Source organism: Mytilus trossulus, chromosome 5 (genome assembly GCF_036588685.1).
Source record: "Mytilus trossulus isolate FHL-02 chromosome 5, PNRI_Mtr1.1.1.hap1, whole genome shotgun sequence".
NCBI lineage: Eukaryota > Metazoa > Mollusca > Bivalvia > Mytilida > Mytilidae > Mytilus > Mytilus trossulus.
The window spans coordinates 61956147-62017094 of NC_086377.1; the positions used below are offsets into that span (position 1 = coordinate 61956147).

A 60948-nucleotide genomic window follows, 5' to 3' on the forward strand; every position below is an offset into this window, starting at 1 on the left:
AAGTTCAGTCACTTATTAAAAGCAGAGCCAAAATACAATATATCTAAAACAGACATTTTTTGTTTGCGCTAAACTGTTGACTTCTGGAATTTAAGGGGCATTAGGGTTATAATATTGATCTAATTGAAAGAAACAGAATTTTCCTTTATTTTAATGAAGTTTCGAGTAATATATATTTATCTTAATAGCACAATAACATTAATATATCTTTCCTTCAGCTGTTTTTCTTTCCGCAGATGAATCGAATTTTACCGCACTATATACTGTGGAATCATTATTATTCGTTGAATACTAATTTTTTGAGGATTTCGTGATTACATGGAAACCACGAATTCTATTTTCTAACACATTACAAATGTTGTATAGAAATGTATGCAGACTTTCGGCAAAACCACAAAATCAAATATGCACGAAAATTATAATTTATTTAATCTACGAACATTGATTCCCAATAGATTTGATAAACATATAGGTCCGTGTATTTTTTTTAAACTTTATAAATTGTAGTAGTTAAAATTGTTATTCGGATTTTAAGTAAGAAACTGAGTTAAACAAATGATAAATAGAATGTAAACAATGTTTAATCCGTTTTAGTGATCTTTTACAAAAACAACCATAATGTGAACTATTATATCGAAGTCACAATTTGTAAAAGTAAACCATCACAGGTCAAAGAACGGTCTTCAACAAGAAGCCTTAGCTCACATCAGACAGGAAGCTACATGTATTAAGGCATCCCAAATACTATTGTTAAAACCATTCAAACAAGAAAACGAACGGTATAATCTATATTAAAAAGACGAAAAACACTTAATATGAACAACACCAACATGGACACCTGATTTTTGACTGAATACAGGTGCAAAAACCTGCAGCGGGTTTTGGCGCTTTAATAAGAACTTACCTGAAACACTAGTGTATTATCACACCATAGAAATAAAAGAGGGGCTAGAAATAAAATACATCATATAAGTTATCAATTGAAATGGCTTCTGTCGATCAAAAGATTTATTTACACAGGTGAATATACAATATGTTCCAAATCTAAAACCATTTTAAATTTTACTTTTTCGGTGATAATGGTTGACGTATCTTGAACACTTTTAGAATGTTTGTGTTTAACAATATCTTAATATTGTATAAATTATAGTTCTTATCTATTGACTTTCTCATCAACGATAAAAATGAAAATATATTAACATAATGATCTATAATTATAAACAGTTGTTTCAAAAGTACTTTAATATTGTCTGAAAATTGACTGATACATTGATGAAAAGTACAAAGTAGCAACAACCTTTCAGTAAATTATTGAACTTTTATATACGTTTACTTTTCCACATTGGCTACAGGTAAAGGGGAGGGTTGATATCGCATAAACATGTTTAACATAGAGATTAACGTGAAAGTGACTTTTTATTGTTCGTTCATCGTGAAATGGCCATTTCATTTCGCAATCTTCCATTCAGAACCCCCCCCCTCTTTTTCGTGCATCATAAAAAAAATAGTTGGGTTGTTTTTTGTTATGTTTGCATCAAAAATATTTGAACGCTTTGTCATTCATTTCAACTTCCTAAATATAACTTAGCTGAATCTGATGTGTAGAGAATGTTGATCATTACTTTTTACAACATAATTTTAAATGTACATATGTACACGTGTAATTTTAGATGTACATACATTTGTATGTAATGTGTATTTTTACATGTAAACGTTTTATTTACATAGATATATGAAGATGTGGTGTGAGGGCCAATGAGACAACTCTCCATCCAAATAACAATTTAAAAAAGTAAAACATTATAGGTCAATGAACGGTCTTCAACACAGAGCCTTGGTTCACACCGAACAACAAGATATAAAGGACCCCAAAATTACTAGTGCAATACCATTCAAACGGGAAAACCAACGGTCCAATCTATATAAAAAAACGAGAAACGGGTCTCGAGGCCAATACAGCAAACCTTGAATATATACCAGTGCCAATACAGAAACAGCCAGTTAATAACACTATAGTATATCATAATCCCTCTGTCATTTATATCAGACATATAGATAAAATCATCGACGTGTGTAATCTTTTACTTTTTCAATAATTTATAATAAAAGGTTTTTAAGTTTTGATAAACTGAAAATGACTTCCTTTCAAATCTATACATTTTCCGTGCATGTGATATAATATAGAACAACCCTGTATATATTATATGAAATTGAGAATGGAAATGGGGAATGTGTCAAAGAGACAACAACCCGACCGAATAAAAAACAACAGCAGAAGGTCACTAACAGGTCTTCAATGTAGCGATAAATTCCTGCACCCGGAGGCGTCCTTCAGCTGGCCCCTAAACAAATATATACTAATCCAGTGATAATGAACGCCATACTAATTTCCAAATTGTACACAAGAAACTAAAATTAAAATAATACAAGACTAACAAGGCCAGACGCTCCTGACTTGGGACAGGCGCAAAAATTCGGCGGGGTTAAACATGTTTGTGAGATCTCAACCCTCCCCTATACCTCTAACCAATGTAGAAAAGTAAATTATAGCACACTGGTTCCCTTTCCCTGAACGTTTGATACTACACAACATGTATGTGTGATCTTATTAAACGTTAAGATATGTCAGGTTTTTAAATGTTGTCTCCCCTTTCGTAAGTTCGACTTTTGTTTTTGTAAAACTCAAATATTTGCTATTATATTCATACACAATATAAAAGTATGTGTGAGCTAGCTTGACAAACAGCTGAACTGGTTGAAATTTTATTTCAAATTAGATTATGGAAACCTTATAACAGTAGATATAAGTATGATACATTTAAAAATGATACAATAATGCACGTAATTACACTTGTTCATTGAGACAATATGTACAACACGACCAAAGAATAACGCCTATTTATTGGTTTTTAACCGTCGGAGAAAATCCCACAACAAGGAGAGGCTTCATCTTGCCACTAAACAAAAAAGTGTACAAGTTCAGCAAATATGGCCATCATTCTAATCCGAAACATATAAATTAACCAAAATCAAAATAACACACGTTTCAATGTTAATACTGCGAAATCGACATAATGTTTGCACCTATGTTACTGAAAGCCCTTAAGAAATAAGAAATAGCCAAATATATTAAAATGTACGCTATTACCATGTGTTTTCTTTCTACTGAAGTAATATTTAGCTATAACTTTTGCGTTTATTATGGAAAAAGATGACAGTTAACTGATTCTAATGAACACTTGTACTTTTTGTCAAACCTACCGTTGATTTTTTTTTAAATTAATGTGAACCCCGGGGTTCGTGAGGTCGAATCTCACACGTGGCAAGTGCGCTCAAATCCAATCTTAAATGAATATGATTGTCAGCTTAACTAGACGCTTTGGTTCTTTCCGAAAAATTCAGTTTGCCACCAATATAAACTGATCATCACGAAATAGCACTATAGTGCGTACAATTGCGTTAAACACCAATCAATCAAAACATTTTTACAAATATGTGAAGTTAAAGTTAAATTACACGGAATTATTTTAATGAAGAGTTGTTTCATTGACAATCATACTATAGTTCCTTCTTTTGTAAGATGACTCTCAAACTGTTTGATCTTATGTTTCCATTTCCGTTTCAAGATTTTATTATAATTTTGTTGCTTTACTATCTATTCAGGTAACTGTTAAACTGGCACATAACTTTAACTTCTAGTTTGGCTACTTGTGATGCACTAACACATGTATGATTGTTAACGACAGAGAGAGTAGTGTTTCACTTGAGTGAAGATTGAATAAATTTTAAAACCGTTTTTAGCTCAGCAACAAATAAGATTTCCATGGTCTGTGACATATAATTGTCTGATTGGTCATGATGTAAATTGTTAGATATTTTTCTTAATCAATACCTGATGTGGCAAATGATATTGGGTATATTAACTGTTGTAAGTTTGTAATACGTACAACACATTATTGTTTTAAATTAAATCAGTAAAATCACCAACGATGAATTCATTAGTTCTCACCATAACCGTTCTGTTGGGATTGTTACTTGTTCCAGCCATTGAAAGTAAGTTTTTATTTGTTAATTTAAAGCAAAAGCATTTAGAAAGCATCATTAAAATCAAACGCAATGTACCAAGCTTGCAATTATTTTTTACAGATGGTCAGCACGACGAAAAGCAATTTAAATATCTCGTATGCTTGTTCAAGACGAAACATATGACATAACAAAATACAGTATAAGGCACAGATTATAAGTATTTAATAATATTTATATGTTTGAGTTACTTAACAGGATATAAGAAACTATATATAAATACTAATATGGGTCATGATATATTTCTTCAATGCAGTTGCCGTGTTAACTTTTCGTGCCTGTATTAAGAAACACACAAAATGTTTTCTATATTTATCCAATATTGTTAACAAAATCACTAGTCTTTCAGGAAAATTACTATACTTATAGTTATCAAATGTATCCGAATTATAATTCAATACGCCTGATGCAAGTTTTGTTTACATAAGACTCATCAATGACGCTCAGATCAAAATATACTTCTTTTACGAAAATAGACCCGAATTTTCATTATGTTTAGAACAGTCTGTAAAAGGATAGTCAGAAATGTTTTGCAACCGAACATATACATTCTTACAAAATTTTAAACATTTATTCTGTGATTCCTGAAAAAAGTTCTTTTTAAATATAATGGAATTTGATACGACTGTCATACAAGTGAGAGGTTTAGCGCTATGAAACAAAATTCAATGCACCGTTTTCTACATTTGAGAATACCTGTACAAAGTCAGGAATATGACAGTTGTTGTCCATTCGTTTGATGTGTTTTAGCATTTGATTTTGCTGTCTTAATAGGGACTTTTCGTTTTGAATTTTCCTTGGAGTTCAGTATTTTTGTGATTTTATCTTAAAATGGAAATTTGGAATAAAATTAGTTTCCGGAAGTAATGAAAGGCATGGAGTGTTCCAATACTCAAATTCAATATGTATATCCATATCCAACTTAATTATCGAAGAGATAACAGACAAAACTGTATTATCTTCAAAAAAAATTGAAAACAATGATTACAAGATTTATGCTTGTTTGAATGTTATTACCATTTGTGTTTCATATTGTACGACTTAAACCTAGAAGATGTATCTTTTTATTATTTTAAATTGCACTAAATATTAAATAAATCAAAAGAAGCACGGTTTGATATTTGTTTTTGTAATTTTTAGAACATATTAAAACATAGAGGGGTTTTTTCACACCAGATCGTCAAAATAAAAATTTCCACAATTTTCAATTTTCGCCTAAATATTACCATGCCATCTTTTTTTATTATTTTTTTGGTACAATTTTGATATTATACTTTCTTTTTAATTTTTCATAGGAAAATAATGAATTACTTTCTGGCACCAAATGGTGATATAGATATTTGCAACATTTTCAATATTTGAACTTCAAGATTAACTTAACATCTATGTTGAAGTTTGGTTAAGCAATATGGATCGGATCATGATGTCAGTATTGTTTTCATTTGTCGACATGGAAAAATTCCAAGAATATTATGTCTAAGATAATTAATAAAGTAATCCATGTTGAGTGTACTGTTAAACATATGAATCATTTAAGACATTCATGTTGTTTTGTAGTACCATTATTACACAATTTTTATACTGTTTGGATAGAAAAACAACAAGTAAATGTTCTTTCATATGAGATGTGTGAAAATAAGATTCTATTACTTCAAATAGATAAAAAAAAAATCTACTTTCAGTGAAAAGGAAAAGATGTCACAAGAGACCAACTGTCGGTAAGTTATTAGTATGTCTATACTTTGTTGCCCGTCCAATATAATCAATATAACAAAACTTTAAACAGCTGTCATACACATGCAAGCTTTATAATTAGCTAGCTAATTAAGCAGGTTAAACCCATCTTTGAGTCGCACAGTGCTGGTATCAAGTCAGAAATAAAACATTATCATCCTTTCTTTTCATTGGTTGATTAAGTCATGTTAATCGGGCGTTTGATTTTATTATGATTTAGTAGACTTCCTTCTTAACTTATTAACCAAGGAGTTCTATATTTATTAGTTTTGGATACTTTTTTTATTTGCAATATGCTGAAAATTTCATTAAACATGGTTGATTTATGTTAGATTAGGAACATTTGTGACTTTAAACGTGTCTTGATTGTTTGCTAAAAGGTGTCTTGTCATTAATCAAAAATAGACTTTCCAAATTCAGATTTTAGATAAATGGTAAATGTATCTACATGAAAGTATAACACACATACCTTTGTTAACAGATTTGTAATTATATATTGAGGGTCCATAGTATATTAACTCAACTGTGACACCAGGATTAAAATTGTTTACGCTATACGCGGGTTTCGTCTGCGACAGACTCGTCAGTGACTCTCGAATTAAAAATGGTAAAAAAGCTAAAAAAGTACGAAGAAAAAAAACATTGACTACAAAAAATTCGTTCTATATTATGATTAGGTATGTTTATTTTCCATGTGATGTATCTTTTAAAATATATTTGTAGTTGAATGCCCAGACCCAATATCAAGAACCTGTGCCAACATGACTATAAGCATAGACCAGAAATTTGTAGGAAGCATAGGAAAATTGACGTGTTCAGCTGGTCATTCTCTCAAAGGGAATGACAGTATTAAATGTTTGGAAGACGGCACATGGAGTCCGATAAATGCCATATGTAATACTTGTGTTTCATTTGATATTTCAACACTTTGCTTGATCTTGATTTATGAGTATCCTTGTTTTCATTTTACAGTGAAATCTGTTTAAACCAAACCTTTTCGATTTTGTTCAGTTTCGAACGCATACAATTTGATATGACGGTGCTTAAGAACATGTTTGGTTTATACAGGTTTTCGGTTTTACAACATGTTTTATGTATGATTCGGTTTAGTTAGGTTTCACTGTTATTGGAGAACGGATCAAATGTCAACATATCAGTGAAACGCTTTGATAATCATTCTGTTTTAACGTATTTTCCGGATTTTCTGGTTTTGTGAGATAAATATAAGCCTTCATAATTTTATCGGTCCTAATAATTAGCATTGGCTAATGTAAAACAATGAATTGGAATCATATTAAAGATGTTCGCTACTCTGTTTAAAAATAACCAGCTCTTTTTTACTGTTATAAATTGAAAGAATATTGATAAAGAAACTAAAAAGGCAGAAAAAATGGAAGGTCCGTATGCTCGTTTGAGAGATATTCTCCGTTGCAAATTTGGCAGGAAATAATTCTCTCTAGATTTTTCATTCACTTAAGGTGGTATGGGAGTCTAAAATAAAAAAAAAATAGAATTTGTTCATACTTTGCAAAAACGTAATATCTATTGATATATGTTGAAAAATATAATAAAAATGATAGCTCACCGCGCATTTTCTCCAGATACAGGACATGACATAATAACACATTTTGTATGGATTAAATAGGAAAAAAACACCAGTTTGTGATTAGAAACTAAACACAATGATAGAATTATTAAATACTTAAGGAAAATATAGCTTTCATACCATGCTTTGAGAATTCAAAAGAAAAGATAGGGTCACCGTACAATTTGTCCGGTTAAAATACGAAATAGGAAAATTCCATGTTGAATTCTTCAGAAAATGCACTGTTATAGAGTTATCTCCCCTTAAAATGCCAATTTAATATTTTTTTAAAAACAACCAGAAATAACAAACATTTGCAAAAATTTTAATAATTATAAATTATATTCTTATAAATTGGTTCTTTTAAATGAAAATTCACATTAAATATCTGTACTCCTGCAACAAATTTTGCTAACTTGATAGAAATTCTCGACCTTTGGTTCTCTGTTTTTTTGCAATCCAAGATGGAGGAAGACACCCATACCACCTTAACATTTGCATCTTTTTTGTTAATAATAACTATGAAAAAAACTTAAGGATTTCATAAGATCTTGAAATATGGCTTTTTAAATAATATTTATAAAAATAAAAAAGAAAAGTAGGGTTTAGTGGGCATTTTTTTTTAAATGTTTATACATTTGTAAAACCAGAGAATTCCGAAAATCTGGCTAACATTCAAAAAGTAGAGGAGCAAACATCCTTAAGTTGAAAGTTGATAATCTTTTTTTAGAATTTAGAATTAAATATGTCGAGAACGGAAATGATCATATATATATATATATAGTAAATACTTTTATTTAAGTATTTCCACCAATCTTTATATTTTTGAACACACAATCTGACTACATAGGGTGTACTCTTACTGAATTTAACTGAAAGAACTAAAAGTATGATGAAACACAATCTCGTATAAAAAACAGGTCAACTATACTGATATATCTTGATATCTCAAATAATGAAACATTCCGTCATTACTTTTCTGTATCATTGTGGTATGTCTCAATCATCTATATTTACAATGATTTAGGTGTTCCAAATGGCGTAATTGGTGTACGTTCATTCAGTGGTTCCATATACACATTTGTTAAAAATGTCAACAGTTATGACAAGGCAAAGGTAAATTGTTAAATACTAGTATGTTCTTATTTAGCACAGATGGGAAATTTTATTGATTTATTTATTTACAGATTTGTGACAAAAGTAATGATTTAATGTGTGCATGATATGTAAGGTGTGCATATTCGTATTTATTTGATTTGTACTTTTGTTCCTATATCATTGAAGTGCACTTGTCATTTACAATTAGTTGTGTATACACTATGTTACGTGGGTAACTGTCTGCTTAAATATTGTTTTGAAGGAGACTTGCTCTTCCATGTGTGGTACTCTTTTGGAAATAAATAACCAAGAAGAAAACAGATTTATTACTTCAGCTAAAAGCGAATTTGGTAAGCAGTGATTTTTTTTCAAATTTGAATATATCTAAAATTAGGTACATACCATTGTATTAAAAGTTTTTTAAAATAATTTGAAAAGAAGGTCATTCTAGTATCAGCATGCAAGTTATCACAAACAAAATTAACGACAAAATCGAAGAATTAAGAATCTAAATTGTGAACTGTCTAGTTCTAAATAGGTTAATGCCAGCTGCACTTGCATATGGAATATATATCTCCCAATTCCTACAGTCTCTCAGTCTCTGGTTTTCTGTGCTGTGCTTTGGTTACAAGTGTTTATCCTTAGAAAGGTTTTAGTTTGTTTTCATTTATAATTTGTGCTCGACTAATGAGTTTGAATGCCTATGCGATTTTTTACAACGGATATGTTTCAAAAGAGAGACGAAAGATACAAGAGGGAAATTTAAACTAATAAATCAAAAATAAAATTACTACGCCATGGCTAAAAAAAAGTAGAGAACAAACAAACAAACAAACAAACAAACAATAGTACACACAATAAAACATAGAAAAAAAGTGTGAATATGAACACAACAAATACCTGTGGGTAAATCAAAATAGATTGATATGATTCATCTTACGTCATAATCATACTGATAAAGAATATCTGTTTTTATAGATACTAACATTTGCTGTTTACTTTTTTTAATATAGATATTATAAGTGTTGTTTTGCAGACTTTTTAGCATTTTTTTATATATATATATAACTTGATTTACTACTTGTTGTAGGTATAAACAATCCTTATTTTGGATTAGAGTCAAAGAATGGCATAAGTTATGTATGGCAATCTGGGAATACAACAGCCTCAAACATGTATACCAACAGGAGTCCATTCGATGCTAGTGACATTGAAGTGGGAAGTTGTTTTCATATGGTACCTAGTGGTAGATGGATGGACGCACCAAAGTCCACATGCAACAGAAGTGACAATGTATATATCTGTGAATCAAGGTAGGATATTTTATACTTGTAAAATTTAACTGAAATTGGATTTATTCTGTTTTAAAGTTATTTTTTAGCGTTACAACTTATTAAAAAAATGCAACCTAAACCATTATTTAAAAATCCCGTTCTACTCAATGTAGTTATATCATTAAAATCAATGACGTATAAAACAAATGATCAACTCAAAATAACAGGACAGTATGAAAGACATTACAATTTCCTGAACCAGCTGCAGAGTCTTAAAAAAGACATACACTTTTATTCTGCAATGAGGAGTCTTATGTATATGAATAACTGTTTCACAAATGATATCGGATATGTTCCTCATGTCGTAACTACAATCCCCTTCCCTTTTCACGAATGTGACCTACCGAATTAGACTTTTTACCAGATTTCTAATAAAATGAGCAACACGACGGGTGACACATGTGTAGCAGGATCTGTTTACCCTTCCGGAGCACATGAGATCACTCCCAGTTTTTGGCGGAGTTCGTGTTGCTTAGTCTTTAGTTTTCTATGTTGTGTCTTGTGTACTCTTATTTGTCTGTTTGTCTTTTTTTTAGCCATGGTGTTGTCAGTTAATTTTCGATCTATGTGTTTGGCTGTCCCTTTGGTATCTGTCGCCCCTCTTTTATACAAAAACAGCTCAACAGATATCACTTTGTGTACTATACGGATATCGTTTTAAAGGTCTATCCACTGCCAGACTATTTGTGTATTGCCTAGTGACCACGTAATGTGTATTGCAATGACATTCCAATGAAGTATCGCTCCATTTGTGAATGATATAGTCTCCGAATTGCAACCCACTTTCTGCTTCTCCTAGTTTTACATTGCCTATAGAGTTATAAAACTACGACAGAGCTCACCACTAATTAATAAAGTAATTGTTTTGTCAATATGCATTTATGTTAGACATGAGGACTTTTAGTGTCTGATTGTTAACAATACATAACATGATCATACACAATTGTACACCTTCTTTGTACGTTTATCTGACTATAAAATTGAGAATGGAAATGGGGAATGTGTGAAAGAGACAACAACCCGACAATAGAAGAAACAACAACAACAGAAGGTCACCAACAGGTCTTCAATGTAGCGAGAAATTTCCGCACCCGGAGGTGTCCTTCAGCTGGCCCCATAACAAATATATACTAGTTCAGTGATAATGAACGCCATACTAATTTCCAAGTTGTACACAAGAAACTAAAATTAAAGTATTATGCATTAATAGAGCACATAGCTCATTCCTTTACGAGTAACAAATAACCTGTTTAAGAATTTGATTTATTGATTTTAATGTACAAACACTATAGTATACACCCTACATACAACTGATATCTTATTTTCTCCTTTGCAGGTTTGATTAACCACCATGAAGACAATATCCAGACAACGAGAACATATCGTTATAATAAAATCTCAAACAAACGTTAATCATTGAATAGCATTGTTTTCTGCCAAGCACCTCTTCCTTCTAATTTGTGCCAATTGATTTAGTCAGAATATTATAATGAGAAGATGGATAGGAGTAAGGGAACATGGGGATGACGAGGAGGAATGCAAGAGTTGAACGGGAGTCTAGGTTGAGGGAAGCGGGGTCAATGACATGTCGTTGGTTTGGTCATTTGAGATTGTTTGTGTTTGTTATGTCGATTCCTTTCACAGCTTGCAATATGATATAACATTTTCTCATTGTTTTATTAAATGTCGTAGGTGTGATGTAGATTTTCTTGCATCTACGTCATTTATGTCTCCTGTGGATATTTACAGCAGTATTTACACGCATCGATAATATTACTACAATATATTCATTTTTTGTCAGAACATTATATTTTCTCAGATATTACTGTGGATTCCTTATCATTCGTTGGATACCAATTTTCGTGGATTTCGTGGGCACAGTCAAACCACGAAATTCAATATTCAACGAATGATAATTTTTCTATAGGTTTGAATGCAAACTTCAGCAAAACCACGAAATTAAATATCCACGAATATGCAAGTTTTTCTAAATCCACGAAAATTGGTACCAACGAAAATAAATGAATCCACAGTACCAACCGGAGTTAGTTCCTGTTTATTGCATTTTAAAGGTCTCTTCAATTTGTGGATTACAATATTATTATTTAAGGGATTGCTTCTGGATTTCATCTTTTAAATTTATAAGTACAATTAACCACACGTATCTTTTTTTCCAATTTTTAAAGCTTAAAATATTGTAAAGATGTGTATTCATTCAAGAAATAAGAGTGTTCACCTCATTAAGCTTTGATGCTAACTTGGTTGATGACTCAATTATAAATCTCTGCGTCTCCTTTTAATTACACAAATTGTTCTTCCAGCATATCTGTAGGAATCTGAAGAGTAATGGTCACGCCGAAATGCGATGCGTTGGCACTGAATAAAATTGAGAATGGAAATGGGGAATGTGTCAAAGAGACAACAACACGACCAAAATAAAAAAAACACAACAGCAGAAGGTCACCAACAGGTTTTCAATATAGCGAGAAATTCCCGCACCCGGAGGCGTCCTTCAGCTGGCCCCTAAACAAATATATACTAGTTCAGTGATAATGAACGCCATACTAATTTCCAAATTGTACACAAGAAACTGAAATTCAAATAATACAAGACTATTTGTTTTAGATCACGATGAAGTGCGATTGTGCATTACGATACTATATTGCTAATTAATACGCCGACGTTCGATGGTGGTGAAGCTGAAGTGCGATATATTACATAATTTATACCTGTCATGACGTATTTTTAATTTGTGCAGGAAATCATAAATGGTATCCCTTTTTAATTTAAAACAGTGATGGTTAATATACATTGTATTGCCAGTTCTAACTATACAAATGGTGTGTTCTTGGTAAATTGCTTCAACAATAACCAAAAACCAGCAGTCTTGCATCCTATTGTTCAGAATTCGAACACGACCGATGGGTACAGTCCTAACCTGTAAAAAAGTTAACTTGGAGAAGACTTGTTATTTAACATAAGATGTTTCATCGTGCAGTACTTGCAACCTTAGGCGTTACTGTTTGACGTGAACTTGACTGATCGGTGAATGATCGGTGACGGATGTTTGAATGATCGATGACTGATCGGTGATCGGTGACCCATAGGATCCGTCAGATAAGTCAAATAACCTATGTGAGAGTTACCGTGACAACGGTCATCGATCGATCAGTAAATCAAATTTATGCACGGATCGGACGGATACGTATATTATATTTCAAATTCTTATGTAAACTGAACTCAACATTGTTTACGAACCATGAACGCGGACCTCGACGAAGACACCATAATTTACACGTTTATTTGGTTGCAATAAAAAAAGTAAAATTAGTATAACAGTTATATTAGATTCTTAATTAAAGCGTTAAATTGTTTGTTTTGATTAATAGTTTTGTATTAAAAATTGTAAACATTAGAAACATATATAATACATAATAGTATTATATGTCTCAGTTAACATGAACTTCTACCTACGAAAATGCCAATAATCCGCCATTGGAGTTTTGATCTTTTTATAGTTTAGAAAAGGTCGTTTTTCATAAGATTAAAAGAATTAAAAAAAATCATATTTAAATTTTATGCGCATTGTTTAAAACTACCAAAAAAACTCTCTTTTATTTAAAAAAATACACTGTTTTATATGAAATCAGTTATTCCAAACAACTCGAGATAAATATTTTCATTAGAATTGAGATAATAAGTATTAAAATACTTAAACTTTTATTTTTGTGGAATAAGAATGCAGTTATTGGTTTATTTTGATACACATTATTAACCGTCATATCATTTCAGTACTTTTTGTACATCAAGATTGGCTGTTCTTCATAAAATACATGTATGTTTACTTTAAGAAAAAAATCATTAAATTTGTATATGCGTTGCCTGAAATGCAAATATTTCTTCTTTATTCTAAAAATTATTGAACACCATTTGATTTTTGTACTTTTTAAAATTTAAAATAGTTTTTTTCATGAAATTAAAAGAGTGTCATAGATATCATACTTAAATTTTATTTCCATGGTTTAAAATAACTAAAATTAGTATTCTTTTTATTAAAAAGGATGCTTTTTTATTTAAAATTAGTTATTTTTACAATTTTGAGACAAGTCTTCTTATTAGAAATTACACTTTAATTTTTGTTGAATAAGAATGCAGTGTCTGATTTATTTTGATACAAATTATTAACCCTCATATGATTTCAGTACTTTTTGTAGAACAAGCTTGGCTGTTCTTCATAAAATATGCTTACTTTAAGGAAAAAGATATTACATTTTTGTATGCATTGCCTAAAATGCAAATATTTCTTCACTTTACTAAAAATTATTCACCGCCATTTGATTTCAGTATTTTTTTGAGTTTAGAATAGTTTTTATTCATGAAATTAAAAGGATGTCAGAGAAATCATACTTAAACTTTATTCGCATTGTTTAAAATAACCAAATTTAGTCTTCTTTTTATTAAAAATGAAGCTATCTCATTTGAAATCAGTCATTTTTACCATATTGAGACAAGTCATCTAATCAGAATTAAGATATACTGAGAATTTAAATACTTAAACTTTTATTTTTGTTGAATAAGAAATCAGTTGTTGATTTATTTTGATACAAATTATTAACCTTCATATCATTTCAGTACTTTTTGAACATCAAGATTGGCTGTTCTTCATAATATATGCTTACTTTAAGGAAAAAGATATTAAATTTTTGTATGCGTTGCCTAAAATTCAAATATTTCTTCATTTTACTAAAAATTCTTGACCGCGATTGAATTTTTGTACTTTTTATAGATTAGAACAGTGGTTTTTTTCATGAAATTAGAAGAGTGTCAGAGAAATCATACTAAAATGTTATTCACATTGTTTGAAATAACCCAAATTAGTCTTCTTTTAAGTAAAAATGATACTATTTTATTTGAAATCAGTTATTTTTACCATCTTGAGAAAAGTTTTCTTATCAGAATTGAGATACAATGAGAATTAAAATACTTAAACTTTTATTTTTGTGGAATAAGAATGCAGTTATTGATTTATTTTGATACAAATTATTAACCGTCATATGATTTCAGTACTTTTTGTACATCAAGATTGGCTGTTCTTCATAATATATGCTTACTTTAAGGAAAAAGATATTAAATTTGTTTACGCGTTGCCTTAAATGCAAATATTTCTTTATTTACTAAAAAAATTTAACCGCCATTGGATTTTTTGCACTTTTTATAGTTCAGAATAGTTTTTATCATGAAATTTAAAGAGTGTCAGAGAAATCATACTAAAATTTTATTCGCATTGTTTAAAATAACCAAAATTAGTCCTCTTTTTATTAGAAATGATGCTATTTTATTTGAAATCAGTTATTTTTACCATCTTGAGACAAGTATTCTTATCAGAATTGAGATATACTGAGAATTTAAATACTTAAACTTTTATTTTTTTGGAATAAGCATGAAATTATTGATTTATTTTGATACAAATGATTGACCGTCATATGATTTCAGTACTTTTTGTAAATCAAGATTGGCTGTTCTTCATAAAATATGCTTACTGTAAGGAAAAAGATATTAAATTTTTTTACGCGTTGCCTAAAATGCAAATATTTCTTCACCTTTTCTAAAAATTATTGGCTGCCTTTGGATTTTTGTATTTTTTAGAGTTTAGAATATTATTTTTGTTCATGAAATTAAAAGAGTGTCAGAGAAATCATAATAAAATGTTATTCACGTTGTTTAAAATAACCAAAATTAGTCTTCTTTATATTAAAAATGAAGCTATTTTATTTAAAATCAGTTATTTTTACCATTTTGAGACAAGTCTTCTGATCAGAATTGTGATATAATGAGAATAAGAATACTTAAACTTTTATTTTTCTTGGATAAGAATGCAGTTGTTGATTTGTTTTGATACAAATTATTAATCGTTATATGATTTCAGTACTTTTTGTACATCAAGATTGGCTGTTCTTCATAATATATGCTTACTTTAATGAAAAAGATATAAAATTTTTGTACGCATTGCCTAAAATGCAAATTTTTCTTTATTTTACTAAAAATTATTGACCGCCATTGGATTTTTGTAATTTTTATAAATTAGGAAAGTTTTTTTTTCAAGAAATTAAAAGAGTGTCAGAGAAATCATACTAAAATTTTATTCGCGTTGTTAAAAATAACCAAAATTAGTCTTCCTTTTATTAAAAATGAAGCTATTTTATTTAAAATCATTTATTTTTACCATCTTGAGACAAGTCTTCTGATCAGAATTGAGATATAATGAGAATTAAAATACTTAAACTTTTATTTTTGTTGAATAAGAATGCAGTTGTTGAATAATTTTGATACAAATTATTAACCGTCATATGATTTCAGTACTTTTTGTACATCAAGATTGGCTGTTCTTCATAAAATATGCTTACTTTAAGGAAAAAGATATTAAATTTTGTATGCGTCTGCTGAAATGCAAATATTTCTTCCTTTACTAAAAATTATTGACCGCCTTTGGATTTTTGTACTTTTTAAAATTTAAAATAGTGTTTTTTTCATGAAATTAAGAGTGTCAGATAAATCTTACTTAAATTTTATTCGCGTTAATTAAAATATCCAAAATTAGTCTTCTTTTTTTTTTTTATTTTATAGGCTTCGATTGTGACAGGAATATAAAAAGTCCTTGATTATGATAAAAAAATAAATAAAGAATTTTATCATGATAAGGATACAAAAATTTTAAATATAGACTACATCTTTCATTAACTGATCCTTTCATTTTGCTTTTCCCGAGTATGTTTGGGAAATAATAAAATCAAAATCGCGATGTAGACACCGTTTTAAAACCCGCCGGGTTTGAAAATATATAACTTAAATAAAACAAAAAGACCATTCTTTAATAATAATATATTTATGTTAGGTTTTATCTGTAAATTTCTTTTCAATAAAACTTTGATAAATTATTATTATTAAAGCAAAATGTATCATCATGATCATTGAACGTTCGATTTTCGCTATGCGCCATTCTAATTAAACAATACGAAATTAAGATTCCGTAATTTGTATTAGTTTATCATGTGACGTATTACAGGTCAATCCGTCATCAAGGTCGATCGGTTCTATCCGTCCGATCAGTCCGATCAGTCAATTACTTTTACTATAAGTCTGACGGATTGCTGACGTGAGTTTGACGCGAACTTGACTGATCGGTGACTGATCGATGACCGCTGATTGATCGCTGAAATAGTAACGCCTAAGGTTGCAAGTACTGTATGCATGTATATGTTTATTTGTTACATATTTGTTTTTCGTTAATTCTTTTACATAAATAAGGCCGTTAGTTTTCTCGTTTGAATTGTTTTACATTGTCTTATCGGGGCCTCTTATAGCTGACTATGCGATATGGGCTTTGGTCATTGTTGAAGGCCGTACGGTGACCTATAGTTGTTAATATCTGTGTCAATTAGATCTTTTGTGGATAGTTGTCTCATTGGCAATTATACCACATCTTCTTTTTATATTATTGACTACTTTCTAATTAGCTTGAGCAATTTTATGCAGACAAGCAAGTTAACTTCGTCGTTGGTTGACCAGACCTGAGGACTGCTGCAAACCTATTGACAAGTCTGCTCAGACCAGACCTGTGGACAAGTCTGATATTGATCAGTACCGAGGACAGGTCTGCCAAGACCACACATGTGGACATGTCTGCACCTGACAAGACATGTGGACAGGTCTGCTACTAAAAAGACATGCTGACAGATTTGCTTATTACTGATTACTGTGGTTAAGACTATATCAAAATACTTGACTCTTTAGACTCTGTATAGATATTATACATATTTAAAAAAAATCGTTTCATATTCTTACAACATTAAACAATGGATATAAAATAACACACTTATGATCATCTGCAGCTATTATAAAAGAAAGGAAAGGTTGGTTTTCTTTAACTATAAGGCAGATAGAAAGGTTATACAACGCACCTGAACATTATTTTTATATCATGGGACATCAACATCACTGTTGATTTTGCTTCGTTCCCCATTTTTATAGTCTCTTCCTAGATATAACTCTATGCATTACATGGATATTTCATCGTAATTGACCTTGTGTACCTTAGATTTACGAAATGTTTTCGACAAAATGCTCAAAAGAAAATTGTTCAGTGTTATTGTAGACACGATGTTGTATAATTATGAACAATCTCGTCAACTTCGTTTTTAGAGGTAGTACCAATATGCCGAGGATTTTTTCACAGAATGGCCAATTTCATAAAGTGCCGACAGAATAAAATTTACTATAAAAACAAAAAATAAAAATGCTTTTTAGTTTAGTTTAAACATATTTATTTAGAGTGGATTGGGAAACAAGTTTTGCAACTTATATTAATCCCTTTCCATTTTGCGGTTGCGAGTGCTGCCTTGTAGCGGCATTAGCCTACTCTTTTTCGAAATCCACAAGGGTGTCTTTAACGTGTAAGAGATTTGGCTCTCTCTTAACACGTGTCAGCCTTTTATCGTCCCCTTCCGACGGACTATTATCGTTTCCTTAAGACCATACTCGCTAATGGTGTCAAGGGAGAGCCGACAATTGAGTTCTGAAATTTTCATCCCAAACGGGAATCGAACCAGGTACCTTTGTGTTAGTAGTCCGATGCACTAACCACTACACCACGGCTCTCTTATGTAAAATGCTTTTTGATTAATATCTCGATTTACATATAGTATGATATGTGTAATCAATAGTAAATTTAACCCTCAAAAAGGGTGAAAGTTCAATATCCGGATTTTCGGGTGTTTTTATGTGGAAAAAAACAGGGGATCCCCCCAGAAGGACATTTCAAACCAACAAAAAGTCATGCTTTTTATGACTGTTGTTATGCATACTACTTTTTCCTTCAAAAATTAAATTTGTTTAGTGTGTCCTTATAACAACAAAAACAACTTTTTAAAGAAAAAATTGTAACATCAATAAATTGTACCTATATAGCTTCTTAATAAGGGTCATAATGATAAGCAACGCCGTAGCCCCATAAGTAGAGCACATAACTACTTATAAATGTTGGTTTTGAAGAAAGGGTTCGAACCTCGCTCAGAAAATTTGCATTTTTTTTGTTGTTATATTAAATTTTAAAGTTTCTATCATATTCTTTCGGATGTTTGCTTCATTCATAGAGTCATTCTGGTTCATTTTGACATTTTAGTTTACTAGTATATAATTTTACATGTATCAAAGAAAACATAATGTAACGCTTATTGTGTGCAATCCTATAACTGTCCATACTCTTGACTTACCTTCTATTCATGTGTTTACATTTATTACATACGCCCAAGGGACAACAGCCGTCAAACTGATGTAGGTACCTGTACATTACCAATAACACGAGCATTAATTCTATAGAAATGAAGCCTACATGTTGCGGGTGTAATATACACATAACTTAAAATAAGGCCATTGTATACAAGTTTCATAACAACAAAAAAATAATTTTCGAAACCTTTTTTAAACATGGTATTATATGTAACAAATGCTGTCAACATCAATTTTGTCGCCAAATCACAAACTGTAAAGATACTAGTACTGAAAGTTTTACCACGGTCCCTACACTGATCAGAAAAATAAAACAACATACTAGAACAAATCAGTTACACTGCAAATCGTGATTGTAGGTAAAACATCAAGAAGCTGTTGCATCTGTATCACAACGAAGGACCGAATTGTTAAAATGACAGAAAAGTCAATATAACATGTGTTAGTTACACAGGGTGATCTATGACCAACTTATGTCAGATTTTTTCCCGTTAAAATATATACATGCATTATCTTATCTTATCTTTTCGACTATAAAATCTTAAAAGACCAAGACAAATACAGATATACATATTAAGAATGAGAAAATTACGATTTGAATTATGATTTGACACCTTGACAAGTTACATGGTATGGCACCTTGCATAAAGGATGTTAATAATAAAATAAAATCAATATTAAAAAATCAATAGTCATGGCCTTGTTTTTGTAGGAATACCTGTTCAAGGTATGAAAATAGATGATGTGACGTATTTTCATGTACTTGAATTAGCATCATTTGTGCTATTTAAAATATGATTTACCCATCTAATCGAATGAAACAAATTGCCAAAACAATTGGCTCTACATCTTTGTCTTTACGGATTATAACTGATATCTGGGACGTCCGAAAAATATATTTCATCGTTGTAAACAGGAATTGAATATTTGTCACCTGATGTTTATCTACCAACAAAATCAAATCAACCGACAAAATATACTAACAGTATACTTTCCATTATAAAGTACAAAAAAAATCAGTCATGTGAGTGTTGAATGATGCGGTCGAACAGTTTTATTATACACATCCTCTTGAACTACTGACTTAAGCGACAGTTCGATATTAGGAATACAGAGATTAAAAGCTGGAACTCTAAATTGATGCGGACAAAATTTTGTATTCATTGTTTTTCAATATTGTTTTCATTTGTATAATACAATCCATCATCCTGACATAAAGCAAACTTCTGAAATATAATGCAGCTATATACATTTACACACTTCAGTGCAAAGATGGTCAGTTTTGGTTGATGCGGTCAAATTATTTTGTCATACGAGTCAGCCTGGGGTATCTAAACTACAGAAATGTTGTTACATATCGATATCTTGAACATGTTGATAAAATTAAAAGGAGGACATGTGTGCACTCTAAAATTATGGGGACTAAAATTTGTAATAATTTTTTCCAATATTGCTGTCATTACATTGTAGTATTACAGACTCAATCCTGACATAAAAAAAATAACACAGAATCACTCTGCGGCTATATAGATTTACATAATAAACATGACAAAATGCAAATTTGGTCCATTTTACGGTCAAAACATTTTGTCATAGAAGTCAGCCTGAGATAACAAGACTACTAAAATTTTGTTGCGAGACAATAGTTTGAATAAAAAGATGACATGTTGGCAATTTAAATTAATACGGACAAAATTTTATAGATATTGTTTTCTAATATTACTTCCATTTGTATATTATACAATACATCCTGATATAAGAATATTACTAAATTATTATGCAGCTATATAGATTTACATAATAAAATGCAAATATGGCCAGTTTTGGGTTGTGCAGTTAAATACTTGTGTTGTACGAGTCAGCCTGATGCATCAAAACTACTGACATTTGGTTGCGAGACAATATTATTTATAAAAAGAGAACATGCTGCCACTCTTGATATCAAATGTTGATACTAGATACTACTTAGGTAGGTTATATTCCTTTACAACCAGGATTAATTGCAATCACCGAAACACGTGGAAGTTGTTTGGAATGCAAAGACTTCTTGATTAGTAAGAACAAAACATAAAAAGCGAAACATCGATTCGGCTGCTAGAAATGACAACAACAACAAAAATCGTAATAATTCGACATCTGTAGACTGTAAATTAGTAAAAGAACCATCACAATTCAGCGGAAAACATCTCATTGCAGCGTGATTGTTAAATTTCAATTGAAATAATATGCTTGTGTATAATGGAATTTCGTTGATGTGGGTTTTGATCCCGGTCCGTCATTGAAATAACACTACGTACTTTAAACACTATGTTTATATATAAATAATCAATACTCTTAAACAGCTAAGAGCTTTAGGTCGGGAAACCCGTCTTCAGGTGTGTTTTATTCTCATTAATACAGACCTTTCAGTAGCGCTGCCGACTGCCATCATCATGTTTTGGTTCTTATTTATCATTTAATGTCGCACAGCTGATCGCTCAAACCTGTGCACAGTTTTTGCTCATATAAGTTATTGAATACTTCCTATATAATTTGTATGTATATATATATATAATAAATATAATTATTTTCTGTGACTGTATCCTACATTAATTTGTAGGATCCTTTACTATAGATAAATGAGCTGATCAGCAACAATTACATCTCCATGCCTTATATATCATGTACTGCAGTACGCCACTAGATCAAAACTGACGAGAAAGGTAACAAACGGACACTGACAACTTTATTTTGTAGAGTCCAGGTGGTCGTGTGGTCTACCGGGACGGCTACAGTGCAGGCGATTTGGTTTCACGATATCACAGTAGCAAGGGTACGAATCCCGGCAAGGGAAGAACAAAAAATTTGCGAAAGCAAATTTACAGATCTTACATTGTTGGGTTGATGTTTAGACGAGTTGTATACTGTGGATTCATTATTAATCGTGGTTTACCAAATTTCGTGGATTTCGTGGGAACAGTTGAAACACAAAATTAAATGTTCAACAAATGACAAATTTCTCATGGCTTGTATGCAGACATCGGCAAAACCGCGAAATCAAATATCCACGAACATGTAAGTTTTCCTCAATTCACGTTTAAATATACTTTTCACTTTTTTGGTCTTTTGGAAAATGTTGTTTGTGCTGTTTTAAGACCCTTCTACAACGAAATTAGTTTTACATGTACACGTATAAAAATTGCTTTTGTTATCCAACAAATCAATAGGTTTGAACGTAGTTTTCAATGTAGACTCGTTTATATATTTTTTGTTTGGGCTTGAATCTTTTTTTCCCTCCGGGTCATATGATCCGTTCATCCTATATAGACTCTTAAAATACAAGAATTTATCTAAAAATGAGGATACTTTTTCAAAAAATGAGGGTACTTGTTGGCCTTCCAAATACCGTTTCGATCCGTAACATCACTGAAGAGACATTTATTGTCGAAATCTGGATCAAGTGTACTAAAAAAATATTGACACCGTATGTTTGTGGCATAACATCGTGACCACAAGTTACATTTTTTTTTCTGTTTAGTGTTCAATTTATATTAAGATTCATTTTGTTACATCATGTGATCAATTTTATTTGGCAATCGCCAATGGCAGTCAGCAGGGTTTAGACTCGTGGAAATATATATACGAGTCTCAATTGAAAACTACGTTCAAACCTATGATTGCGTTGGATAAAAACCGCAATTTTGTATACGTGTGCATGTAAAACAAATTTCGTTGTAGAAGGGTCTAAGTACAGCACAAACAACAATTACCAAAAGACAAAAAAGTAAAAAAAGTACATTTGAACAAAAGGCATTTGACTTACAAGTCGAACAACTGATATTATTTAACCTGCTGACTGCCATTGGCGATTGCCAAATCAAATTTATCACACGATAAAACAAAATGGATTTTAATATAAATTAAATAATAAACAGAAAACAATTAACTTGTGGCCACGATGTTATGCCGCAAACATAAGGTGTTAATATTTTTTTTTAACACCAGATCCGCATTTCAACAATAGATGTCTCTTCGGTGATGTTAGGGATCGAAACAGTATTTGGAAGGCCATGTAAAATGTACTAATTTTTAGATAGACTCTTGAATTTTAAGAGTCAATATAGGATGAACGTAACATATAAACCGGAGAGAAAATATGATACAAGCCCAAACGAAAAGATATAAACGAGTCTAAATTGAAAACAACGTTCAAACCTATCATTGTGTTGGATAAAAACCGCAATTGTATACGTGTGCATGTAAAAGAAATTTCGTTGTAGAATTGTCTAAATACAGCACAAACAACATTTTCCAAAAGACCAAAAAAGTGACAAAGTATATTTAAACAAAACGCACTTTACTAACAGGTCGAACAAATGATGTTCTTTAACCCTGCTGACTGCTATTGGCGATTGCCAAAAAAAAATTATCACACGATAAAACAAAATGGATCTTTATATAAATTTAATACTAAAGAGGAAACAATTAACTTGTGACCACGATGTTATGCCACAAACATAAGGTGTTAATATTTTTTTTACACCAGATCCGCATTTCAACAATAGATGTCTCTTCAGTGATGTTAGGTATGCGTTGAAGACATATTAGTGACCTTCTTCTGTTGTATTTTCTATGGTCGAGTTGTTGCTTCTTTTAAACATTCCCCATTTTCATTCTCAATTTAATATAGGTAGATAAAAGCTAGGTCGAATGTGTTGGGGGCTCTTGTTGGTTCATCTACTAGCTGTATAAGACCATTGTCGTCCAGGATATCACCAAACTTATAGTGTTTTTTTTTTGGGCAAGTGAATTTTGGTTTTAGGGTTCTTGTTAAACAATTCCAGCCTGGCTGGTTGAAGTCACCACCTAGTATTATGAAGGCGTTTTTTTGTGGTACTCGCTCGTTCCAGATTTATTCCAAGTTCTTCAATACTGTCTTCGTTTGAAGGTTTTAGGTTGTAATAGGATGCCAGATACATATCTTTATTCCCGACTAGGCTTATTTTGGCCCAAACAATTTCGCAGTTCGTCTTGAGCTCAGTCACATGTATGCTCAGGTGGTAATTTTATATGGCTATAAGTACTCCTCCTCCTTTCAGATTGCGATCATTCCTGTATATATGCTAGTTTGGTTGGAAGATCTTATTGTCTGTTTTAGTTGAGTATATCCATGTTTGTTCCTTCGACAATGACAGGCTTTGTATTTTCTACTAGATTTTTAACTTGCACTTGTTTAGTTTTGATGGATTGGAAATTCACAGTAAGAATCTTGATTGGTATATTTTTAGTTATTGGTTTAATTTTTTTCCTCTGGTGTGGATGCATGAATGGGCTTGATACAATTTAATGGAAGTGGATTTTGAGTGATGTATCAGACGGAATACTGAATGAATTTGACATTTTCTTATCGGGACCTTTTATAGCTGACTATATGCGGTATGGAGCTTTGCTCATTGTTGAAGGCCGTACGGTGACCTATAATTGTTAATGTTTGTGTCATTTTGATCTTTTGTGGATAGTTGTCTCATTGGCAAACATACCACATCTTCTTTTTTATATTGATGTTGACAACACTAGGTCAAAGCATACTGGGCATAACGAGACAACCCAGGCTATTGCACTCTCCTCTGCAAGATTGTTGTAGACTGGCAGGAGACGTAATACATTTCTGCTCATGTAACAGGTTCGTCACAAGTTCCACAAAGGGACAATTGTTGTTTCTGGACAAGGTTTTAGGTCTTTGTCATTTGATGTGATAATAAGCAGAAATGATAGGTATACAAGATGCCATGTTTGTTTGAATAGTTCTCCATGATTTATTCTTGATTTGTTTCTGAAGCTATGGTACATTCTTATGTTTGCTAGAATAGTATCTTGTTCTGTTCCATCGATGTTGTTTGTGATTGTAAGTTACTATGTACGAACTTTCTTGTGAAGAGGATGTGTTCTTTTTAGAGTTGTCCTGTAATATTCAGAGTTAATAATAATGCTGAGACCCAACATGATTATAGCGATGTGATGGAGAAGAATGTGGTGATAAGATGAACTCACCTACACACACCTTCGCAAACCGCTTTTTCCCTGTTAGTTCATATTTGCCGCCATCTTTTTCTTTGTCGACATTTGAAACTCAGATGAAGAATACATTTCTACTGTAAAAACTTTTTGTTTCGATGGATAAAAGGATTGGTGATTACTTTAATAGTGTTATGAAACGATCGTACCCTCCTTATGAAGTAATAATGAAAGTTTACAGTGAAAAATGTGGATTTTTCCAAAATGGATACGTCTTCCGTTGTTACGCATGCGCACACTAATTTAATGCTAGTAGTCTGCTGTTATTTATGTGTTATCGTCATTTTCTTTATTTTCTTTTGTTACATCTTCTGACATCGTACTCTTCAACTAAAATATAATTAGTGTATTGTTATGCGCTGACTTTTCTACATTGGCTTGAGGTATAGGGGAGGGTTGAAATCTCATAAACATGTTTAACCGCATTTTTGCGCCTATCCCAAGTCAGAAGCCTGTGGATTTTGTTAGTCTTATTTTTTACTATTAGTTCCTTGTGTAAAATTTAGAGTTTAGCATGACGTCGTTATCAATAAACAAGTATATATGTTTAGGGGCCGCCGAAGGTCGGTTCCGGGTGTAGGAATTTCTCGCTGCATTGAAGACATATTAGTGACCGTCTTCTGGTGTCTGTTCTATGGTCGGGTTGTTGAATCTTTTAAAAATTCCACATTTTCATTCTCAATTTTATATAGGTAGATAAAAGACTCTCTTTCAATATTTTAAATTACAGACTCGCGTTTCGTCTACTTAAGACTCATCAGTGACTCTCATATCATAACACTTATCAAGCCAAACAAGTACAAAGTTGAAGAGTAATGAGGATTCAAAATTCAAAAAAATTGTGCAAAATACAGCTAAGGTAATCTATGCCTAGGATAAAAAAAAATCCTTATTTTTTCGAAAAATTCAAAATTTTGTAAACAGGAAATTTGTAAAAATGACCACATTATTGATACTCATGTCAACAACGAAGTGTTGACTACTTGGCTGGTGATAACCTCGGGGACAAAACATCTACCAGCAGTGGCATTCACCCTATTCGGTAAACAGTGAACACATATTCCAAAGTACTGGTCTGTGTTTGAACTGCTGATTACTCATTTTCACTATACACGACAGCAAAAAACAAATGTAGACAAAGTTCTGCTTTAAACGATAGCAAGATCATTTTTTTTTTTTAAATTCAACTGCTCATACAATTCCTTTTGTAAAACAATAGCATTTGCACCTACAGTGTATTGGGCTAAGTTTGTGTACACAATTACCTTTGAAAAACATTGTCTTTTCATATAATGCAGTATACGAATTGTGTTTTCTTAGGCAGGTTATATAAGGTGATACATCGGTAATGCCTCGATAAGGTGTGCTTAATAGAACAATTATGCAGTATAAATCTCAGTAGAACAATATGTCCAATTCAAATGCCAGCTATGAACACTGACGATGAAGCAGGATACATGTAAAATTATGTAGATCAAAATAAATGTACAATTGCAAAATAGGATCATAGTAGTTGAAATCTAAATATTGTTTAAGTACAACGAACATGTGGTATGTGGGTTGCATGTGCATACATTACTTTTATTTAAGCAAAATTATTATTATACAGCAAAAGTTTTATATTGTACGTATTAATTCAAATAATTGGAATCAAAGATATTTACTCAGTATCTCAAAGTTAACATACAGTTATGTAATACTTTATGGAAGAATTTAAAAAAAATATCTTACACTTTTGACTGTCCAAACTGTTTTCAAGCTATACATAACATAATGATATTGGTAAAACAACATATTCTAGGTAGTACCAAGAGATTCATTTTCTTTGTCTACAAGCAATTACTATGTTTGTGTTTACAACATATTCAATTCTTGAAAGAACGATTAGAATAAATTATTTCATTGTGAATTCCATCGAGATGTTCTTTAAAATTGAAATAGCTTTAAAGTATTGTATATGTCTTTTTGATATCTAACAACGTACGTTGTTTGGCATCTAAACTAAATGTATAATAACACTTTATCGCTTGTATATAAATCAACAGTTCCATATTGAATACACAATGAGAAAAAACAATCAGAACAAAAAGAAAAACGTGAGAAAACCAAATATAAAGATTTCAATTTCACTTTCTACATTTAACATTTGCACACTGTTTCATTTTTTTTTCTATTGATTGGTTTTGTTGTGTATTTGTTTTTTTTTCTCTCATTATGTATTAACAAATATCTTGCAAGTGATATATATATATAAATATGCCACCTATTTATCTATATTGTAAACAAATCATATACACAAGGACGCAAAAAAGAAAGCAGGTTAGGATTTGTGTTTCAATAACAAGCATATAACGTTTGGTTTAGATACATGATACATATATATTCAGTTTAGATGCCAAATTGATTATGGTTAATTTGTCAAAATGAAAATATAAAATAACACAAAGGCTTTTTAATATTATAAAAAATCTCGATTCAAATAAAATAAAATAATCAATTCAAATAATTAGAAATGTAAACACAAGCATGTGCATTGTTTGTGAACAAAGGAATTAGGTCGTTAGTTACTTCCTCAAATATATTTTGACAAAAATCATTATTTTCTACGTTTTACTTCAACAAAATTTGATAAAATGTTACTGCGATCTTTTATATCATTAGTGATTTTAGCACCAGTGCTGGGTATGTATTAACTAATGAAAAAATACTATAACTTAATATTTTTGGTTTGTACAGCTTGAAAATGTACACTTTGAAATTGTTTTATTCTTCTAATCCGCGTTTATGACATTATAATTTTTTATATTGAAATTTTTAATCAACAGTTAAGTACTGTGAATCTGTTAAAAGCACAACGGATACGTGACGTGTGCAAAATCCAAATCAAAGAATTTTAGTAATTACCGATGAACTGCCGTATGTTATCATCCACACAAACATGGAATGGATAAAAGAAAAGAAGACCATTTATTACAATAAACTGGTGCCAATTAGTCATGTTAGTCTAAACTTGCAAAACGCAAAAGAAATGGCGCTATGCTATGTCATCTAGAAATGTTCTTCCTGCTCTACACGTCCGTCCTTTTGCTCATGTTATTTCAACATTAACTAACGGTCATATGAAAATAGTCACTAAATGTGAAAATAGTTTATTCGGAATTTAAAATAAAGTTGTGTCACGATTTATTTTCTTTGTGTATGCTTCAAGTAAAAAAAAGATCGATTGCAAACATATAACATATATAGAAGAGCGAGGTTTGGCTAGCCACAAAACCAGGTCCAACCCACCATTTTTTTTAAATGTCCTGTAAAAATCCGAAAAACGGCCATTGTTATATTATATTATAGTTCGTGTCTGTGTGTGTTACATTTTAGTTTTGGATTTCTGTTGTGTCCGGATTTGATTTTTTCTCAATCGATTGGTGACTATCGAACAGTGATATACCACTCTTGCCTTTTTCATACATACAGCCAAAAAAAGCTAGTATAAAATCATAGAGTCAAAATTTATAAAGAAGAGACAATCTTTAAATTGTTGGATTTATATTTACATAATAGTATAACGTGTACAATTTTACAAACGACTTTAACAAGAAAATATATCGGGTCTCGTCATACTTCCTCAATCTGCATTATAATTAACGTATTTAGATCAGGAAGAAGGCGGGTTGTTGTTTATAGTAAACAATCGAACATTTAAAAAGAATGCGGAAAGATTAAAACTATTTTGTGTATTTTATTTCAATTGAAATCTTTATAGTGGCATATAATAAAAATAACAAAATAAGTACATATCGTCAACAACTTAAATTTCAATTGCAGGCTTCATTTTATTGTCCTTTTGGTCTCAGCGGCTGCATAACTACTAATACATATAATTAAAATGAAGACGACAAAGATGCATGGTTGTACATTACATATTCATAGAAAATCTCATTTTGTTGCAGCCTTGTAATATTAAGCCTAATCTAAATTATCGTATGATGCATTATACAGTAATAAGAAGATGTGGCTTGAGTGCCAATGAGACAAATCTCCATTCAAGTCAAAATGTATAAAAAGATAACAATTATAGGTCAAAGTAATAAAGGCTTTAACACGAAAATCTGGCTCACATCGCACAGCAAGCTGTACATGTCCCAATACATGTAATGATTATAGTTTTAACCAATTTAAGGTGGTACCCAACACCTTAACTAGAATTAATTTGGCTCGTTTAATTTTCATAAAATTTTGACAAAGCATTTACTTTGACCCTTTGACAAAAATATAAAAAATTCAAAAAATTTGAACCAACCGTTTTATCCGAAAAAATACACTGGTTATATAGCAGTTCGACAAATGCTTATTTTGATCATTGAGAAGCTTAATATTTCCTTTACAACACGACGTAATTAAATCGTTTAGCTGATTTTACAGAGTTGTCTCCCTGTAGTGTTAGGTACCACCTTAAACAGGAAAACCAATACTCTAATCAATATTAAAACAAAACACAATAATATCAACAAACGACAACCACTGAACACAAGGTTCTTGATTTAGGACAGATGCAAACAAATACTGCGTGTTTACACATTTTAACAGAAGGTTTCCTTCACTGTAAACTGAAATGCTATCTTAATATAGTACATCACTTACACGAATGAATGTTCCTTACAGGCGTCACAGTATACGATGGAGTTGACATTTTTATTATCCTCTGGGGTTCAGTGGCTGGAGTTGCTACCATGACTATATGTGTTATCATTATATACATCTATGTTAAAACAAAGTAAGTACGAATACTTTACAAGTAGTTAAAAAATCAAGTTGGAAGTTCATCACCTGATTTAAAATTACCGAAAAACAGCGATGTATTTTCAACAAGTCGTTTACATGAGAAGTGCTTTTTGTGAATTTTAAAACCTTCTACACATTGTCAAAGTGTATATTTAACTGGGGCTATTTCAAATTCAATGTAATATTTACTCCACCCAAAACGATGCAGGAATAATGAAATAGAAAATATTCAGAGATTTATTTGTCATTATTTTTTGCCCATTGTTGAAGTCTGTACGGTGACCTATAATTGTTTAAATTCATGTAAATGTAGTTGTTTCTCGTTGATATTTTTTTCTTTTAAGCTGCAGGTTGATTTTCTAGGTTTAAATAGGTTTTGTCCTCGTCGTTGTTTTCTTCAAAGTTTTTTTTAATTTTTCTGATCGCTGCAGAAATATTTTGAAAACATGAAAAATCTTTCCGTTTTAACAAAAGTATGTCTTTTCTATATATTTATACCTTTAATAAGGTATGTGCATCTACAAGTGCATGCAGTTAGCAGATCCCGTCGTTCCATTGTACATTTAAATATATTACATTCTCAATTTCTCTGTTATAAACATTTAAATTTTACAGTACAGACATTATAACTTCTATTCGACGAAAGATATTGACCGAGGATAAACAAGAAACTTACGAGACACCAGAAGCGAAAAGAGACAGTCATATTTACAATCAAGATCAACCGAATGAAGACAATCTAAGTGAAAACCATCAATATCTAGAAGTTCGATCATCGACCACAAGTGATATTACGAAGACGCATTCGACCAATGACGATACTCATAGCCAGATACCGACCAGGCGATGCACTGGCGATATTCGTAATCAATTAATGTACACTGGAAATATTCCGAATCGATTAACTGGTAAAACAGTAGAAATACATGGTGAAGTCGATCCAAATCGATCATGGGATCAGAATCGTGAAACAGTATACGAAGTTACTGACCTTGATGACTCAAATTGATCAACCACAATTGAAAACGTCAGCTAAAACACTTCAATAGACTTCGGCTCTATGCTTGAGTGTTGGTCTCTTTGACACATTCCCCGTTTCCGTTTTCAATTTTAAATAATAATTTACTATTTTATGAGTTTATGAGTTTGACTGTCCCTTTGGTATCTTTCGTCCCTCTTCTTTTAGTAAATACAGCAGCAAAATTTTACAAAAGAAATAGTAGTACTTCACGTAGTGTAATAGATTAGATGTATAGAGTATTAAATGTTGTATTCTTATATGGTAAACATTAGAATATCTTCTTTTACCAGAGCACGAGTTTCAACTGGAGAAAATGTTAGTTTTTGTCTTACAGACAATATCTAAAACAATTATGTAAACGTTAGGCAAACAGAGTTATCTTTCTTCACACAGACAATATGTGGAACAAAAACGTACACAGTACAATGCAAACTTTAAATATAGAAAATGATTAACTAGTTAAACAGGAAAATAGTTATCAAAAGTATCAGGATTATCATGTGATACGCCAGACGCGCGTTTCATCTACATTACACTCAACAGTGACGCTCAGATCAAACAAGTTATCAAGCCAAACAAGTACAAAGCTGAAGAGCATTGTAGATTCCAAATTCCCCAAAAATGTGTCAGATACGGCTAGGGTTATCTATTCTTCGGATAAAAAAAACTAAGCTTTTTTGGAAAATTCCACGTTTGATAACAGGACATTCATAAAAATAACTATACAATTGGTATTGTTTTCAACACCGAAGTGCTGAATACTTGACTTGTGATAGCCTCGTGGACGAAAGGTACAGTGCAGTGGCAAAGACCCAGTTGTGTAAAAAGTTTTCAAAGGTACCATGATTATAATTTAAAACGTCAGACGCGCGTTCTGTCTACATAAGACTCATCAGTGACGCTCAGATCACAACATATCGATTAAAATGTGAAAACATTCAATAACTATGGCAATATTGTTCAAATCTCACAACGTGGTAAAACGAAAATAAAGTTTGATAGTACAGCAACTAACAACTTCCACTGGATTGATAAAGCACACCGCTTTAAAATAGGCAAAAAATCAATAAAACGAAATCAAATCTGAGTCACAAACCAAAACTAACGGAACACATCACCATGTATAAAAGACAAACAACAGAACAACAGAAAAACTGAAGAGCTAAAAAAACCAACGCCAAATGTAACATAAATGGCAAACAACTGCCATATTCAACATTTGGTTCAGGTTGAACCTGGTTTTATGGCTCACTCATCCCGCTTATATGGCAGTGCTAAAATAACTACTTAAATGGCAAACTTATGTGACGAGATAATTTGAATACGAAAAGACATATAGTTTTGTTTTGGAGTTATGTTTTTACTTATCTTAGGATTGCAATGCTAAGCACTTCATTTTTGTTACATATGACGTGGCTTTGTACTGATGCATCTCGAAGTTGTGTAATTGTTCTTTGATATTTTTTGTATTTTTTTGTATTTTTTTTCTTTGCTTTGTTTGTATACATTAATGTTTTTTTTCTTTGTTATACACTTGTCTGTTATACAGTGATTGCAATTATAACATATGTACAATGTTGACTGGTTTATCCCCTATTTAATTCATCAGTCAACGGTATACTAACTTTTCAATTCTTAACTTTCCATTTCTATGGTGCAAAATTCTAGCAGCGCCTCTATACAGAGTCAATTTACAAAGAAAAGAACAAAAAAATGCGAAAGCAAATTTACAGATCTAACATTGCTGGGTTGATGTTTAGACGAGTTAACCTTAATATATTTGCATTAGTACAATTTGGTTCTCTAACAGGGAAGAAAATCAAGAATCTGCCTAAACTTTGTCAACTGACCTTAAATAATGTTAAGTTTTATGTTAAAAGATAAATGGGTGTTATGGGGCAAACTATTTTACTTTGTATCGTCTTGAAAAACACATAGGAGTTCGAAAATTTCACAGTTATTCCATAGCCTCAACTAAGTGCATCCTTTATTTTCTTTAAATGTTCACAAATGTTAACTCTGTCCCATGGACAAACATAAAAAAACACTTTAAAAACTCTGATTTTGATTATTTATAAGCTTTATATTACCTTAACAATAGAACCTGATTATAACGTTCATTTTATTTTAACAGAGTTAACTCCCTTTAGTGTAATGTACCAAAGAGTTATTCTCGAATCTGGTTAAAATACCGTTTCCGATAACAAAAGTCTTTGACTATGTATATATTTTGTAATTGGAATAGTATGAATCAAACGTTTTGCTTACTATTAAGAGAAAATGATTCATTAATATTCATGAATATTCGAATATTTTTAATATTTGAATATTCAACAAAGTATCAAATCACTCAATGGGTAGGTAATGTCCTTCTGATCGGTATCGTAGTGGCACATATTGTAATTTAAATAGACACGCATGCGTGGAAAATTACAAAATAAATTTAATCGTCTGTGAAATGAGAGAAGATAAAATTCAGTATTAATAATGAAATATTACAAATTCTGAACGTTTTTATTCTCATTATGAACAAATATTTGAAAGACGAAATTATGAAAATTGAGGAAAAATCAGACGGTGTTACGGTACAAGTTGAAAGGTATTTATTCGTATGTATTTTTGTATCTTTACATTAACATAGATATTTGTATGTAATGCAAGAGATTAGCAACTGCATTGTGGGTCCTAAATTAGAATTAGAAAAGGGATTCGGACTATCTATTATGACTTAATACGTTTAATTATGTATGCGAAATTTTTGTATATTCTATATATACTTAGAACTTGTCGAAAACTTGTTTGAATTTGATTTTCTTTATAGTTTATTTAAAAATCATACAACTCTCTCATCTTTTTCTTCTTTCGTACTGTCATATTCTTTCTTTTGAATTATTTAATTGTTTTAACTTTTTTTCTTCAAAAATTTGTATAAATGGTTTCAAAAAAGTATTTTTTTAAATAAATATGGCAAATGATATTAGGAAATTACGCTGAAGATATTTGATAGATGGTTTGTTGGTGTTTTATTGCCACTTTTAACATCGAATTTAGGCTATTTCGGGGCAACCATTTTTTATTGGTGGAGGAAGCAGGAGTGCTCGGAGACAAACCACAGACCTTCAATAGAAAAACTGACATATTGATTTAATCTCAGAATATATTGTTCGAAAAATTGTCTTTTCATTAATAAACATAAATATTTTAATATTTTATAAGCGGAAATCTAAATCATCTGATGAAATTGCATTGAAGGTAGTTTTTACATTTCTCTTGTAACTTTGAGAAAAATATTGTAACTTGTATGATGTGTTAGACGGGTTTTCAGTTTATGCAGGATTCGGTTTAGTCAGGATTCACTGTATTATGTGTTTCTCAGGAGTTTATCGGATTTTTATTGATCATATCATTAGTAACACGTATGATTAAATGAAATAAATATACGTAAAAAATCTAACTTACTCATATCAACAGTAATACGTATGATTAAATGAAATAAATATACGTAAAGAAACAAACATACTCACATCAACAGTAATGCGTATAATAAAAAAAAAACATATACGTAAAAAAATCAAACTTATTCATATCGAATATTCGTAAAAATCAAACTTACTCATATCAACAATTTGGAAAAACCAGAAGGTCTAGATTGTTTATAAATGTGCAATTTTTTCGAGTGGTAGGTAATTCATGTGTAAGAACTTTTATTTAAATATAGAAAATGACAAGTTTTATCATAATTATGGTTGTATTTTCAAAAAATAAAAACGTTTTGTTTTTTCCAACTTTGCCATATAAGGAGAGACAACTCAAATGCAAGGGTACATAATTCAGATTAAGGTACTGATACAATAGAATGTGTTATGAATTTAATTATATCATAGTGTAGCAAGAAAACCGGTCCGGTGACCCCATTTGTTCTTGTTTTTAACTGAAAGCATACTATTAAAGTTATCTTACAGATTATCTCAAAAACTCTCAATTTTGAACATCGTATAGCGTGAACATAAGCCCCGTTTCCCGTTCTTTTCATTTTGTTTTTTTTAAAGCATGAAAAAAACTACATTTTTTCAAATTATTTAAAAATCTTATGGAGTATACTTTAGACAACCCATCTACCTTAAATGAAATAAATATACGTAAAAAAATCAAACTTACTAAGGACATACAAGAAATTGTCAACTCTGTTTTAATATTTCTTGTTTACAAAACTTTGAATTTAACGAAAAACAAAGGATTTTCTTATCTCACGCAAGTATTACCTTAGCCGTATTTGTCACACTTTTTTGGGATTTCAATTTTGATCTTTTTGGCTTTCTAACCATTTTGATATTAGCGTCACTGATGAGTCTTATGTAGACGAAACGCGCGTCTGGCGTACAACATTATAATTCTGTGACCTTTGATAACTAATTAAAGTACACACCATGTCTGTCATTTCAACTAATCGTAGATATGATTATATGATGGAGATATATTTTATCAATTGGTTCAATCGATGTCAGAAGCTAGAATTTCATAAAATTGCTTGACGTCCTATGTTAAATTATGTATTATTTACTTTGTGTTTAGGTTTTTTTTTCGTTACCTATTTTGACGCTGGACTTTTTTAACTGCGTGTTACTGTGTGTATTGCTGTGTAATTGCTTTTCTACTTTGACTTGACGTTTAGAGGAGTGTTCGATGAATATATTGGATCCCACTATATTGTTGTTGCTGTTCTAGCCCTCTAGTGTTGCATGATGTTTAATTTCAGTTCATTCATAAGTTTTGGGGTTTATAGATATATGAAGATGTGAGTGCCAATGAGACTTAGTATGACATCCATTTTTCCTAGTAGACAACTTTATTTACGGGTCAGTTAAAGCCCGACTTCGGGGATTTCTCGCTGCGTCGAACAGTCAAAGGTTGCAGGTTGTTGTTTCTTTGATACCTTCTCCATTTCCTTCCTCTATTTTACTGTGACACTTGACTAAAGCGGATCCTGCATAAACCGAAAACCTGTATAAACCAAGCAAGGTCTTAAGTACCGTCATATCAAATTATGTGCTTTATAGAACTTATAACAACGAACATCGGCTGAAACCGGACAAAATCTGAAGTCCCGAAGAGGTTCGGTTTAAACAGGTTTTACAGTTATATGGAACAATGTTGCAAATTTAAATAACAAAAAAACTCAATACAGTACGAACCTTAACATATGATACATTTGCATTTCTTCTACAGCTTATTACCTATATGTTAAACATGTATACTATATAAATATATTAAATATATATGATAAAAACTGTTAAAAACACAATGATATTATATAGTCTTTGTACGAAGTGTGAGTTTTCCTAAATCTATTAACATTATATGGTACACACGAAAATGAAGCAATACAGGTAAACAAATAACAAAAATTATGATTGTTACGTCACATGCAGACTGATAATGGCAAATAACAATTGCTAATAGTTTTTTGTGTTTAATATCTGCGAGTTGTGACGGAAAATTAAAATTCCGATAGCTCTTCGAAAAATATGACGAGTTGCTTATCTTGATACTAAAGGAATGACTGTAATATTGTTTCTGTCTATGAAGAAATAACATAAAAAATTGGTGCACACTGAATAACGCGCGTGGCGGTATATCATGCATCTACCATAAGACAAATTCGCAGACCACTGAAACATCTAAGTACAGTAAAACCCGACTAAACCGAATATTGCATAAACCGATAACCTGTCTAAACCAAACATGTTCTGAAGAAGCGTCCTACCAAATTATGTGCGTTTTGAACCTGATAAAACCGAACATCGGCTGAAACAAAATCCTAAGTCCCGAAGAGGTTCGGTTTAAATAGTTTTCACTGTATTTACTTGCATGACAACAAACATGTTCATGTCTTGCAATTTATATATATAAAATATTTGTCAATACTTGGACCATTTTTGTATCTTTATCACAAAATCAAAAGTATGTATATTTTCGAGGGTGATACTTTCATGACTTGGTTTTTTTGTTAATTGTTTTTTTCAACTTTAAATTAAAGATATGTAAGTTCTTGTGTAAGGCATAACATATTAAGTTCTTTAATCGAACTTTTTATTTTCAATAAGAAATTGTAGTCAGTACTATATCATACTTTTAAACGTGATTTTCTTTCTCAGAGAACTTTATTTCTAAAGTCTATGATTCAAAATAATTCGTCTAAAAAACTTCAAATATATGGACCAAGTTAGAAAATAATCTTACCAAGTCAGGAAATACCTTTGTCATGTCAGGAAATGACAGTTATTTTCCTTTTGATTGATAAATTTGCCTTAGACAAGGAATTTTCTGTTTGGACCTTTTTTTTTTTTTTTTTTTTTTTTTTTTTTTTTTTTTTTTTTTTTTTTTTTTATCGATTGTACACAGTGCAGTCTAATCCAACACCTGAATATTCCGACATCCTGATTTAACCAACACATGTTAATTGTCCTAATATATGCCTATCCTTGCAGTTAAAACCCAAAACCCTTATTATTCCGACACCCTGCTAAATCCGAGATTTTTTCTGGTCCCCCAGTGTGTCGGAAAAGACAGGTTGCACTGTATAATGATAATATGGAAAGTCTGTTTACCATTTGAGTGAAATACCATCTTGTATAAGATTAGCCGTTTGTTATGTTTTTACTCATCACAAAAATGTATATACCGATAAAAAAAGATCTTTCTTGCCTGTGAACGTCAGTACATGGACAATACTAGTGCTTCAAGAGAAAGATACAAATAAGGAATACTAAACACATATTGATGACTTGTTTTTCGCCTCGAATGAATAAGAAATGTAAAATTACAAATGTAAAATTATTCGGAATGACAAACATATTTTTTTTTTCTCTTTTATATGAGGAAGAATGTTGAAGTACATATTTTATATATAGACATAGAAGAAACTGCTTTGAAATATGACCGAAGTCAACGCACGCTTCTAAAATAAATTTTATATGGCTTTTATATTAGGGAAACATTTTCCTATCGACTTATCAAAGGAGATTGGAAGATAAAAATAGTATTTTATAATCTTGATCCACTAATATTTAATTATTCGTATTTTTATAAAACCTGGTTAATTATTTCGCTTAATCATAAAACAACTCAACCATTGCCAAGCATTTTAAAATATGCTTCATTTAATGAGATAAAACATTATTAAAATAGTTTTAATTGAAATATGAATAATTTTAACACACCTATTTTATACTTCTTGCTGACCTGAAAGACAATCTATAAGAATAGGAAGATTTCATTAGGTCAACATGTACCTAATAGAATACTTCTTAGTTTTACATTTTCTTTTTTTTTCAAATGATTTAGTGCACATTTACACAACGTATAATTCATATGAAATACACGATGATATTATTTATCTATATTATCTTACCAAAAATTTACTCGATGCATTTGATAATATTGTATCATTATCAATAATTTTCATCGGAAATATATTACACTTATATATGGAAAGGGAGGGAATATATACAGAGCTTGAAAATGAAACCATAAAACAAAACTGAAAAGATTTTAATTACAGAAATAATATCTGTGTAAATATATTTAACCAACATACTTCTTCTTTTCTGTATCTTCCTTCCCCCAATGAGGAGCATATTCAAACGGAATTATTTTTTTTTGCTTATATTTCGCTGACACAAAAATATACTAGAGTATTTAAAGACACCACTAAATCCTGATAATTATGATGAGTTTATTTGAGTTCGACAACTTAAAGAAAGGTTTTAATTTTGTACATAATCTGTCTGAAACTTTCTTTGAAACAAAATAAAATTAATTAAATAATTGATCAAAGTACATATATATGTCAGTTCAGTGAAACATATTTAAATTGCGAATTTTAATATTTTAAAATTATGTAGCATTTTTTTTTCACATAATGTGTTATATAGTAAAATGATATACAAATAGTGGACAAACGTGAGTTCCCTCCCATAAAATGTCCTGTTATGTCAACTAAAATTGAAATTATCGAAAAAATATACACACGTGACTTCATGGTCAATTTTAATATATATAAAAAAAACAATACATCATTGTCTATGTGGTTATAATTTTCGTGAGGTTTATTTTCAGATAAATAAAATATAAATACAGATCTTGAGATTTTAATTTGCTTAGAATGCAACGCAAATTTGCAAGCAATATTTTCTTTGTGTTCATCTTGTCAGAAATGAAAATAAGTCTGAATATTTTCCTGGCCAACAATACTATAACACTGTTGATATTTTCACATCAAATGGTATTCATTTGATATTCATCGGTTATGTAGTTACCTAGTACCATGTTCTTATCAAAATAAATTTATTTAAAATGATAGGACATTTTGTCTACTGACTGTATGTCAATGACACGGATAATGATTTACTAGTGGATGTACCTCGTCTTCTGATCACAGTATTGTTTTTATCTGTCAGCTCAAAAACATAATGTTGTCATGGGTCTGTGACGTCATCAACTTTTTTTTTTTAATGATTTGCTCCTTTAAACGAAATTTAAAATTAAATATATGAAATGTTTTACTTTCTTAAGCTTTGTATCACAAGTGCACAAATGTAAATTGGAAATGCAGGATGGTTTTATGACCAAGATGACGTTTAAATTTTGGTAATCAGATATCAAAGTCAAAATATAAAACTTTTGTCGACAACATGTATTTGAACCGTTGATCATTAAATATTTCAAATATTACGATTGGAATAATTTTAAGTTTGAAAAAGTAACAAGGAACATATATATTCAATAGGGAACATATGTGTATTTTGTGTGCACTGACAAATAAAGATAAAAAAAGGGGGCGCGTAGTTAATAATTATTTTCTTAATTGCTTAGATAATATTCATCTATGATCCAACACATTGTTTCACAATATAGCTCCAATCCTGTTTTATGAACATACAATTGATGACCTATAGAAGTTTTAAAGTCAATATCTATTTCGAATACTCTAAAAGTCAATCTAGAACACTTTGCTCACTAAATGTGCACTAGTATCCAGATATGATAACACAATAATTGGATTGAACAACTACTGGCATTAGGTCGATACCAGTAATGGTCTTCTTAGCATTTCATCAACTCAGTTTTAAGTGCTTAAACACTGACATGCCTTCGGTGTGAGCCATGGCTCCGTGTTGAAGGCTCTACCTTGACCTATAATGGTTTATTTTTATAAATAGTTATTTGGTTGGAGAGTTGTTTCATTAGCACTCTTATCACATCTTCCTATATCTATGACAATAAAAAATAACTGAAGAATCTACGGTTCCATCTCTTAGGGGAGTTTATTAAAGGTGGTTTTGCGATTTTTCGTTTGTCCTTTTTGGTAAAATAAAGAATTTACATGATTTTCGTTGTTTGTTTGTTATTTATATATATTTCAATTTTCCTATTTAGTTTTTTGGATTTATTTTACGGGGGATCCGAGAGGATGAGAAGTAAGAACTTGAAAATATACAATATCGTTAAAATGCACTAAATTTATAAAAGGTTCATTATCACATAAACTTAATAATATTGATTTTCGTGTATGTCAATAGTTCATATTAGATAATCAGTTCGTAGTGTATTACAACTTGAAATTTCTTTTTGTAATTTATTTTAGAGCTTACAATTTATCCAACAATTTTGAAAAGTTTTAAACATAACTAAATAGAATTTGTTGTACAAACCTTAAAATAAAAATTGAAGTGGTGGTACATTACAACGGAGAGACCCCTCAGATACCAACAAAAATGGGGATGCTAACAGTGGTTGGTCACAATACGACAACGACGACTAATACTACATGATGAATGATGTTTGTTTTAATTATTTTTTAATTTTAAATTAAAATATTTCCTCCATTTTGTAATGTACAATTTTGATTGTTATTCTTTTTAATGAAGGCTATTTTTGCAGCTCCTTTAAATCCTGAATATTAATTTTTTAATACCCTCTGCATAGTTGTCCTTTACGCATTTGGTTATTACAGTAAATGAACACATTTTTTTTAGTGAAGATGATGAATGGATTGAATGGATTAAAAAAGAGTTCGACAAGTTTGCTGACAATGGAAAACTAAGCGCAGAAAACTTCGAAAAATCCCTGGCTCTTAATAAGGTAATTCTAGAAAAGACCGTTACATATTAAGTATGTGTTCATGAGTTTTTGTAAAAAAAAAAAAAGAAGGAATAAATAATCGCGATACAAAAAGTACTTAACAAAACATTCCACGAATGAAGGACCCTTGAACTTCAAGGACCTCACATTTAGGAAAAGATAACATGGCAAACATACACAAATCAATAAACTTGATGTCCAGGAAAGGAAAGCAGTCTATATTCATATCATTGACAAACTCTTGTTGTATATGTCTGTAATGCCGGTAATACATCGTATGTTCACAAATCTGTTAAAGTTGTTCTATTTCAAAATAGCAAGTCTTTTTTAAAAAACAGGTTAAATACTATTCTAAAATAATAACAACGAATAAAGGAGCTAAAACAAAAAGCCTTTAAAATTTGCCAGGAAATGATTCTCTGCAAATATTTCATAATTTCAACATAGGAGTGTTTGTTTGTTTCAAACAAAAAAGAAAAAAAGTTAAGATTTTACAAGATTTTCAAATATGACTTTTAAAACTATGCAAAATTAATTAATGAAAAAAAGGGTAAAAAGTCAAAAAAATGTGTATGATAAAACATGTATAAATCCATTGAATTACGAAAAACATTTTAAAACAAGAGGTAGTTAAGAACTAGTTAATGGAACAAACCATATAGCAGCCAACTATTATATTGATTGTTTAGAAATTGTAATGTAATGCATCTCAGCTTCATATCATTTGTCATAACTCGGCCGGAGAGTAGCAAATTCTACTGATGATTGCCGATTGAGCATCATACTTGACACATCAGTTAGAAATGATTTAAGACAAATGTCTATGATAGGACATTCAACCTGTAATACAATCCTATATTTTTCCATTTGAAATACATGCCATTCTCTCAGGGTTGCTCATGTTGGTTTTTTTTTGCGTTTTATAATTTGATTTGTATAATCTTACTGATTAGTGAGCTAAAAAAGCATCAGCTAACTACTTCTGCGTGTAAAAAATTAAAACAACATGTTTTAAGATTCAAGCTTGCGAAACGCTTTTTAGTTTATCTACAGTAGGAGCGCTCGAAGCTAAATATTCGAAAGCCTTTGGTGTTTATAAACCGTCACGGTTAAATATGCAATATAAGACCATAAAAAACCCTCAATCCGCCTATGGTCAACTGATAAATTTTAAATCAAGTTTGTTATAATTTCAAATTTGATAGAGGACGATTTTAAACAGGTTAATTCTAAATTAAAATCATTACTGTGAATATGGTACCCTCGGGGGGCTAATATTCCACGAGCACAGGTATCGACCCATCGTTTAATGTCTACATGTTAATTTTTAGAACAAATCGTTACAAAAAAAGTGAATGTAACCTTTTTTTTTTATTTTCAGTCATTTTTTGCTACAAGATTTTTTGCTCTGTTTGACGCTGATGAAAATGGAAATGTCGATATTATTGAACTGATTGAGGGGCTACACCTGCTAAAGAACGGACCTCCAACACAAAAGCTCATGTTTTTGTTTAATGTCTTTGACACTGACGGTAATCATAAGGCACCTTACAAATATACATTTTCAGACAAAGGAAATTAAAATATTCTGGCGACGTATTTCTGTGGAAAGAGACAAAGCGCCGGATGAAACTTGGGTCTTCATTTTTAATTTAATATGATAAAGTTATTTTTTTCGAAAATAATAACCAAATTCTTAAAAAAGATAATTAATGAAATGGATATATACCCCCTTAAAAGGTCGGTTATTCTGTTATTGTACTTCATGGTCACACAACACTTCACGTTTACATGTACGTATATAGCATTGACTTTCGTTTTTCAAGTTTTGCGTGATGTAAGTAAAACACGAAAAAGTCAATGACGCATCATATTTAAACATTATTTTTTATTGATAAAGGGGAAGGTTATCACTTGTTCTTATTTTATCCCAAGGTTATGTAAAACTTAATATAGAATATTAAAGTACATCACGCATATTATTGGTCTCCCCATTAGATGACGAGACAGAAATATGTTATAGTTTGTGTTTTCTCTTATTTTTGAGATATTGAGATAAGACGTGGCACGGTACTTGTCTATCCCAAATTCATGTATTTGGTTTTCATGTTACATTTGTTATTCTCGTGGTGTTTTGTCTGATGATTGGTCTGTTTCTGTGTGTGTTGCGTTTCGGTGTTGTGTCGTTGTTCTCCTCTTATATTTAATGCGTTTCGCTCGGTTTTGGTTTGTTACCCCGATTTTGTTTTTTGTCCATGGATTTATGAGTTTTGAACAGCGGTATACTACTGTTGCCTTTATCTAGCATACATTTTATGAGTTTATGTACAGAAATGTTATATTATGATAAGTTCATTGACATTTTAAAATTATACGATTAATACATAAAACAGATAAAGTGTTACAATCAGATCAACAGATCTTAAAAAGTCTAATAGCCCTAAATGTTTATGTTATTCATTTATTCTTTCAATTTTATATATAGTTCCATGGCAAGTGATAAAATAAAATAAAAATAAAATTGAATAATGTGTTTAATCTTTAATTGATATTTTATGATATTTCAAAATTTTAACTTTAACTGATAATCTTGGAATATTTTAGGTCAAATATTACATGTATTATACAGTATTCTCCCACGACAATATTGAATTAATTAATATTTTGAATGCATCATAGTTTATGGCGGTAGCATAAATCAAGTTTAGAAGTGTAAATGAAAATATATGTAGATCACACCATTTTATGATAAAGATATTTTAGCAAGATAGTTTTAATAATATATTGCCTACATTGATGCAACAATTTCGTAATAAAGGAGTAGGTTCAGTAAGACCCCTTTTTGACCAAAAAATCTATCAGTTTTACAAAGTTTTTATGATGTAAACTTTTTGTTATTTACTGAAAAGTAGAATACTTCTGCTACATAAATATGAACTGTTTTTGACATAATAGTGCACATATATCGGATACCAGCATCATAAAGTCATGCTAAATTACTTAAATCTTCACAATTTTAGCATTTCGGTTAAATTTTAGACGGTTTTCGTCTTTACTGGAAGTGACTGCATTCGTGTTCGATCATTATTAATATTTCAATATAAATTATATTTGATGATAACACATAACATATATGAAGATTGAGGGTGAACACGGATGCGGCCACTGGCATTTTTGACAAAAATTATCTAAAAAGTGACATATTATTGCATAATTAATAGATTTTTCATATATAAGTATGAATATGAGCGTCTGAAATGACTAAATCAATTCAAATAGTTCACATAAACAAATTGAATCGACTGAAGTAGACACGTAAGTGCTTAAAAAGTGTACAAAATCTTTCTGCAGAGTCCGAACTGATATAAGTATTTTAAACGAACCAAAGAAAAAAAAATGTAACTTCATTTGATGAAGTTTCACTGTTTATACCTTATTAGCCAATGAAAACGTTTTGTTGTCAAATGGACATTTTACAAAGATTGTCTTAGATTTTGAAATGATCAATTTTCATGCATTTCCCTGGTCAGCTTTGGTATTTTTCATATATAATTTGCGGGACAGGAAAATTGTAATGTTGTGGTGGGAAAAGATTAAATTTGAATGATGACTTCTCTTAATATCATAACGTTTTCGTGCATTTTGTTTAAACAACTGCAGAACACCTCCAAACCATGACTATTATGGAAGATGGCTGTTTTTGTCTTGCAGCAGGAACATACATCTATAGGTGTAAACAGAAACTTGTAGAGGTTATTTCAGGAGTGTATATCGGGTTATAGTAAAGACTACATACATAAAGAAAAATATGTTTGTCAGATTTTTAATACATATTAGTGTTTTTATTTTTATACAGGAAGTGGATCAATTTGTAAGGTCGACCTAAAAACAGTCCTGCAATCCTGTACTGAGGAAAGTTCTTTACATTTGTCTGATGATGATGTAGATGAATTAACCACAGTTTTGTTTGAGGAAGCAGACATTGACAATAGCGGTCAAATATTATTTGATGATTTTCAAACGGCACTTGAAAAACACCCTGGGCTCATAAACAATTTAACGTTCAGGTATGAAAATAAAGTGAATCATGGTTGAAATGAACCTCTTCAAGACTTTCGACATTGTTCAGAGAAGGCGAATGTTCGGTTTAATCAGGTTCACAATAATTCGATATGACGGTGCTTAAGAACATGTTTGGTTTATATAGGTTTTCGGTTTAGGCAGGTTTCACTGTATATGAAAAAAGCTTGTTACTAGTCATTAAACATACTTATTTCATATTAATAATAATAGCAATTTAGACAAGAGACAAACTATGCTCAACGAACATTCAAACTAATAAGTAGAAAATAATCTGACAACGGCATGGCTAAAAAAAAAGACAAACAGACACAGGGGTGATTTTAGATGATCCCGAAGGTTATGCAGATTCTACGTCAAAAGCTGTACGTATGACATGTATGAAATTAATGAAATTAATGTATGATGATGAACTTAATGAATACAAGCTGTATATGATAAATGAAATTAATGTATGAAAAATATCACCAAGAAATGATATAGATAAAAAGAAGTGGTGAGATTTTCAATCAGAAAACTTTCTACCATTTATCAAATGACATAAATGTTATGAACTATAGATAATCGTAACGTATGCTTTTACAAGACAAAAGTTTAAAAATTGTACACGAGAAAACCAAGAGCTTGATTTGTTTAACTTTCTATTCACAGCGTGACGCAGTGGTGTAACATTCCAAGGAAAAGACGACAATTGCAATTTTCGCGCTATTGGTCTATGGTATATGTTCGACGCAACACGTCAAAAATTGTTTTAGTATTGGTGTATATTGCAATAAGCATCGCTCTTGGGGTATATGCTGCAATGAAAAACATAGATTCTAATAGATTCCTGATAACTGCCAAAATTTGCGGGAAAAATTTGAATTTCAACTGTACTCTTGTGTTAGTGCTGATGTTACGACAAACCATAAATCTCGTGAGATCAACAACTATCGGCAGACGACTTCCGCTCGACAAACATGTGTTATTCCATAAATACGTAGTGATAATGATTGTTCTTTTCACAACGGTTCACACGATTGGCCAAGTTGGAAATGCTTGTAAGTGTATTTCAAGAAATGTGGTTTATGGATGTACTTGTAAGAGGTTAAGAAATTTGGTTCAGATGTTAGGACTCCTAGGTTTTTATCTTTCAATACAGTGTAAAGTATGTTAACCTACAAAACCAACTTTTTTTCATATAAAGCTCAAATAGCCCGTAAAAGTCCATTTACAAAAAAATACCGTATTCTAGCTTTCTTTTCTTTCGATTTGATACATGTACCCACACAATATAAATGATAAATAGGGTAGAAGTCAGAGTTTATTTCAAAAAGGAACTCCATATTCTATCATTTTTTATTTTATTTTACTAATATTCTTTCGACTTTAAGTATCATTTTTTTTAATTTTTTTTTTTATTTCACCAAAGTACATCCATAAATGTTTGAGAACTACTTTTTCTAAGGTAGTGCATGGTTCATTTTTTTCTTTTTAATAAATATTAATGTATATGTATAAAAAAAAAAGAAGAAGTGGAATGGTTACCTATGAGACAACTCTCAACAAAAGACCATATGACGCAGAAATTAACAACTACAGGTCACAATACATGTACGTCCTTCAACAATTAGCAAAATCCATACCGCATAGTCAGCTATCAAAGGCCCCGAAATTTCAAAACAAAAATCTGCACCCAAACACAACAATCTTTATCTTGAAACTCTGCTGTTTACATACTGTAACATATATTATAGGTTAAGTACAATAATTCAAAAAGGGTAAATTAAGGATGTCTTCAAGCTAATACAATAAGTAAAAAATAGACAAAAACAAGCAATAAATCATATATATTTTCAGATGTGGTATCAGATTTGTCGACAGAGCTCTCAGTTGGAAATATTATGTTCACAGATGCTGCCCAGTATGGTTTGTTAAACGGCTCAGCTTATATCACTGGCTGGATTGCAGCGTTTACCTTGATGATAATTGTAACTTTTTCGTTGCCATGTATTCGCTCAAGGCTTTATGAAGTGAGTATAATGTTGATTAATAATACAACGAGGCAAAAATACATGGTATCATATTATGTAATGTCCTATATCACAAATAAAGGCAACATTTGTATAGAGTAAAATCACAAAAATAAAACTGACCTCCGAGGGAAATTCAAAACGGAAATTTCGTAATCAAATGGAAAAATCAAATGCTGAAACAGACCAAACGAGTGGAATACAACTGTCATATTTCTGATTTGGTACAGGCATTTCCGTAGAAAATGGCGGATTGAACCTGGTTGTATAGCTGGCTAAACCATTCACTTGAATGACAGTCGCATCAAATTTCATAATATTGACAACGATGCATGAACAAAACAAACAGACATAATAAGTAAAAATGTTAAGAATAGGGGTAGAGCAGTCGCCTATACGTTATAATCCTTATCACTATAAAAACAAACCAATATTTAACAAAGAAGATATTAAATATTCATCAATAAATTAGGCGAGAACAAATTAATATGCTCATCTTCATCCTAAGTGATTTAAAAATAGTAGGCACATTATTACTTCATCAGAGTATTTAATAAACTCAACAAAACCTGTACAAATTATTTTAACATTCTTCTATGAAAAAAAAAACTGGTCATAATCAAGGTTTACGATAGGGTTAAGTGAATAAAAAATGATTAGAATAAAATAAAATAAATAGAAAAAAAATTAAAGAAGATATACATAACACACAAACAAAGACAAAAAAAATTTCGGCTGATAAATGACTGAAATAGAAAAACCTGAGGCAGACATAAATGCCACAATAACAATTATAACGCATAAAGAATAAGAATGTGAAGGACACCTTCCCACATTGAAATCAACTCCCTTGTTTTGAACATATTTTAAAAAAACTTTTGAACGGACACAGCTGTTAGTGTGCAGCATCACTCCAAATGTTTACGAGATAATGTAGCAAATTAAAAATTGTTAAAATTGTTTGCTGACACATTATCCTTATTATGTATTTAATCATAAAGAAAACTGGAGAAATTTATCTAAAAGTAACTGCAACTCTAATATTAGACAAGGTCAAATATTTATTCAGATTGTGGACGAAATTGTTGTTTAATGAGGCATTGTAATGTGATTGTTAAAGTATCTTGCGATATAATATGACACCATAAAAATTCTTTCTCCAGGTGATCAAAAATATATCGTCGTATCTATTTATATCAAAATTAATGTACTTTGAAATTAAATGTATCATCCTTTTGAATTAAACATGACATAATAACATAAAATATGTAAGATGAGAAATTACTTTCACTATTCCTGTTGTCTTCAACATGCAAATAGTAACATGTGTGAAACATAAGTCTAAAATTAGGCGTTTAATTTTGAGGACATTCAACTCTTTTTACCTATATAGAATCGAGAACATTTGTACTTAATTCTACATGTAATAAAGCACAATGATTTTGCAAATCATGAAAATTACAAGTAATTAATGGATCATTTCGTCATATTCATCTATGCATGGTGCAAAATCCAGCATAATGATCAATGTTAGAGAAACCACAAACACAAAATGGCCATTGAGGAATAGCATATAAGATAGGCAGTAGTAAAATAAATTCATGTATGTGCAAGAATGTATGTACACCTGTTGGTGACCTTCTGCTGTTGTTTTTTCTATCGTCGTGTTGTTGTCTCTTTGATACATTCCCCGTTTCCATTCTCAATTTTAAGTAATAGCTTTTATAGTACATATAAACATGATCAAATGTATTCTGCAGTTTAAACTTATAACTGATATCTCTTCAATTTAATAAGTTAACGTGTATGATTGTGACTTATATTGTTGCTCTTTATCGTATTTTTATTCAACCATTTTGCTATAAAAAACGACCGTAAATTTAAAAAGATTTTAGTGCTTTATAAAATGAAAGATTTAAAAATAAAAAATAGAATTAGGATAAAGGGATCTTTACCTTAATACGTCAATTAATGCAAAACGTGATATTTTGAAAAAACGCTGCTTTGTTTGAGAAAAAAAAATAACACGTTTTCTTAAATAGTCCAAAAATTGAAGCATATACATAAACAAACAATATAAAAAATGGAAGATGTATACAAAGGCAATAATTTGAATACATTATAAATGGTGATATTCGAAATTGTAAATAAAAGTACAACCATAAAAGATAAAAAAAAAAAAAAAAAAGAAAAAAAAGGAAAATATATAAATACTAGAAACTAACACATATTAAAAAAGGGAAAATGAAGAAATGACCCCACAACTAAATAGTTAATTATTTATTTACATTCCTGTTAGAATAAATACAATATTTTATAAATCGTATGTGTATTTTCCATCACAAGGATAATCCAAACAATATCATTTGAATGCCTATCATAGATCTGTGGATTTAAAATCATGTATGGCCAAAAATGACATGATATAGGAACTGAAATCCTTAAATTCAACTTTGCCGAAGCGAAATTCAATTTTAATAATTTTATGATATCTTAACTTTTATAATGGACGATTTATATAATAAACTACATGTAAGTCAGAATAGAAGCACTGATTTTATAAATGTTATGAGCTATTAAAGGGTATCATCATAAAACCAAGTAGCAGAACACATCAAAACAAAATAAAACTTAAAATAGTGTGTATATCCAAAGTGCTTTTTATTAATTAATAATATTTGAAACTTCAAATTGTGTTCACTATAATTTTCCAATTAGAATTTGTTTGTAAATAGCAAAAGTGAAATTATTAAGTGTCAACTCTACATTATGTGCATAATACTTTAATCTTTTTTTGAATTGTTGAATTGCTCAATGCTCAATTCATTAAACGGTTTGTGCCTTTTATATTTCATATTCATAGTTAAAATCATGTGTTCCCATAACAATTGTAATTATGTAAACATAAACATATCAAAATGAAATGATTAAAAATAAGTTAAGTCATGACTTGAATTAAAAATCATTATTAAGAGTTAAAAAATTATATATTAAGTAAAATAAACTTGTTTATGTAATATATACGTGTTTCTCGTTTCTCGTTTTGTTTATATAGATTAGACCGTTGGTTTTCCCGTTTGAATGGTTTTACACTTAGTCTAGTAACTTTGGGGCCCTTTATAGCTTGTTGTTCGGTGTGAGCCAAGGCTCCGTGTTGAAGGCCGTACTTTAACCTATAATGGTTTACTTTTTAAATTGTTATTTGGATGGAGAGTTGTCTCATTGGCACTCACACCACATCTTCCTATATCTATTTGTTCTCTCAAACGTTTCTGTTGAGAAGGAATACTTCATAGGTACAAGTACTAGTTGTCTTCGTATAAATCTGAGAGATTGACGACACGTAACAAGAAAAAGTACTGCCTTAAATATGGACAAATCTTTCCACATGAATAATCAAAGTGATAATATATATATATCTTTCATTTCCGGTACACTGCTGATTGTAAAATTTTTTCTTTCTTTAATTTTAGTTATTCTTCACAGTACATTTTTTATGTGTTCCTTTTTGGATTTTATTGATCTTCCATTGCAAAGATTTCTGGAAATGGATTCTGGTGCCCGGATGTTTGTTTCTAATTGAACAGATATACAGGTTAAAATGGATTAAACGAATACGTTATGGTGTAACTCACATTCAGCGAGCTACTCTATTACACGGAAGCGTACGTAATTACTTACAGTGAAACCTGTTTAAACCGAACCTCTTTCGGACTTCAGAGTTTGTTCGGTTTCAACAGATGTTCGGTTTTATCAGGTTCATAACGCAGAAAATTTGAAATTACGGTACTAGAGAATATGTCAGGGTTACGGTTTATACAGTATTCGGTTAAGTCAGGTTTCACTGTATATGAAATTGAATGTCATTACATTTCACGTTAAGATGCAATATTTTGATTAGCTAATTCCAAGGAGATAATTTACTGCCATGACTCAGCGGGAGACCTTTTTTTAATGTCTCCCTCTCGTTCAGACCAATATTAAATTGATAATTCAAAAGATCAATTTTTTGACAGTCTTAAATATGTCTTGACACTTTCTCAACAGTATACATTTCGCCTGAAATGTGAACAGACTTATTCTGCACTGTTTATGATATTCTGTTGCTGTTATATACTTATGGCATAACTAATCGCCGTATTTGAATATCCAAAATAAGACAACGCGTGACCGAACGACGCATGGATTAAACGAGTGCAAAGAACAAGTTTAATCCATAGCGGCGTTCGGTCACAAGTTGTCTTATTTTTGATATTCAGATACGGCGATTAGTTATATTTTTTATTACATTGGCTAACGGCTTTTTTTATGAAATTAATGCAGAAAATGTAAGGAACTATATTATTTTCTTACGCATTCACAATTTGTTTTGATCCGACGTTATCGACGTCTTGACAACGCCTATTGTTGTATGACGTCAGAGAGTGAAATAACCACGTTAATTTCACATGTGACATTATCGGGTTTTCTTCAACTGGGAAATCAATGTAATTTATTGCAAACAATGTAATAATCCTTTTTATTATAGCTAACATAAACTTTGAATAATCAAGGATTAATTTGGTAAAGTAAGATATCCTTATGGTGCAACTCAGTTAAAATACCCTGAATTAAACATTTAATTAATTGTGTTCACTTGTAATATAAGTCGAACTTACTGACAAACAGCATTTAGATTTTTGCCGTTCGCAAAACTGCCAGTCAAATTTGCTTTACTAAAATAGGTTTCTTGTATGCAGTTTTCAAACGTGACCATGTGTCTCTTTTAGACCCCACAATTCATCTTTTGGGAATGTGTGGCTAAAAAACATGGGGGGGGGGGGTTATAAATTCTTATCAAAATTAAATATTTGTTATATTTACTCCTTTATGAATATAAAAGAAATGCATGTCTGTTTGAGATCCATTTCATGAGACCAATGAATTCTATAGAAATCATTGATGGGACCAATTATAAATACATTTTTTGTTATTATTCCTGGAGTAGATAATTTCCTTAATTTTTATCTTTTTGGAATTAATTTCGTTTTTATGTTACATTAATTAACTTCATAATTTTGATGACAAAAATCCATTTTATTCTAATTTTTTTTCAACAAAGTAATGAATTTAATTTTTATTTATCAACAAACTTTTTAAATTGTACAGGCATGGTCGGTCAACTAATTATAGGTAAAGCGGTAATTTCTATTTGTACTCTATGGGGAACAACCTGTCCTTGTTTACTCCAACATATGACATTACACAAATGTATCTTCTGTTAAATGAATGATTTGTATATCATCATGATTTGCTATCCATATACACCACATTTTGGTACAATAATTATTTACTATATAAAGATTGAAAATTATGAATGTTGAATGAAATATGTCTACAGTATGATTGGTTTAAAACATTTAGTTTAAAGGTTATAGGAATCAAAATTAGAAATCATTTGAAAACCCTGATTTAGATTATTTTATGCTCTAGATTTCATATCCATTTATACATTTGTAAAAATATTTATATACCCAAATTTTGAATTATTTTACATGCCCAATTTTTATTTCTGTCGTAAGAAGTATAACTTAAATCAACAGTATATTACATGTGTATGTAAAGAAAATATGGAATAAAGTTATACTATGAATATTGGTCATGATTTGTAGAGCTCAGAACTGTCAAGTAAATTCAAGAGACAATTCCAAATGTTCAGATTATGTCAAGCCATACTGAGAAAAAATAAGAATGTCAAAAATATGTCGAGAAATTTCAAGACAGTGTTCAAATGTGAAGAATTTTTCAAGAAATTTTAAGACCATATTCAGAATGTCGAGAATATGTTGGGTAAATGTCATATAAAAAAAGTCATGAGCATTTGTCAAGAAAAACTAAGACACTTTTGGAGGATGTCGAGGAAATTAGGACAAAAATTGGTCTTTTCAGACTTTTAGACTTTTGTAGTGCATCATGTTCTGTAATATCTCTAATTAAACTGTATTTTTCTTGATCAGGTGACCCATCTAGAAATATCGAGACCAAAGACATTCGATTTCAAACCAGGAGATTACCTGTATATACAGATTCCGGAGATTTCTCCGTATGAGTTTCATCCATTTACAATCAGCAGTGCACCGGAAATGAAAGGTATATTAATATGGTGGAATATTGTTTTTGAAAAGCTTTATCAATAACTTAAGCAGTATTTTTTTTTTCTGTCGACTTTCATTTATTTGTTTAAGTATGCAACGGGTACTCGTACTTTTGAAGTATTTCTACTAAACAGAAACGAATGAGTAAACATATTTAATTCTAATTGACAAAAAATAATCAGTAAACGCGCAATACTTTATCTTTTAGCTATTTGTGTGTGTGTATATTAAAAGACGAAACATTTTTTTTTTTAAATATATACCTATTCACAAAACTAAAAATGTAATCCGATAGTTTACATTTATATTTGTGCAGTGAAATTTTAATAATGAATTTTTATTCTAGTCTTGATATTAACTGTGTGTTAAGTATTTGCATTTTAATATGCAGTTATGTGAATGTATTTTAAATTGTTATGTGAAAACATGATTTTAACTAATAAAATGAAATATTAAAGTCACAAACCGTTTGATGAATTAAGAATTGAGCAATTTAAAATAGATTAAAGTATTAATAATATAACGTTGGTTCGACACTTACTGGTATCAATAAGAAAGAAAAACATACATTAAATTTGATAACTATATTAAGGTGGTCCGCAGCACCTTGACTTTGTTTGACTTCATAAAACTTTGACAAAATATTTACAGTGACTCTCTTTCAAAAATATAACATTTCCAAAAATTGAACTACACACATCGGAAAATCGATTATGATTCATATGGTATACAGCAGTTTGATCAATACTTATTTTGATCAATTAAATTTTTAATAATTTCCTAATAAAAGAACGTGGTTAAAACATTAAGCTGATTTTACAGAGTTATCTCCCCGCAGTGTTATTTTCTACCTAAAATATTTGTTTTTCGTTGTCAGATGTACTATGGTTACATATTCGAAAGAGAGGAAACTGGACAAATGCCTTATATAAATTCATTTCGAAACATGACCCGGATGTTGGTCACAGAAGATCGTTTTCATGGTTAAAAATGATCAAGTCTATCACGGGAATAACGAGATCGAATTTAACAGAAAATCACAAAGGCACAGTTGGTAAGAAATTACACAAAGTCAATCGGATACATAATACTAACACATGGTATACAAGAACAACTAAAACACTTATTTATAAATCAATGTTGATCTTTTGAAAACGAAATGATCAATAGCAAACTAAAAGATCATATTTAAGTTATTCTTAGTCTTACAGTGAACTTTCAGAGTTTTTCACTGCGGTAAAAATAGTTCTTTTGAAACACTTGTTTTAATTACTATTAGTAGGTAATACAATGAGATTTTTGTATTTGTTTCTTTAATAACAATGAATTTGTTTGGGTCGAGTAGACCGTGAATCTGGGGGGAAAAAACGCAAGTCAAACGCAACGTTAGAGTTGCCTTTACAATTTCGACAAAACACTAGACACTCGTTACATCACTCTCAATTAGTTCTTCAATCAAAACAATTTAACTACAAAATTAAAATAAAATATGTGCAAAGACTTTATTAAGAATGACATTCAACAATATTGAAAACGACAAATCTAAAACAAAATATGAGACAAACACGACTATCACCATATTAAAGTGGAGAAGACCATTTAAAGTAACGCTAGTGAAATGAAATTTGAAAAATGTAAACTTAAAATGAAAAAATCAACAATTATTTACTACATGTACTTAGCGTCAATTGATATTGTATGACACGAAATGTTAAATACATTTTTACAAACTCGTCATGTTTAAGATGGATTTTCAGTTTAAATCGGGATTTTTTTTCTTTTTACGTTAACGAAACGGCGGAATCCTCGTGTTGACAAAGATCTTTTTACCCTTCCTGGGCCATAAAGCTTAATTCCTTCTCCTCTTTTAAACGAATGTCATCCGTCACTTTATATGTTACATGGTTAATTCTTATGTTTTAGAACCTGCAAAGAATCAAAGACAAAGGCGAGGAGGACTACCAGATATTGATGAGGTAAACTTGATATATTAGTTTTATATATCTGTTGTGCAATGATGTGTGTAATACAAAAATAGATGCATAAACAATTCAAAACAAAACGTTGAAAAGGATACCACAACTGGCCCAACACAGCGTTAAATCGACCAACAAGCTCATTTTACAGCAAATTCAACGTTTACTTCTTATCGAACACTTTTTCAAAGATAATGTGCACAAAACTTAGCATTCAATATTAAGCGCAGCTAAAAATGATAAGTGTTTAAAATGAATTAGCATTATCAAATTGTCGAAACTTGAAAATGCATTTAGATATTTTTCGTTCAAGGTTGGTTTAGTGAAGCAGAGACGAATACAAATGAAAACAAAACAAATTCAAATCAGAGTAAGTTAAAATACATTATTGTTATGTTTACTTTAGCAGAATTGTCTGAAGTTAAATATTGCTTTTCGTTTAATACGGTCTATTTTAGTCGTATGCCTCATACAAACTATGGTATAAAACCTCTGCTATTCAAACATTTTTGTTTGGGGGTTCGTTTTATATTACCAGTTTATAATATGGCCTTTTAATTCGGACTTCTTTTATACTGAGTTTTAATGTGTATCTTGATTTATGTTTGATTTTATGTGGTTGTAAGTATAAGGGGGGCATTAAGATCTCACAAACCATGCTTTGTCCCGCTGTATTTTTACGCTTGTCCAACATGTTTAAGAGCAAGTCAAGGGCATCTTGTCTTTGTGAGTCTTGTATTGTTTTTATAGTTCATTTGTATGTTTTAGTTTTTGATAATATGAGGTCCCTTTTTACTGTACTAGTACTAGTACACAATTTCTACCAGAGGCCAGTTAAGGCCTATCTCCGGCTGCGGGATTATTTCACTGTATTGGAGACCCATTGGTGGCTTTTGGCTTTTGATCTATAGTCATGTTGTTGTCTCTTTGAAATATTCCCTCTTTCAGTTGCAAATGGAATTAGTTATCAAAGGTACGAGGACTTATACTACTTAAGAATTCTTTTATTGCCTTTTTGTTATATGTGAAAACCGTGTGTCTATTTGAGTTCATTTGGTATTTGTCTTTGCCTTTCTGTGATTTTTTCTTCTTGTTGAAGTGTGTTTAAACGCAATCAAATAGTATTTTTCTCTCGATTGTGGATTGATTTTTTTTCGTTGGTATTAAATTTCATGGATACGAGAAAACTTCCATTTTCGCGGATATATAAGTTCGTTATTTTGGCAAAGATTGTATACATTACTTCCGAAAATTGTAAATCGTTTTGAACCTTCAAATCCATTGATGAACAATTCTAAACGAAAAAAGAAAAAGACTAGGATAGCAGTACACAAAGAAACACTATAATATTGGGGAAGTGAAGAATATGATCAATTTTGAAAATAAACTTCGTTTCGTTTAATTTTAATAAAATATTTCAATAAAAAAACAATCCTTATACAACGTCTGAAAAGTTGTGGGAATCGTAGCATATACCTTTGTGTCATGGTTTTATTAAATTGTCATTAAATACATTACCACACACAAATATTCTTCTCCTTTTTAGTGCTTTTTAGATGGACCCTTTGGAAGCCCTTCCCGAGAGGCTTTGAATACGGATCATTCCATTTTGATAGCTGCAGGGATAGGAGTAACACCAATGGCCTCAATAATTCAAAGTTTAGTTCACACTTTAAGAGAAAGGAAGCAAAAATGTCCTAGTTGTAGTCATTGTTATTACAATGATACGACAGAGACATTACAGAAAGTAAAAAAGGTACATATAAACACGTTTTTTAATTGGCTGATTGCTGTTTGCCTATATCAGATAACAGAAATAATGTTTGTCATGTGACTGTGACATTATCAACGTTTTTTTTATGATAATCTCCTTGAAAAAGGATTATAGAATTAATTTAAATTAAATCATATCAAACTACTGCAATAGTATTTCTTTGTATTTGGAATTACATATAAAAAGAGTAGGTACGCAATTTTGAACAACCATCAATGCCAAAAAGGTATACTAATTTAATGTACATTCTGTTAATCAAAACTATGAACGCAAGTAGTCGTATCAGAATTAAAAGAATTATTGGTTATTTCATTTTTTGGATCCTAAATTAAAAACAACGACACGTCTTTTTCAATTGTGTAGGACGCTGTTAGCCAATCACCACGTTCTTGTGTACGCTTCTGAAAATTTTACCAATTATGTATTTGATTTTGAAAAAGCAAAATACCGCCAGCTTATTTGTACTCCCAGCGGTCTTAGTATATAATAATACCTATGTTTTGATGTTAACGGCTTTTCAAAAATGTGACTATTAGTTATCACTTCATGATTATTTTCATATTTGTAAAGCCTCAATTTCATAATTTAAAGTAAAAGTTGAACCAACTGTATATTGCGACTTAACGTTCGCCATTTTCAGTACGCATATGTTTGAATTCAATCATCCCTTTTATTTTCCCTAAGATGCAATGTTAATTTTCTAGGTAGATTTCATATGGGTAAATAGAGACCAGAGATGTTTCGAATGGTTTACGCATGTGTTAAAGGAACTTGAGACAGAACAGGCCTTGCTCAGTTCAAATGAAGATAACCTTGTTGATTTACATTTGTTCATGACGTCAGCGGTCAAGAAGTCGAACATGGAAGGAGTGGGATTGCATCTGGCTTTAGACTTGGCTCATCGCAGAGACAGTAAAGACTTTTTTACAGGACTAGAAGCTCGTACCCAGCCAGGTCGCCCTGACTGGGATAAGGTAATATTGTTGTTGCTTTTACGCATGTGCGATTATGATGTATCCGTTACGGTTTTCTATCGTTTATATCAATTACATGTCATTTCACGAACCAAAATAATAAAATTGAGAATGGAAATATGGAACGTGTCAAAGAAACAACAACCCGACCATAGAACAGACAACAGCATAAGGTCACCAGCAGGTCCTCAATATAGCGATAAATTCTCGCACCCGGAAGCGTCCTTCAACTGGCCCCTACAGAAATATTTATACTAGTTCAGGGATAATGAACGCCATACTAAACTCCCATTTGTACACAAGAAACTAAAATTAAAAATAATACAAGGGACTTCCCTTTAATTTCATTTGATTTGTTTTATCTTCCCATTCAAAAATATATATGGTATAGAGGTGGGATATGGACTGTTTACAGGATAATAGCACATTCTCAAATTAAACGAGGTAGAAATGACCCCCACGGACTTTCCTTTTATTTCATTTCATTCATTTTATTGTCTCCTACAAGCATATATATGGTTTCGGGTTCGGAATCTGGACGGTATACAAGATAATAGTACATCCCAAATTGAACGGAGTGGTGTGAACCCAGGGACTTCCCTTTAATGTTATTTGATTTGTTTTATCGTCCAATTGAAAAATATAGATGGTTTAGGGGTGGGGATCTGGACCGTTTACAAGATAAAAGCAAATTCTCAAATTGAAAGGGGTGGGGATGACCCCCCCTCCCTAGCGACTCACCCTGTATTTCATGTTATTTGTTTTATTGTCCTATCATCATTTCTGAAGGATGTGTGTGTCTATCACTTACATTTATCAAGTTATATACATTTGAAAAGTTTAGAAAATAAAATCGCATAGGGTTCTATACATCTACAGTAAACCCCTCCCTTCTTTCTGCCCCCCAAAATACCCCTTAATATACACCAATGCACAAACGAAAGATGGATGGCTCACCTAGACATATTAGTCTAACATTCTATGAAACCCTAACTAGACATATAAGTATAACATTCTATGAAACCCTAACTAGACATATTAGTCTAACATTCTATGAAACCCTAACTAGACATATTAGTCTAACATTCTATGAAACCCTAACTAGACATATTAGTCTAACATTCTATGAAACCCTAACTAGACATATTAGTCTAACATTCTATGAAACCCTAACTAGACATATTAGTCTAACATTCTATGAAACCCTAACTAGACATATTAGTCTAACATTCTATGAAACCCTAAGTAAATCTAGCAAGTGGTTTTGGAGAAACGCTGCGGACAAGTTCATATTTTAAGTGGCGGAAGAAAAAGAAGAAGAGGAAGAAGAAGAAGAAGTATAAAAATAAGAAGAACTGAGCAAAACAATATGTCTCCAAACTTTGTTTAGGAGATTTAAAAATAAAGACTGATCTTGTACTATGATTTTGAAATCTAAGAAAGCGAAGTTGAACTCGACCTCATCTAAAAAAAGTCATCTTAAACATTTGACACTATATCTGATCAAAATCGCAAAATACATATCTAGATGCTTTTTCTTTATTTATTTTAGCTTTTATCCGAAATAGTATCTAAAAGAAAGGGGAAGAAGAAGGTATTCTTTTGTGGACCAAAACCAATGTCAGAAAATGTGAAGCAAGTCTGTGAAAAATATCTGATTCCCTTTGCAAAGGAAAACTTTTAGTCTTTTGTTAACGGTAATTTAGAGGATGAATGCAAATTGTGTATACATATATCTAAAAGATTGAAATAATGATCGTTGTTTTAAACGGCATATTTTACGCATATTCAATTCTTTTTCGAGGATTATTTACATATTGCTAATACTTTGTTTTATATATAATTATGTATGCTGTTTACCTTGAAATGGTACAGTTATAACATATGTTATTATGATATTGCTTTTTTACGTATACAATTGTTTTTGTTTATGTTTATGTTTTTGTTTCGGTGATCGTTGTTAAAGTTCTTGTTGAAATTTGTGTTCAATGTAGCATTTTTTATATCTTTTGAAATAATTTTAGTCTAATACTATACACACTATATGTAAAAAATGTGTTTTTGTCATTATAGTATGTGTCTTTTGTTATTATAACATGTGCATTTTGTCACTATAATATGTGCCTTTTGTCATTATAATATGTGCATTTTGTCACTATAATCTGTGCATTTTGTCATTTTAATTTGTGTTTTTGTCATTATAATACGTGCGTTTTGTCATGATGATATGCGTGTTTTGTTATTATACTGTTAACCTTGTCCTCAATTACATGCAATCAATTGCTTTGAAATAAACTAGAAAATAATGTATCGTGACCTTTTCTTCGCACTACCGATTTTGTAAACTATAAATATATTTAAAGACTGTTATTATCGAACTCATGTAACAGTAAATAGGAATATTCCTTCAAAACCGTCCACACATTATTTAATGAATGGCTATCATTTATTTTGAATTAATTGAACCATAAAACTAATTTTTGACTCTTCACATTGAATAATCCGCGAATGTGAAGAGTCAAAAATTAGTTTTATGGTTCAATAAAATCAAAATAAATTATTGCCATTCATTATAAATAAATTTCTATCAAAAATACGGCTCAAAGAACTTTTTATATTATTTACCTTGACAATAACAACGTTCACACATGTTGGCGTATGAATACACAACGTCAGAGTGGGCGTGTCACCATAAAAATTGACAACATTGAAAATAAAACTAATAATTTTAACCAATCAGAAGACAGTAAATACACAAAATTTATTTATTAAAGTGTATACATGACGACAGCAAAGTTATGAAAATCAGTTCAAAAGCATTTCAACCTCCGCAAATCGTTTCATTCAATATGATAATTATAAACTGAGAATTTAAACTTTTG

General features: G+C 30.7%; 2 protein-coding genes across 2 annotated transcripts; both read left to right on the forward strand.

Annotated features, from left to right (window-relative positions):
- Positions 1 to 27749: 27749 nt before the first annotated feature.
- LOC134719785 (uncharacterized) lies at positions 27750 to 31157 on the forward strand. The gene is made up of 3 exons (XM_063582746.1): positions 27750 to 27855; positions 29833 to 29944; positions 30568 to 31157. The coding sequence occupies exons 1-3, from the start codon at positions 27807 to 27809 to the stop codon at positions 30959 to 30961; spliced, it is 555 nt and encodes a 184-aa protein (XP_063438816.1). The 5' UTR covers positions 27750 to 27806; the 3' UTR covers positions 30962 to 31157.
- A 14842-nt stretch (positions 31158 to 45999) lies between these two features.
- Positions 46000 to 59931, forward strand: LOC134719786 (NADPH oxidase 5-like). Its single transcript, XM_063582747.1, has 10 exons — positions 46000 to 46236; positions 47036 to 47208; positions 50682 to 50873; positions 53205 to 53337; positions 54220 to 54396; positions 55266 to 55318; positions 55632 to 55688; positions 56865 to 57074; positions 57797 to 58066; positions 59619 to 59931. The coding sequence occupies exons 1-10, from the start codon at positions 46089 to 46091 to the stop codon at positions 59748 to 59750; spliced, it is 1545 nt and encodes a 514-aa protein (XP_063438817.1). The 5' UTR covers positions 46000 to 46088; the 3' UTR covers positions 59751 to 59931.
- Positions 59932 to 60948: the final 1017 nt, after the last annotated feature.

Bases quoted from the DNA above. Each gene is read 5' to 3' on its own strand.
- LOC134719785 (XM_063582746.1), top strand. From the start codon at position 27,807: ATGTTACTGCGATCTTTTATATCATTAGTGATTTTAGCACCAGTGCTG. The intron at 27,856-29,832 runs GTATGTATTAAC...TGTTCCTTACAG, and splicing joins GATTTTAGCACCAGTGCTGG to GCGTCACAGTATACGATGGA. The intron at 29,945-30,567 runs GTAAGTACGAAT...TAAATTTTACAG, and splicing joins TACATCTATGTTAAAACAAA to TACAGACATTATAACTTCTA.
- LOC134719786 (XM_063582747.1), top strand. From the start codon at position 46,089: ATGTTACGACAAACCATAAATCTCGTGAGATCAACAACTATCGGCAGA. The intron at 46,237-47,035 runs GTAAGTGTATTT...ATATATTTTCAG, and splicing joins TGGCCAAGTTGGAAATGCTT to ATGTGGTATCAGATTTGTCG. The intron at 58,067-59,618 runs GTAATATTGTTG...TATTTATTTTAG, and splicing joins GTCGCCCTGACTGGGATAAG to CTTTTATCCGAAATAGTATC.